The sequence below is a fragment of the Chinchilla lanigera genome, unplaced genomic scaffold, assembly GCF_000276665.1.
Source record: "Chinchilla lanigera isolate Chin_1 unplaced genomic scaffold, ChiLan1.0 scaffold00001, whole genome shotgun sequence".
Taxonomy (NCBI): domain Eukaryota; kingdom Metazoa; phylum Chordata; class Mammalia; order Rodentia; family Chinchillidae; genus Chinchilla; species Chinchilla lanigera.
The window spans coordinates 40,874,022-40,946,110 of NW_004955402.1; the positions used below are offsets into that span (position 1 = coordinate 40,874,022).

At 39.6% G+C, this 72,089-nt stretch overlaps 2 long non-coding RNA genes across 2 annotated transcripts; one reads left to right on the forward strand and one right to left on the reverse strand.

The window, feature by feature from the left end:
• The first annotated feature begins 10,969 nt into the window (after positions 1-10,969).
• Positions 10,970-20,978, forward strand: LOC102002973. The gene is made up of 3 exons (XR_259081.1): positions 10,970-11,096; positions 11,196-11,309; positions 20,881-20,978. It is a non-coding gene; the product is annotated as an uncharacterized LOC102002973 (long non-coding RNA).
• A 15,787-nt stretch (positions 20,979-36,765) lies between these two features.
• On the reverse strand, positions 36,766-45,030 carry LOC102003191. The gene is made up of 3 exons (XR_259082.1): positions 44,859-45,030; positions 43,398-43,520; positions 36,766-37,023 (listed from the first exon to the last, which is right to left on the reverse strand). It is a non-coding gene; the product is annotated as an uncharacterized LOC102003191 (long non-coding RNA).
• Between the last annotated feature and the right edge of the window lie 27,059 nt (positions 45,031-72,089).

The window sequence follows — 72,089 nt, forward strand, 5'->3', positions numbered from 1 at the left end:
CAAAGTGTTCAGGAGTTAAATAATACAACAAATTTGTTGCAAGGTGGAAAGTGAATACCAGAGCTGCAGATCATATGCAGAAGCGTGTATACTGCAGAAATGAGTAAGAGTAGCAGACCTTGGAGGCGGGTGAAGTTCAGGTGGATGAAGAAAACAGGAGAGAAAGCAGGTTCACCTCTGCAGACAGAGGGTCAAGCAAACATTTGTGCAGGTCAGAGATCAGCAAAATAGGAAAAGTTGGGGAATGGCAGAGCCAAGCAAAAATAAGCGGAGAGAGTCACCACTGACTTCCAGTTCTCCCGGAACCTTGAAGCTAAGGATTCTGAATCCCGTTTAAATTTGCTTACAGGTCTCAGGTGTAGTGTTAAAGGGTATCTGTCCATGTCTTCTCATCCAGGATCTCTGCTGTTCAGCTTTAGCAAGTGGACCAGAGGTGACATGGGCCATCAGGAAGGTTTCTCATCACTTTAGCTAACAAATCAATCCTTCACACCTGAACAGTGCCAAAATGGATTAGAGATAATGAAGAGATTTGAAGAGTGACTATATCCTATGATCCCAATCAGTCCATCAAAAAGTAGTTCTTATGTCTATGAAATACTGTAATGAGAGGTAGAAAGAATTGCAACTTCTCCATATAGGGTCGACACTGAGATTCTCTTCTCAAAAAAAGAAAAAAGGATGTTCATCATCATTGTTATAAAATAAATTGTGTCCCCCTGAAAATCTCTGTTAATGCTCCATTCCCCAGTGCTTAATATGTGACCTTATTAGAAAATAGGGTTTTATTGTGGTAATCAGACTGAGATGAGCTCGTTAGGGTAGACCCTAACCCAATAGGATATGTGTCCTTATAAAAAAGAAGAATTTTAGTAACAGAGACAGGCATTCACAGAGAGAAAGCAATGGGAAGCTATACAAGAAGATGTCCAGGTGACTGGGGTGACTCCTCTGAAAGCCATCAGCGCTTGGAGATTACCAGAAGTCAGAAGAGAGCCCTGGGGCTCCCTTGTTAGCACCTTCAGCGGAAACAAATCCTGCCCATGCCTTGATGTTGAACATGTGGCCTCCAGAACTGTGAGACCAAAAAAAAACAAAAAGAAAGAAAGAAAGAAAGAAAAAGAAAAATCTGTTGCCCTAAAGCCACTGTACTTGGGGCTTTGTCATTGCACCCCTAAACTCATACAGTGAGTTATTGAAATCCATTCCAAACTCATTCAAGAGATGGCACAGAAGAGGGAGTGAATTACCTGAATCAATCTATAGCTATTTTAATGCTATGAATCCTTTTCAGGAAGCATCCTAAAGATCAAAGTTGCTAGTTTTTTAACTCCCTGGCTTACATTTCACTCTTGTTACAACTGCAAGTAAAGTTTCCTTATTTCTACCTCATTGTACTGATGACAGAAAAAAGTTCAAGTTCTACTGTAAGTCATTATGCTGTGAAGATATTTAGTATCATGCTGATTAGTGGATAAAAGGGTCTGGTTCCTATCACATCTAATCTGCCAGAATTGAGTTGTAGCCACTGTGTGGTTTTCTCCTCTAGTTCCTCTTACTAACCCTCTTCAGCCACCTTTGACCTTGTTTCAGTCTCCGGCAAATGCTACTTTGCTTATTATATAATTTTTCAGAAAACTCAGCTTAACAATGTATTCATTTTCCCTCTAAAGAATGGAATTACTTTCCACCTCTAAGAAAGTGAGCTTTGCAGTATTTCTTCTCTAATACAGAAAGAAGCATTAGGCAGTTTGCTTTGAATATTAAAACAAAATTCTACATGATATATTTTCTCCATGTAGCCAGAAATAGTAGTGGAAAAAATCTTTTCCTTTCACATGATATTGGAGCATAACTGGGAAATGCCTTTGACTATGGAGAAAGCCTTAGGAGATCTAGACTTTCAACAAATCCATTCAGATTTATGTGACTGTAGGAGCTGCAGTCTTCCTGTTAAGTTAATTACATTAAATGCTTTTTGAAAGTTGGAGTGTAGTGTCTTCCAGGGTATCCCCAGCCACTTACTCTGCTCACCATCAAACTTAAATTTAGTAATACTTGGTACTTTACTGTTATTTTATACAAAGACTACACTACTAGCAAATTATAATAGTAATCGATTGCTCATCAGTATAGAAAACTTGATGAGGTAAATCAACTTAAATGGTCATATTTTTAAAAATGAATTATTACATCTCAGAAAACTACCAGATAATCAATATTTTTTATGTTTTATGAAGAAAGTTAACTTTGAATAATGCTTGACAGTCTGTAAACTCTAAGCATTCAACTTGAAGGAATTGAGATGAGAATTATGAGACAAATTATACAATGGAGCCTTGATCCTTAGACTAATTTTTCTTTAAGTTTATGGCCAAATAAACTCACCTGTCTTTACTTCTTGGTGTATAACAAAATAATATCTGCATAATAGGATTCTTTAAATGATACAATACCTTAACACAATGTGTGCAGAAAATAATATTGTTGATTTTTCAGGTTTCCTAAGAAACAAAGTATTTGTATACATACAAATCAAGCTTGTGATGCAAATTATTTACAATGAGAAGTTATAGATGCAAATATACAGGGCATAGCCAGGCACATGAATCCATTAGAATGTATCTTCCCACCAAGGGTCCTTGCAGAACCCTTAGCAGGTTGTCAACCCACCATGGAAAGAAAAACTGTGGTGGTGGGAAACCCACTCCCTCACAGGGAGATCTAGTCCACATTAGAACAGCTCCAGTTACAAGAAAGTTGTTTTTGTTCTCCTCTCTTTGATTCCTTGTGTTCTGTATTTGTTCTCTGGTGCTATACAGAACAGGCCTGATATCTCTTCCACATAACAGCTTTTTGGCTACTGAAAGAGTGATAACCTCACACACACACATATTCATACAATAAACAGCAAGTATCACTAAATTGCTGATGCAACAACCTGAGGGGAAGGAAGAAAGAGAGGGAGAAGAGGGAAGAGGGAAGGAAGAAGGGAAGAGAGGCCTCCAACCCACTCCCCACTTCCAAAGGTCTGAGAGAGACATCATTTCCTCCTGTGCTGTCTGTCCAACTCCCTTCAATTAGCAGCAATTTGCACCACACTTCATAAATTCTGCTACTACTCCATGCTTTGCTCCCACACTTTCTCCTTAGTTCAGTTTGCTCCAGTCACAGTGGTCTCCCCAGCCTACCCGACAAATTCAGTGTGCTTTCACCACATAACAACTTCATCTCATGACTCAGGGCTCAGCCTAAATGGCATTGTCTCAAATATTAAGATTCCCTCGCCTTCCTAAATCGGGCATACTGTCTCACAACTTCCCTATCTCATTTTCATCAGAGACATTATTACTTTCTTTGTAACTATACTATTTATATGTCTAAGTCCCCTATCTTTTCCCACTAGATTGAGAGCAATAATCTTGTCTGTTTGCCACTGTATCACCAGCACCTAGAACAACACTTGGCACATGGTGCACACTCAGTAAATTTGCAAATCAACCAACACCATTTTATAATGCAACAGTTGTCCTAACCATGGCCATTATTTTAGATTTGTCAAAATCACTCATTTTGCTAAATTGAATGCAAGTTAACATAAGATGAACTCATTAAATATCTATTCTGTGTAAGGAATGATGATAGATGTTCGGGATGCCGCAAGAATAAAAGATGGTCACCATTCTTGCTCCTTGGTAGGAACGGAGAGGGAAAGAAACATCCAGAAGGAGTGGGGGGCTACTTGAACGTTTCATGTCATAGAATTGTAATTTGGCTGTTTTAGGCTACCGTAGGTGATGTTACAATTAACTGAAGTAAACAGAAGAGCTTATTAGCAGGGTACAAAAACTGTAGAATCTCCAAAGAAATTGAGAGAAATTATTTGCAAGAAGGACCTGAGGTGTTTTTAAACAAAACCGAGAAGAGTGCACTTGACTTTGACACCTCATAAGGGAAGAAGATGAGACCTGGCAAAGATGAATTGGCAACAAGGGCCAATTCTTTTGTGGCCTGCAGGTCATTTTCAGAAGCCTGTCTTGCTGACCAGCAGTGGTCCAGCCCACCTTAAGCCCCACAGCACCATAAATGCCTATGATCCTGTGTGGACCATCTGCAGCTAAGTTCTCTTCGGAATTTAATTCACATCCTAGTGATGTACAAGCCTAGTTCTGTGTCTAGGTAGACTCAGGACTGTTTCACTCAAAAATGCAAGTTCAGATAAACGAACTAAGGCACACTCAACAACTAAATTAAGGAGGAAGCTTTCAGGAGCATTTTGAAGTTAAAAACCACTACATTAATATAAGATGCAGCTGTTTAAAAAGTAAAGCAGTTTATGGGGAACTGTTATTGAATGGCTCAAATATCAGTGATTTGGGGTAAGTGAGTCCAAAGAGATGAAGCATATTTAATGTAATTACACATCCACTTCTTATGATGTACGACCATGTGAAGCATTACTAATCCCCAAACAGATACCTGCCGGGGGGACTATGGAAAACAGCTGTTTGGTCCACAAGAAATGAACCAAGTGAATTCAAAGTACGGAGTGCATTCAACTGCTGAATTCCCAGAATCAGACCCTGTCCACTAAGCCCGGGATTTATAAAGAATTAAAGAGGATTCCATCAGAAGGTACATTTGTTTCAAGCATAAATCACGCTGTCAACTCATTTGTTATTGTAATAACCTTTCTCAGCATTTCTATTATTGAAGAGGACTTCTTTTCAAATGAAAAATGACGGACCTGATTACTTGCATGGGACTGGGCGTCGTACTCATTTTGGCTTCTTGTTTGAGTCAGTGAGAAGGCCAAGTAAAGGCCTTTACATTCTTGCATGCATATCGATTACAGTTAATGGAGTTCATAGGTTTATTATGCATTGGAGAGTTAAAAAACAAGCACTATGATGACAGAAGCCGCACCAATTCCGTGGGTATAACCAAGAAAGTATCAAGATTTCAAGCACTAAAAATAGTCAAAACTGTCTCAGAAACTGTTTACATTCAGCAAGGATAATTATATGAGCCTATAACTCTTTCCCATCATATTAGAATACTTTAATAACCTATATCTTATTTATATCTAGTTGCTAAGTTTATTAGTGCTTATTATAGGATATGTTCTTAATTTCATGTTTTACAAAACAATTTGAATAATCAGAATTACTTTTGTAAGTCTTTTTCCACTTGCAATAAGATGGTTGAATTATAAAAAGCCATTTTCTAAACATGCTAACAGGTGCAGGGAAGATTGACAGAGCAATACGAGAAAGTATTCTTAATGTAGGCTTTCCAAGATTTTAAATGGAATTTCTTTAATGAGTGCATATCATTTTTAACGGGCCTGCTTTACACTCAGGAGATGCTGAACATAGGATCTAACAGTCTATTTTATTTAACAATAACCATAATCAGAGTTATGTGATACATAGATGTGTATATAAATGAGAATCAGCTAGAATCAGAGATTAGTTATTTAAAAAAATTAAAAAGAAACATCGGCAGAAAATGCAAACCAATAAGAAACAACAATTTTGGATTGCTGAAGGAAACTTCACATTACAGAAGAAAAGGAAGAAAAAAATGGGCCCATGAAAATAGTAACAGGTGCTGACTTTTAAGCTTTACTATGTGCCTCTAACTACAGAGTTCAATTCTGTCACAGTTGAAATTACTAATTCAGCAGTGCTTTCTAAACAGTGTGTGTGCCAGGTTTATGGAGAATAACAAGGCCTAAATACTTTCCAAAGAGAGGCTACCTGTCCAGAGGTTGGCCATGCATTAGAAACCTAAACCAGAGACTTGATTAGTGTCCTAAACACATATCCCTCTCAGCTTGACAGGGATGTGGCTATAAAGAAAGATAAACTCGAGGCCTTTATAGGTAAATGGTCACAACTAGAGACCATGCTCATAAGTGAAATAAATCAGACCTGCATGTGCAAGCACCACATTGTCTCACTAGTGTAAAACCTGAAAGAGTTAATTTAAACTAGGAGGTACGATAGACATTGTGAAATGATAGGAAATCATTCAAGGGTAAAGGGCAACTAGGATGTGGGAAAAGAGAAGGGAAAGAAGGAGAAATGTTGTATGCTGGTATATACGGGATAGTTAACATGGTTATTCTACTGTCTTCTATTTCTTTGCTGAAAGAAACTGTCAGTGAGTCCTTGATTGATCAATATTGCATGTCTCTATCTGTTTTCATGAGAAACCACTTTGAAAATATCACTATGTAATACAACAAACATTGGTAATTTCCTACCACTTTGTAACTCTGTATTGTCTGTACTGTTCTTTTGCTATTTTGTAAAAGATTGTCTGTCTGTTAATGTTTCCCTCCTTTTATTTTTAAAATAAAAAAAAAATCATGACCAAAATTTTTCTGATTTCTCTTTACAGTCTTTTGAACTAAAAGGAATATTACCTGAGTTAGGTTCCTGGAACTGAACTCCAGCAGGAGGCCTCTAGGAAGTAAGTTGCCTTTAAGAAATTCTGAACATAAATTGAATTGCCAAGAATTCTATTCATTGAAAAACACATTATATTGCATCATGTCCTTTTCAAATAGAGTGAAACTTGCTTATATTAAATTTCTAGGAACCCAAGGAAAAAAATTTGATATAGGATGGAATTTGATATACTCTGGAAATATTACATGTGCATGTAATAGACCTGGATTTTCAATTTGATTGCTATACACAGAGATTCAATACAGATGGGTTCAATATTAGGGAGTTCATTGAATTTGCATTTGTATTTTTGGGGACATATATGGTATGTGTTTCTTCAAGGTAAAAATCAGATTCATTCCCAAGTCTAGGAAAGCTAAATATTCATGGGAACGGGAATTCTTGGAGGAATTTGACCAGATAAAAGTAGTGTGAGCAATCTGGTTTTCACTTCATTCCACTTTAATATTAATTTAATTGACTGGAGTTTAAACTATTGAATTCCTGAATGGCATCTCTCTCCTTCCCCTAACTCTATAATTCTCTAGGCTATAATTTCTCTATCCCTTTCTTTCATTGAACATTTTAATAATTCATCTGAGTGAAAGTGTTCAAAAGAAGGGAATTCCAAAAGGTTTCAACATGTGAAGAAATTTTCTGTTATTAAGAATGTCTCTCAAGTCTTGAAAAAATTATAAAAATAACAAGGAGGAAATGACCATTATAAAACAAATCAATTGTTACACTACTGTTTATGAAATATATTCTCTCCTTAAGTTACAAATACTAAAAATGGTTAGGAGTGCACAAATGTTCGCCCAATTTTTTATTGTTTAGCTTTTAAAACTCTGAACCTCAATGCCATCATTCTATTGATTCAAACTTGGATAGATGGGACTGAGACTTATTATAAATCTTTTCCTTTCCTATGGAAGACTTTAACACAGGTATGCTGTGGAATTAGCACTCTTTTTTAAAAATTAAGTTTCTTTTTAACTGATACATAAAACTAAAAATGTACATATTAATGATATAATGTGATCTTTTTGGTACCTGTGTACACTATGCAATATTTAAATCAGGCTAAATATCTATTTCCTCAAACATTTATCGTTTTTATAGTAAAAACGTAAAATCTTTTATTCTGGCTTTCTGAAATGAACAGTGCATTATTGTTATCTGTAGTCTCCCTGCTGTGCAATAGCACACCAGAGTTTCTTGCTCCTGTCCAGCTGTAACTTAACTGATCAGTCTTTCATGCACTTTACTGAAGGACTGAGTGGATAAACTATGTATGTTAATTTAAGACCTCTTAACAAACATGCTACTACTAAGAGAAAAAAAACAAAAGCCAAATCATATAATTTGTCATCATAAAGTTCTGTTGTCATGTCTGAACTATACTAATTTTACTCAATGTTTCAGGTAAGCAAACGGAAAGAAATAAGTAGAAACATACATTTTGGACACCAAAGCAGATTGGTCTCCCAACAGGTAGGAACCGGAGATATTTGCCATTAAAATATATATATATATATAAGATAGGTCACGCACAAATACAAAGCAATACCAATCTTTGTCCTGAAGTGTTAAATCACCACAAAAGTATTTTCATCATTAAAACCAGTTGCTTAGCTCTTCTTTATACACAGAGCTGTACTAGGGTCCCAGTAATCTAGAGAGATAGCCACTGCTTCTTAGGTTCAATGGACTTAGTTTACATCACAAAAGAACAAGGGAGGCCCCCGCCAGTTATTGACTTACATGGCTGATTATTTTACTGAAACTACAAAGCCTCCTGTCCAATATGATTGATCAACAGGATCACGTTGTCTCAGCTTCAGATTTATCAAAAGGAAGCAAAGATCTATTTAAAGGAAACACAACTAAATGAATATAAACAACATACAAAAAATGAATTCATTGCATAAATAACAAAGACCGGGCAAACTTTGTAAAGTTTACTACATGAGAAACTTTTTGAAAATTTTGTCCTCCTCCTTCTCCTTCTTTTTCTTCTTCTTCCTCCTCCTCCTCCTCTCCCTCCCCATCTCCCAATAGTTTGCTCCAGCTACAACCTACTGCCTCTGGAGATGTCTTCATTTTGTTTGCACAACTGACTCATTTCCCACAGCAAACATTGCTAGAGGAGACCATTCCATGGCAGCACACTGCTTCCCTGAAACTCAAACTCTGGTGCTGGGGCTAAACCAATCATCACCAACACGCTGGTACAGACGCCTCATTAAACTGACCCAAGCCCTGCCTTGACCACAGCCCTTATCTTGATTGCTAACTTAAGCATCTACCTACCCTCTGACTGAACTCAGCAACCACCAACACTTCTCAGGTCCCGTCTTGTCCCTTGTTACTCCCAGAGCTGCACAGGCACAGCAGCACAAGCCCCCAAATGAAACACACCAAAGTCCATTAAGAATCACCTAAATGTCAACACAACTTGAAAGCAGGCTATTAGCAGTGCATATGTGAAGTTGACAGCACTTGTGATAAGCAGGAACAACAACAATGAATACTAATGTCTTATATTTGTATAGCACGTTGGAGTTTTCCGACTACTGTCATAACACTCTGTAGAGACAGGCAAAGGGAGTTTTATTTTGCTCATGAAAATAACTGGATCTAGAGGGTTAAACAAATGAGGAAAAGGAATAGCATTCTTGGACCCACAAAGTAAATGCTCTGTACCCTACAGGATGCCCTTAAGAAAACCCAGTGGAAAGTACTTGTAAGTTCCCAGCTTTGGAAATTTGTCAATTTCGCTGTCGTTTCTCCAGTGCGGGCTGTCCGTCACCTGCATCAGCCAAAAGGGACCACTCGTCACACATGAATATTCTCATGCTTGCCCCAGCAGACAACCTCAGAAGGGGAACAGAGTCCACCTCTGATATGCTCTCCCTAAAAGAAAGAGCATATGAAGAGCCCATCCCCACCTCAACAAATTTCTCAAGGGGCTCTACAGAGAAGCAACATCAGGGTGACCACTCATTCTCAGAAGTGGGCAATGAATTAGAATACCGCAGAGGTTCTATTCATTAACCTTGAACCCCAACTAGTGGAGGCGTTTCACCTTTGAACATGGGCACAACATCAACTGTGTAGGTATTACCCCGGTCCTACCACCTACCTACAAAGTTATAGGGGAAAGTCAGCTAATCTCTTTGCCTTGGTTTTTTCATCTGTAAAGTGGGGATGAGAAGCGGGCTATTACATCTCATAGGATTGTGATATTAAATGAGTTTGGTAGAAGTAAAGAATTTAGCAATGCCTAGCACCAATTATAAATGAATATAGGATATTAATTTTTTTCCTTATTGAAGATCTTTGATCTTATTATATATAGGTCATTACTAATAGTCAACAAGGGCTGAGAAACTCAAACTGATGAGATTTATAGCACCCAGCATAATATCCACAACTAAATACTTGCTATGGTAAGCATTCAATGTGTATTCATTGAATAATAAAATTGTACAAAGTCCAACATTTTACCTGGGTGGACAATTTAGAAATAAACTAGATGAAAGCAATCATCCATCCTTTAATCGACTGGACCAACCCAGTTCCCAAAGCCTTTGAAGTTTGTCCTGAGAAGATGCAGGCTGTACACTGAAAGTTTTGTTTTGTTTTATTTTAATAAGCCCTTGTGTAAATTGTAGCTGAGATCAGCATCATAATGCTTTCTGGATGCAATATAGGTGGCTCCCCTGCTGAGTTCCGAGCATTCTAGGCAAATATGCATTTCATCAACAATGTTCCCCTCGGCCCTGTTTTCCCTGCACTTCCTCTAACAGGGCAGCACTCCCCATTTACCTCTGCTGTTACAGCTTCTTGTACAGTACGATCCCTTTTGGTAGTTTAGGGAGCACAGTGATAAACAAAATTTTCTGGAGTTATTCATTTTCTAAGGAACAATTGAATTGCCAAAATACTATTTGACTACAAAAAGTTGGTGAATTTTGAGCACTCCGTGACCTAACTGCACACATATGAGACTGTGCAACATTATTTCAATCGTTATATAATTTGAAAGGCACAGAAAAGTCGTCACACTGCACATGGTCAAAATGGCAGCCATTTGAAGCCACCCAGGAAGATGTTAAAGCTGAGCTCTTGGAGAGCTGTAGATATTTTCAGCATGGGCAGGAAAGAGCAAGTTTCCTTAAAAGAAAACACATTGACAACAAGGGAACAGGTTGCTTCTATTGTCAATGCCCTAACAACTTTCTTAAATTAGCTTTTAAAGAGAACGCTTTCTGCATGCTTGATGACGCTCAGACCACCCAAGTTAATTTGATACAAATGTAATTTAAAAGATTCCATGTGTGTCTTAGAGAAGTTTGGATATGTGAAGTTTGAGGTTTCTCTCTCTCTTCATTCAAAAAAAAAACCCTTGGTACAAATTCTTTACCATATGTATACATGCTTTTGTAAGTGAGGATTTTCTGCTTATTACTTATAATCTATGATAACATTTAAAGTAAATGAATTTTACAATCTCCATTGCCATAACCACTAACATCAAATACAAATTAAGAAGTTGGTTCTTCCATTGAAGCATGTGGACCTAATTTCAACTGGAGTCTATACGAGGAGCTGAGTAGAGATATTGATTAGAAGGTAATGTACTTTATATCTTGGACCATAAAAATAAATTCCTTATAGAAGGTTGAAATCAGAAAAAGAATTTGAATTGTATTGTAATTTCCTTTTTTTAAGCATCAGGCAATTGAAGTTAAGACCTCCAAGTGCCACATCCATGGCTTTTTGACAGCTTTCTGGTATCAACAGAATATTTAAAAACAATTGGAGATCTAAGGGAAGAATTTGCAGGTAATGCTGTTTAATTTATTTTTATCCACCATCATTAAGGGAAGACTTCTTATGTTCTTATGTTCTTAGGTGTAGTATCACATTCATAGCCTAAATTTCCAAGAACCAAAATTAGCCTAGCATTGCCTAAAAATACTGGAAGGTAACATTTTATTCTATATTTAAAGCTTTCATAAAGAAAGCACAAAACATAGGATATGAAGTCAGACATTTCTAGGTTCAAATTTCATTTCTGTGTCTGGTTCTCCTTGAACTTTGAGAAAGTTAGTTCATTTATTTGTGGATTGGTTTCTGAGGCTAAGAAATTGATATAACACCATGTAAAAATTAAGTAGGATAAATGAAGTACTGAGTATATCATAAAAAGTGTGGCAGCAATTCAGGTAGACATTTTCTGCAGAGTATAGAAGATTTTAGGGATTCCCAGGTATGTCCTGTCCAGCCCAATCCCCAAGCCGCTGGTGCCAAATTGATTCTCAATATTTGGCTGAAAGGTCAAAAATGTGAATATCTTCATCAGGATGAATTATGTCACACTACTTTCACAAAGATGAGGCTAAAAGAAGTGTTAATCCAAAGAAATGCATGAGAAAGTTCAAATCAACTTGTAAGATAACAACTTTTTTAGGTTCCACATATGAGTAAGATCATGCTGTACTTGTTTTTTTGTGCCTGGTTTATTTCTCTTAAAGATTTCCAGTTCCATCTATACTGTCAAAAATGACAGGATTCCATTCTTTTCTTTAATGGATGAGTAGTTTTCCATTGCAAAAGTATGCTATATTTCCTTTATCCAAGTAAATTTATTTTTGTAAAATAAAATAACAAGGTATCTAGTACATTACCTTGCATACAGATTAAGCCCAATAAATGAAAGCATTATCATTATTGTTAAATAAATATCTTAGTAGTCCCACAGTAGTCTTCACTGAAATCATTTTATTCTATCCGTTACTCAAATCTCCATGCTCCTTTTTTAAATCCAATCAATCATTAACCCAAAAGAGCATAAGAAATATAATAAAGTTTTAATATTTTCTCATTTTGGAAGCCCATACTACAAGTTCCTCCAACTCTTATCATGGATTCTGCTTTTCAGTCATTTGATCTCTTTTCAGGAATTTGTCTTGAATTCTTTAGTCTTCCCTTGGTGTTCCTTGCAGACCAATTGTCACTCTAAGCCCACTGGTTATACCCTTCTCAGATTCCAGCCCCTCTATTATGCACACTTCTGGCCTCACTTTGACCCTACCTAATGCATCATTTGCAATTTATTTACTTCCTTCTCCTGTTCAGTGATACATTCATCTTCCACCCTTGCTGCAATTCAATGGTTCTAAAACTTTTTATTCTCAGGACCTCCTGACACATTTAAAAATCTATTCAGAATGTCAGTAAGCTTTAGTGTATATGAGGAACACCCATTATTATGTATTGTAACTTAGAAATTAAATTTTGAAGATATCTATTACTTCATCTTCACATAACAATCATAATTCCAGTACATATCAATATAAATGGCATTTTCTTATGAAAATTAGCTATCCTGCAAAACAAACAGGGAAGAGTGACATCACTTTACATTTTTGCATCTCTCTTAGTATCAGTTTAATAGAACACAGTTGGATAATCATGTCTGCTCTGCATTTGATTTGTTGCAATATGTTGTACTGATAGGGATAAATTAAGACTATCTGGCCTCACACAGATCTATAACTAGAAATGAAAAAGTATTTTAATAGTCTTTTCAGATAATTTCTTCTTTGACACCACACGACATACATCCAGGGTAGTTTTTTAAAAGTCAGTTGCAATATGGAATGTGAAACCATGTCAGCAAAGTGTTTGTAATTTGTTACTTTAAAATCAATTGCATATTAAATGGATCAATTACTCATGGATGATTTTATGTGATCATTTATTGGTAATTTGGAAAACACTGATTTCCTGAGTTATGCAGATCTTCCAAGTGTTGACACATTTAATTACACAATATCAAAAAATAGTAATTGTTAATATTACCACCAATCTCATCATAAAAGTCTAAGTATTGTGAAGCTGTCAAGTTTATGGTGGTAGATAAAAGTTTTCCAAAATTCTAATTTTACTTGAAAGCTCAAATTTTTCTCGTAGGCAACAAATACTGTCAGTTGCTTCCCTTGAAGTGACAGTTTCACTTTTTTCATATTTGAGAAAGTGTCTGCCAAATACACAAATGTGAATAACTCGAATTTTTCTGCCAATTGTTCTTTCAAGCAAAAATGATGTTCCTTAAAAAAATGACTAGATCAGCTCACAGTTTAAACAATCTCAGGAGTACTTTTCCTCAAAATGACCACCTTATTTTAGTAAGTGCTCGAGGAGCTTTATCTGCCTTCCCAATGAATCAAATGAAATGTTTAAAAGATATACTCAGAGCTGAGATTTAACAAAATTAGTATTCATTGCTTTCTTAAGAACATTCTTGAGCCAGGCATGGTGGTACATGCCTGTAATTCCAGCTAAACTCTAGAAACTGAAGCAGGAAGTTTTAAGTTTGAGGTCAACCTGGCTAACTTGGCCAGGCCCTGACTTCAAATAAAATAAAAAAAGCTTGGGATGGAGCTTGGTAGTAGAAAGCTTGCCTAGCACACACAAGGCCCTATGTTTGATCTGAAGCACCACAAAACAAATGCCTTCTAGCAGATTTTAACCTTATTTATGCTAAAATGCCAGCGGTATCTCCCATACTTGAGAACCACTGGTCTTAATGTGTCTGTTCATTTTCCAAGACCACTCTTTCCTTTCCTCATGAGGGCCCAAGAATTGAGATTTAATAAAATGGCTTTCCCACCCCTCAAAAGTGTGCACACTGATACATCCCCGAGCCTCTCCAGATCTTGTTTTACCTTCTTACTTTATATTTAAGTATTTATATGAAGCAGTTAAGGGATATACACTCTTGCTGATTGCTTGATTGATTTTTTAAAAAGCTTTAGAAATCAACTGCACATTAACAGGTTAGAGCACCTGCTTTCCGAGTTCCGAGTGGCTGGCTCGTTACAGAGAAGGCTGAGGCTGAAAGTGTCCAGGAAAGCCCGGCCAGGTGAGTGCATCCGTGGCCTGCTCGTGCTCATTTCCAGAACTAAAGGTGTTCAGGCCAAAGATCTCTTGGAAGGACATCTAAGCTGCCATCAAGTATTAGAAGAATTAACTTATATAGAAAAGAGATGATTTCATAGCTTTCTGGTTGCCCCAGAATGCTTTTTTAAATTCAGTATTCCTGAGACAGTTTTCTAAGAATCTTCCCTGTTCATAAAAGGAAGAGGCTATGTTGGAAGCAATAACCCACATACTCAAGAGAAACTAGAATACCCTGGGACATGAAAAGCGGAGTAAGATGCACAAAAAGGCACAAAACAGCTAGAAAACAGCGCATAAAAGAGCCAGGAAAGAGCACGCAAAAGCCAGTTTTCCAAAGCCTAACTTTGGAAGCCTCCCAGTCTCACCATGGTTTTGCTGCCTGCGTTCACATCTGTGTGGAGAAATAGATGTGATGTGTGTGGAGGAGACCACAGTTGGGAACACTTAGTGGGTTGCATTAGCATGGAACGCTGCTGCATCTGAGTGGTTCCTTATGCCTATGGAGGGCAGGGGTGGGCTTGCCATGTCCTTGAGGATGCTGGCGGAGCCAGGGAAACACAGGCACAGGTGCACGGAGATGCATGTCCGCATGTCGAGATGGCCGTGGACCCCAGGTTAAGATCCCTTTGCTAGTGATTTTTCAAGTCCATTCTAGTTCTCAGACTCTAGCTTTCTATAAATGTTAGGTAGTAGAGTGCTTTAACCAAATAACATTTTCATAATTTCTTATCCCATTTATTATTGAGAGTAAAAGAAAGCTTTGATGAATTAAAATTAGTTGGACTTGGGCAATGAATTCTGTATCTAAAGTCAAGGCAGGGCTATTAGTGTAGGAGAAGGCAGCGCTGAGCTCCTTCGTCAGATTGGCTTGAAAAGCTTTCATGATGTGGCAGAAAAAAAATGGAGGCAGTGACAATGTCAGTCCTTACACATGAGCTCAAATGTCCTGTTCAGGAGTATTGGATGACTCATTTAATTCTGTGAGGAAAATATAACTATGCATATTTTAGGCCCCTCACAGAGAAATATTGTGGTTACAAACTAAATGACATTTGAAGAACTAGTTGGGGTTTTCCTCCCATAATAAAGCTCTACCAATAGTAGGATTTATTAAAATTCATTTGAATGTTTGCCTGGGGAAACCATTTGCTGAGAGAGCTGAAAAACTAGTTGGGCAAAAGGAAATGCAGCTAACGCTGTGTGATTCGAATGGCACATTTAACACTGTCTCATGAAATGTACTTTGATATGCTCTTTCAGATTATCTTGGGTATGACTTGTGACAAGGACCAAGAAATGGCTTGAAGACCCTACAGGCCAAAGCAACAGTAAATGGTCACTGAGCTGTAAGAAAATACAAGGGAGGAGGGAGAAGAAGGGAGCTTCAGGGATTGATGTTTGATCTGGTCTTATTTAATATCTTCATTAATGATCTGGAAGAGGGGTAAATAGCTTGGTAATTAAATTTGCAAATGAGACTAAATTGGGAGATGTTGTAAACATGCTCAAGGACAGAGAAGTAACACGAAGGCACCTTGAGAGGTGGAAGGATGGGCTTGAACAACAAAAGCCAGAATCAGGAAGCAGTAGGCGAGTGCTAGCTCTATGCATGTGCTGTGTATGCCTTTGCTGCCTCTTTTATTCTCCTAGTGTTCATTGTTGCAGACACAGTTCATGTCTGCCAGTACCCCTAGGTGATGTCCACATCTAAACCCCTAGAAGCCTGTTTACCAGCTCTGCCTCAGGGCTCTGTTCTGGCTACCAGAGCAGGACAGGCTGGAAGTGCAGGAAAGAGCTTTCACGCAAAAATGAATAGAGGGAAGTAGATGAACCCCTCCTTTTTTTATCCCTCATTTTAGGTAGTTATGGATATTTCCCAGAATTCCCCAACAAGCCTGAAATCCAGCTGTCCACAGAGATACCTATGTGAGGTCCCTTCATTGGCTTTCTTCCTTTTCCTACTACTTCCAACCCATCTATCAGCGTTCAGTGAGAATCACCTTCAAAACTGATGATTTGCCTCAACTCCTGTCTCCAAGTCTCCTTCTAAGTAGAGACATTTATTGACTGCTTAACGTGCTAAGTGTGGAGCTGCATTAAGATCAGTGCCCTTAAGGAGCAAGCCTGACTGGATAATGAAATAATGAATGCATACAATGACAATCTGTAATAGCCTCTTTCTACTATAGCACATAAGGGAAGGAATCTTGGGTTCTAAATATTCAGTGTGCAAAATAGCACAGGACATTCTGGTCATCACAAAATAGCACAGGACATTCTGGTCATCATCTGCTTTGTTGTAGTCTCCCTAAAATTTCTCAGTTCTAATGATCTTCTCCATGTACACAGTCTTAGTGAGGACTCTGAATTCTCTCACCTTTTATTTGGGATGAAGGGCCTCAAGCCTTGTTTCTAATCTATAGTATACCCAGCAGTAGAAATCCTCCCTTCCTCAGCTACTACTCTGATCATACCATGGCCTTTTAGATAACCCTGTAATGGTGTATAAGTGCCTTCAGCATTCATTGAAATTCCTTACGAGGAATTATGGCTATAAGTTAACTGTCTTCCTTTTTCAATCATTGGACTCACTTTTTCTACATGTGTTTGTTTGTTTGTTTGTTTGTTTGTTTGTTTTTGAGACTGAGTCATGTTATGCAGTTCAAGGCTGGCCTTCAACTTACTATGTAGCCCAGATTGGCCTCAAACTCACAGAAATCTTCCTACCTCAGCCTCCCAAATGCTGGGATTACAGGTGTGCATCATCACCCTGGGCTAGTTTTTCTAACTTTAACAGCCCATACTTTTCTTCTCCACCCTTCTGCCTGAAACCAACCCATTTGCCCCTACTCTGAATTTTTACTTACATTAATTCTTCTCCTCAAAAGATTTTTTAAAGGCTTCTTCTTCAAATAATTTATGGTTCCTGTGGGATCTTGTTAAAGAATTTTCTCTTATAAAACCTTCCAGGTGAACTCCCAACTCCCCAAGATACCTAAAATCTCCTAAAGCCCTAAAATATTAAGTATATATTTTGCATGTTTATATACCTGTCTTTTAGATTTTTTAAGAGGTTGTAACTTGATATGTCTGTAAATATGCTCTATAAATGATGAATCACTACACTATGTGAGCTCTTGTTTTCCTCCTGCTTCTCTGTTTTGTGGTAGGAAATGTATGATTGTGTTTTATCCTTTCATTTTACCCACTGGCCATTTAAATTGAATACTTCCTTAAGAGAGGTGCTACATATAATTTTTTCCAGCTCTGTATACATGCTCCAAATTTCAAAATGTATGGAGAAACATTAATGATTGATTGGCCATCCTATTGTAAATGAACACCATCTTTAGGTCACTTACAAAAAACTGCATTGCAAATTTTATTTTCCAACAATGGATGCACCAATGATAGATAGGTAGATAGATAGATAGATAAACAGATAGATAACCAGAGACAGATTAACTCTGCTGAATCCTATACAAACTACTGATTTTGAGCAGAAGAAATACTGTCATTTCTTTCAGTTACCAAATTTTAAGTTTATCCATAGGAATTAAAACTAAGCATGTTTCGGTTGGTCAGTAAGACACATAAAGGGTGTCCTTTTTGTTAGAAAATTTCAAGTTTTGATTTCATAGGAAAAGCCAGAGCTAGAGCTCTGTAGATGGTACTTCAGTCCATAAAAGAAGGTAAGATGGCCCAGAAAAAATCAGGCAAAAGTTTTAAGGGCCTTAGAATACCAGAAGCAATTCTGGGCAATAAGGGAAAAACAAAGGGTATCATAATCCCTGAATTGAAGTTATACTGCAAAACTACAGTGACAAAAACAGTATGGTACTGGCAAAAAACCAGACCTGAGGATGAGTGGAACAGAAGATACAGAAACAACTCCAAGCACATTCAGCTACCTTATCTTCAACAAAAGGGTCAAACACCTTCACTGGAAGAAAGATAGCCTCTTTAATAAATGGTACTGAGAAAACTGGCTTTTCACATGGTGAAGATTAAACCTAGACCCAGATCTCTTACCATACACTAAACTACAACTGAAATTAATCAAAGATTTAAATATTAAAACAGAAACAATCTGCTGAAAGGTAGAATATATAGAAATTTTGAAGACACAGCTATAAGCAGAGACTTTATGAATAAAACCCCAGTCACACAGGAAATATTAAAAAGAATCAACAACCAGAATCACAGCAAAGAAACTATCAACATAGTGAAGAGACAACACACAAAATGCAAAAAAAATTTATATCAGCTACTTCTTAGACAAAGGACTAATATCTAGACTATATAAATATCTCAAAAAATCAGACCCCCCCAAATTTAAAGACCCAATCAAAAAATGGGCATCTGAAATGAATAGAGACTTCTCACACAAAGACCTACAAACAGCAAATAAATACATGAAAAAATTGTTCAACATCACTGGTCATTTGAGAAATGTAAATTAAAACAACACTGAGATTCCATCTCATTCCAGAAAGAATGGCTGTCTTCAAGAAATCAACCAATAACAAACGTTGGCAGGACTGTAGGGGAGAAAGGAACCCTTCTCCATTGCTAATGGGAATGTAAATTGGTACAATAACTGTGGAAATCACTATGTAATTTCCTCAAAAAACTAAAACTAGAGGTTCCATTTGACCCAACTATCCTCCAAAGAGTTAAAAGTATCATACCATAGTGATACACCCATGTTTACCACAGTTATGTACCACAGTATATCCATGTTTATAGTAGCACAGTTTATAAGAACCAAATCTTGGAAACAACTCATAGGCTCATGAACAGATGAATGGATAAAGAAGATGTGGCATATTTTTTATACAACTGAGTACTACTCTGCCATAAAGAAGGATAAAATTGAGACATTTTTAGGTAAATGGATGCACCATAAGACCATAATTTTAAGTGAAATAAATTGAACACACTAGTTTAAAGATTGCATTGTTTCTGTTGTGTGAGAATCCTAGAGAGTAAATAAGGAACAAGATTGAGGATAGATATTGAGAAGTACAAAGAGCATGTTCAAATAGGAAGGAGAACAAGAGAGAGAAGAGGGAGAAAGGAAGGAAGGGGAAAGGAATTTTTTAAAAAAGAAAATGGAAGAGGGAAAATTGAAACAAAGTTTTTGTAAATGGAGAGGGCAGGAAGAGTTGATGAGAGGAGAGGAGAATGAAAAAAATGATTAAGTCATATTATGTGCAGTACAATTTCCCTATGTTGGTTATGATCATTATGTACCAATATGTACCAATAAAAATATGTACCAATAAAAAAATTCCTAAGGCCTTGAGAATGCCTAAACCTAGTCTTCTAGGTTGAAGAAGATAGCATCCTTCATCTCTAAAGTCAAATACCCCTAATTCTCTGAGATGCAATCATATTCCTCTTGTGACTCCTACCATAATTAACTATTTGATAATTAATTGTATATTTTTTATTTAATTTCTCAGCCATCCAATGGAATATGTAAGATCTATGAGGGCAGGAACTATTTTATTCATCACTGTATTCCCAGAGCCTAATATGGGAGGGGGTGGAGAGGAAGTCTAATAAACAACCAAATGAACATATTAAATGCTAGTGTCAAGTAGGACAAAAGCTAACATTATATTTGGCAATAGTAGATCTCTGAGATCCTAACAGGAAGAGATTCTACACAACAGTGAGTGAAGAAGTCAGGTTATATTGTTAGGATAAATTTCACTGTATTTCACCTGGAGACTGGAATTTCCATCATTTGTTTCCAAGTCTTGTAGTTTGCTGATACATGGTAGAAGTTTCTAGGAAATATCTGGGAAGTATCATCCTTAATATTAGAGATCTTTTTTTCTTCATAAAGAGATTTCACTCAACCTGTTTCATTTTGGCTTAGAAAATTAATTATTTTACCAGCAATGTTATTTCGTGGTAATAGCATTGGAACTTTGGCGCCAGGAGATAAATGTAAGACTCTAAAGAATTCTCTTAAGCAACTGATTTTAATATACAAAAGGGCTATTAAAAAGGAATTTCATGCTAAACCCTAAGCCTGAGACTTGAGATGCAGCTATACCTGTGTATACAGAAACTGTAGTTACCCATGGGGACTTCTTGGTAGCATGTAGATTACTCAATAACTCAGCTCATTTTGAGGTTTTCTCCTCCTAGCCTCTTCAGTTATCAAGATGAATCTAAGAGGGTAGGCCAATGCCTGTAGTAGATAAAGCTTTCTCAGTCACCTAGGACACATCAGGATGTGCACGTTCGAAAAAGCTTGAGTGGGCTGGACAGATACAACCTCAGCCCTAACCCCAGCATAAGGTGGAGCCAGGTTCACTCAGATTTTCCTTATAGAAAAAATTAATAGATTCTTGTCATTCAAAGTGGGAAATTCTGCTCTTATTTTTATTCACTGGACATTACCATTCTCCTCTTCATTATCATTCCATAGATCCAAGAAGATATACTGGGTTCTCACTGGATTCAATAGGGTGTCCTGGAATTCCCTTGTTCATCCATATGTGTCCCTACAACCAAAAAGACATTGCTGGTACAAGAAGACTTAGGGAAAGTATCAGAAGTAGAACAAGGACTGCTGTGAATAAGTCTAGCACTGATAGAACCATGAAAAGAACTGTTGGAGAGGAAATATTTATGATAAGGAAGGTGAATCAGTCACAGTACCAATAGGAAGTTCAGAAATGCATACCCTCTAATGTAGGGTAATTTGAGCTAGTCACCTGCAGGGTATGGGCAACTGGTAAGCAGATGTAGGTATCAAAGCATTAACAGCAGCTTCCAAAAGTCATAACACAAACAGAGGATCGTATTAGGAGACCAAATCCCTGGATAGCTTGTGAAAGTAAAAGAGTCTATATCCAATAAGATAGCATAATTTTTAACAGAGCACTTATGCAAGGAGTGAAATGTGTCATTTTCTGATACCATGCAGCGATTGTTGAGGGTTAGTCCAAGATGAAGTCTAATTTTGATGACCCTTGTTCAGGTATCTATTGTCCTTTACCTGAGCACAAATGCTTACGGACAGGCCACATGAATGTGGAACTTGGAGACTTCCAAAATTCTCACAGGCTGTAGTCAGACATTTGATAGTATATCTCTCCCTGGACTGGGAACAGAGACAAAAGACTCCAGAATCGGATGCTTGCCATGAATTAATAGCTCTCAACTTGTGTTTGAAGACATCAGTTTTGATGGCAGAAAGCCAGAGTTAGAGACCTACCTAAACCTGAGATTTGACTCAGATTTCACTCAATCAAACCCTCTGCCATAATCAGAGCCATCTCTGGCACTAAGATAAGTCATTTCCTTCTTGGAGAGCTGGAGTATGACAAACAACAATGTATTGTTATGAGTAACTCTAGAAATCATTGTCCATTCTCCTCCTCTATTGCATAAGGACTCTTCTATCTTAGAACTGCATTGATTCCTTGGCAGGGGTGAGGATGATGATGCAGTTTCTCACCAATCATAAGGGTTACAGCTGATACTCCCATAACAAATGACATGTTAACAAAAGAAAAGCATAATAAATGTATTTAATCAAAGTTGCATGTGACATGAGAGATTTCATAAGTAAAAGACCCAAAGCTACATGGAAAACTCTGTTTTTATGGAGTAGGGACAGAAGGGTATGACCTAATTCTAGCAGACTGATACTGGAAAAGCCAGCAAGGCCTGTCTGTTCAGATTATTTTGGGCTTCTGTGCAACATTCTTCTCTCTTAGGAAGAGGTCAAAGCTCCTGGAACAAGGGTCTTATGACCTACATCAGACAAAGTGGGTACTACACAGAAAGGTGGGAAAAGTTCAGAGTAATATTTTAGGTTTTGTGGCTGACTTTGGGAAAGAGAAATTCTAGTAGCTATGACCTCCCTTGAAGGAGAAAGTGGAAGAGAAAAAAAGACAGTGGGGAGAAGGTAAGAAAGAGACTTTGTATTGGAGGCTAACTTTCCTTTCCTAAGTTCAAAATACTTAGCTCAGTACTTCAGAATATTGTGTTCTGAGTCTAACCACTTGCCTGTATCATGCACTTACCTTAGGTTGGGTGTAATTCAAGATTTTCACCTCCAATTTGAATTTCTTGTGACTGCCTTGGAAATGATGTGTTTTATATGGGGCTGGACTCCCAAGACAAAGACCTCACTCAAGACCATATCAAACAAATAAATCTAGGTATCAACTATATTCCATAAAATAATCCTTCATTCATTAAATGTTCAATGATTTGGTAGCAATTTCAAATGACATATAGTTAAATTTGAAAGCTAGATCAAAACCCATAGCAGGGCTTCTCTAGGGACCCAGCCTGCAAAAATAGGCTGAATATCTTTAATGGATTTAGACTAATATTTAGTACTAGAATCACAGAAGTCAATCCTTGAGCCCCCCATTTCAGTTACACTCATAAAGCTGAAGACCAGAATAGTGTAGAACAGAGTTTTCAAAGATTGATTTCTGGAGCAGCAGCATCAAAGTTACCAGGGCACTAGTTAGAAGAGCAGATGTTTGAGCCCCAACCAGAAATTGGGGATAAGGCCTGGCTATCTGTTTTAATGAGCCCCTCCAAGTGAATCACCTGCTAAAGTTTGAGAACCATTGGTGTACCAAGATTAAATCCATACTCACAGAGACCATGTAATCTTGAATAAATTAAATATATCTCCTGCCCTGAGTTTCCTCATCTATAAAAAGGGGAATAACGATAATAAAACCTCACCAGAGGAATGTTGTGAGAATTAAACAAAACAATGTCAATAAATTACCCAGTGCATTATCTCTAACACTACAGTTTTGATGAAAATATTGATGCCTTTTTCTAACTTTCCTTTCCCCCTAAGACTCACAAATTGTAGCTCAGTGATGGCTTCGATCACCCAAGACAGAGCTCTGAATTCTACTTTGTCTCATAGACTTTGCCTGTAACTACACACTCGAGTGGCTGTCTAAACCTTCGGATCAAATTGTGACAAGTGAGCAGAATGTACTGACAGTTTTCAGGATAGCATTGCTGGAAAAATCTTTTGCCATATTGAGCCTTTCTGGTCCAGGCTAGTATCTAACTTTCCACTGGCTTATTTACCATCAGGAAGAGATGCCCAAGAAACTAGAGACTGCAACAGCCCCCATGAGTGACAGCACACCTGAAGATAAGGCCAACTCCCCAAGGCAGTGACCCCATTTTGCTGGCCATAGAATCATACCTCTTTTGACTTTCTCATCATTATGTAACTTAACCACATGTCCCTGGCAGCCTCTGAACTCACTTCAGAGGCTAATTGGCCTGTTTCCTTGTGTTTCTTATGCTCAAAAGAAAACCATCCTCCGCATGTCTCAATGTCCCAATGTCCCAACCACAGAACAAGGGATTCTTCCCTCACCATTTGTCATGGTGCAAGCAACCAAATGTCACCTCAGTAAATATTAATAGAAATGAATTGACTAAAGAAACCAAAACCCCACGGGACATATGGAATTACACTAGACTCTGCGAACAATAGGGCGATAATGGTAATAACCTACGTCTGAGGAGAGTTTTTCAGAGAACCGAAAACATGTTACAATTAAGTGCCATGTAATGCTAAATTTATTAGTGGATAATTAGATGCAGCCTTAGCAAAACTCAGGCTGGACAGTACCACCCCTGCCGGTGGGACACTATTGTTCCCATCACCACCAAATGAGCATCTCTGTCAACAGGAAAATACAACAGTTTCGGATACAAACGGATGAATCACATTGAAATTATCTCAAAAACATTGTAGCTAAAAATAGAGCTTTCTGTAACATGGAGAGTTAATCTACAACCCAAGATATTTTTAAGAATAACAATAGTTTCAACAGGAGTGCTGTCTCATACACTGGAGTGCAAGCATTCTTGTCAAATACATTTGATCTCAGTGCCAATGGCATTGAACACATCCATGTTCTTGATCCTCAAGAACGTTGTAGGAAACACATGAAAAAGGTTTAAAAGGTCCAAAAGAATGCAAAGTATATAATTCCATTATGGTACTATATGAAAATGATACAATATCAGCATGATAATCAAGCAAAAAATAAAGTTCCACCATGCCTGGCTTACGAAATTCAGATAAAAACAGAACTGCTTATAACAAGTATAAGGAGTTAAAGAAATCATCCACAAAATATACTTTAACTCCATGTATCTAACTGGTTAAATTTGGTCATTTCTGTATGAAAACTGTAAAGAAGCAGACCTGAAATTTCCAACTTAAAATCCTAGGTGGATAACAGGTCCAGATGCACCACCATCAGCCGTCCATAAGAATACGTACAAAGACCCAGAAGATGAAACTTCAGAGCAAGAAAACTGGTTTTGCATTCAAATCCTTACCAGAATCTTGCAGAAAACTCTATTAACTAAGAAGCAAATTGGAAAACTTATCTTGTGATTCATCATTCTCTGCCTATTGAGAGTATGCCCCATTTTCAGGAACTCGGTATTTGCATCAGTCACAAAATTGGACAGCTCACTTTCTAGTATGGTGGTTCTTTCCCTTTAAATTATCAATAAGCTGTTTCATGCCCTCCACTCCAATCAATATCTTTCTGTATACCTCAAATCAAAGGCAGTAATAGTAATATTAATAATGCCAACAACAACTATTGTTTAAAATTTATTATACACAGTGCTTTATGGGCCTTCTCTCATTTTAATCCTTCAACACTTGGGAATAATAGTGCTAGTGTTATCTTTTCTTAAAGAGAAAAAATAAAAATAACAATAAAACAGTTTCAAAACGGGCTGGTAGGAGAGTAACAATAATTAATACATTGCATATTGTTATCTTTATAGTAGTTATTCAGAGTACAAAATGTAGGCATGAAATATTGTCCAAACAATATTAGCAAAATCTTTCTTTTCAATGAACTAGCTGGATAACTATTTTAACTGTCTTGTGTATGTGTGTATATATATATATATATATATATATATAAGATATTGTGTATATATATATATATATAAGATATTATATATATATATTTTTAAGTTCCAAGACATGAAAAAATTTGCCAAATATCACAAAGGTTGTAGAAATAGAACCAGGATGTAAACTCAAATTATGAAGCTCTGAAGCAAGAAACTGTTAAATTACACCAGAACCCTTATATTTTGTCAAGTAAATACAGAGAAGTTAAGAATAGGGTTAGCATCACAGGAGACTTTGTCCTTGATATGATGTAAGCGGTGGGGGTAAAGCAGAGAAAGGAGGGCTCTAGGAGCAATTGCATGCTGGAAATTTTTGTGCATTCCATCCTTCAAAATGTCAGAGCAAGGAAACACGGAAAGAAATTTCCATCTCCGCCTTAAAGAGGCACCCTGTAGATGAAATATCATCAGACCACTGAGAAAGAGATGCAGTCAGAGATGATCTCTTCTGTCTATTTGGGGACACAATAAAAAGAAAAAGAAACATGAATGTGTAAATTGAGTAGGAATGGGAACGCATGTCATTAAGATAACTCAGAAAATAAAAAGACTTCTAAAAACAGTATTTATTATAAAAAGCAGCATCTGGAAAAATGGTCTTAGATTCTCATATAAATATAGAAAAATTGAACTCCCTGAGACAAAAAGAGAACAAATGCTAAGAATAAATTAATTGAGGTGAAAAGTTAACAGGATGAGGTAATCATGATGGAGTCAGAGAATATCTCAGAAAACTAGAAAAGCAATAATGGAATATAAAAAAGCATAACTGAGTTTTGAGAAATTAATCAGTTATATAGAGAGCAAACTTTCATAGTTTGAAAATTTAGACACAAATTAAAATGACAAAAGAAAATATAAAATATATAATAGAGACCAAATTTTTAAAATAGGACAATTGGAATAAACATAATATCCAAAGTCATAGTGAAGAAACACTCCCTCCAGTGAAAAGACATACAAATGTGTTGATCTAACATCTTACCACTTTCCAAGAAAATCAAAAGGAAAAAAAAATAGATCCATCTAAAAATTTATGACCACAAGAATAAATTTTTAAGGTCGTATGATTTTAGGCAGAAAAAAACTTTCTGCTGACCTCATACTTTGCAATCCCAAATAAAGCAATGACTATCACATTTTGAAGAGGACAAAGTTGTAAACCAAGAGTATTATACCCAGCCAGGTTATCTTTCTGATTAATGGAACAGAAAGGAAGTCTTGGAGAGATAACAATGATATATGATCTATTTATGCCTCTTTTAAAACTGGAATTAAAATTAGGAACTCAGCATAAGGAAATCACATCATGAAAGGACTGCTGGACTACCCGTGGCTGTTAGTTTGGAGGACCACATTTGACCTAATGACCAAGAATCACTGGAGGCTGTGGGAGACAGTCTTTCTTTCATTGTGGCAATGTCTTGAAATTTTTGTAGTGATACAATGAGAATGTAGCTCAGTGGTACTGTGCTGACTTAGCATGCATGAGACCCCAGGTTGAGTCCCCAGCACCAGGAGATAGATATATATGTGATGAATTGTTATTCTTAGTTATTCAGATTCAAAGAAATCATTCAAGAAAATAAAATTCAAAAGTCCAAATAAACAAATGCTATTATGAAAAATATTATTTAAAGCATATCTATTCCCATTTAAACAGACTAGGGGAAAGAAACTATGTGGCCATATTTAGTGGATGTATGGATAGAATTTTTTCCCTTTTTTTATTCACCTCATTTACTTTAAGGAGTTAGTATTATTTAACAAAAACTAAACTATTTAAGAGAGAAAATAGCATGCTCAGAATTCATCTCACTTCAGCAAAAAGGATCAATATCTCTGGCTTCACTCTGCAGGCGTTTGAGCTTTCCAAGTATCTATTTTAAAGAAGTAGGACGCTGCTTCCGGCTGGTTATGTTCTCTGAACACTGGCTGGCACACTAAGGGGGTTGGCTGGAAGGTCTCTATGGCCTCTGTTCAAAAATGCAATGAGTTTTCAGGTTCAGGAAGCTTGGCCAGAGCAGCCGGTCCCTCCTACTGGTCAGGCTTGCCCTGGGAGGCAAGTCTTGTCAGTTGGGATGCTTTTCAGGTGTTCACTTCCCCTGGTTTTTAAAAACATAATTGTTTTTCTAATTACAAAAGTAGCCCATGCTTATATCAGAAAATTTGGAAAGCTCTAAAATATAAAGAAAAAAATAGAAAATTTCCTAACATGGAGATTTCGAGTCATGATTTTTCTTTTCCAAGATTGCCAGAGGCAAGTCATTTTGGAGAGGGACACTGGCATATCCTGGGGCTGCGACAGTTTCCATGGCTCCCCATTGGAAAGGAGACAGACCAACTTAAGCAAGCTGACGCACAAGGACTTGAGGATTCCTTATCCGAGCTGTCCACACACTCCAAACTCAACTAAAATCTATAAGACAGCACCACAAGGGCACTTTATAAACTCTCAAGGACTATCAAAATGTGACTTTTAATTATTCTCCCGAGCAAGTGGGTTGGTAACTCGGTATTGTCATGATCACACAAAGGGGAACTAGTTTCCAAGGAATGTTTTATAAATTCCCTGCCATTGGAGGTGTTGATGCCATTTCAGCTTTTCTTTGTTTGACAGGCGGCTCTCTGGCATTTCATCTCCCACAAGGATCTGGCAGGGCCCATGGTTGATCCTGGCAGACACATCCATCGTTTCAGGAATGTGCTGCTCTGTTCACAGCACCACACATTTATGGATGGTGTTCAGATTTGCTTTGACCTCAAATAAGAACGTGTCTTCAAATGCTTCATGTTAAAGAATATCTCAGTGGAGAAGACTTGCCTTCCAGAAAGATGGAGCAAAAGTCCTGCATTGTCGCATCCATATGGACTGACGAATACTGCTTTCTCATTGTGTGAATCATTCACCCGATCAAGATGTGAAAGGCATTAGAGTGACGCTTCTAGAAAACGGACAAGAGGGGAGATATTTGGGTGGAAGGTGAGAGGGTGCGCAGATATTTTTCCACCTCCTTAGATTCATATCTCTTCAGACAAGGCCATTAGCCTGTTATCCTCTATTCTGGAAACACCCTCTGCTTAGGCTTTCCTAAAAGCCACCCTCCTACCTTTCCAGCCACTTCCCTACGCATTCCATCCTGGTCTCTACTCACTCTTCCTTCTCTGCCTGACTTTAAGTGTTGGCACTAGCTTACCCTTCAGATTCAGGAGAGCCAAGTTCTTGTCTGGTTTGCTGCTATTCTCAGTGTGAGAATAGTGCCTTGCAATTAATAGATGCTCACTAAATATTTTCAAATGAGTGAGTGAAAAAATGAATTGCTGACAACTTCCTGAATGCAACATACACTTTCAAAGAATTCATTCCCATGCCCAGAGCCACCCACCATTGCTCGGGCATTTCCTGGAATATGCTTGTGGGTCTACCTGTAACTCCAAACCCGAGCATCTCCCTTGTCTCTCTAAGGAGCTGCCCAGGGATCATCTGCCTTGGGAGCAGTTTTCATGCAAGCGTCAGTCTCCAGGCTATCCTTTATTCTTCCAGCCTTCTCATAACCAAAAGAATTATCTGGGTCTGGCCACAGGGTATTTTCCCAGCCCTGTACATCCATTCCAAATACTTTGACTTATGTAATACAACAAGCATTGTTAATCTCCTACCACTTTCTTTGTAACTCTGCATAGTCTATACTGTTCTTTTGCTATTTTGTAAAAGGTTGTCTGTCTGTTAATGTTTTCCTCCTTTTATTTTTAAAATAAAAAAAAAAACAAATACTTTGACTTTCTAGGAAATCTTCCCAATATTTCTCCTCCATTGAAAAACCAAAAGTCATGTAAGAGTTCTAGTTCCAGAAGATCACTACCACTGGAGGATAAAGTAACTCATTTATGAGCCTCAGTTTCCCTTTTAGTGAGAGTGATATAATAATACTGAAAAGATTCAGTAAAATAATCCACAAGAAACGATCTAAGTGCAAAGTTTATGAACAAAAAGAAATTGAGAAGAGGCAGGTCACACTTGAACATTCACAACTCCCATCTTCAGAGTTCACTGACATTCACATCCAGGGACCAGGGACCAAGACAAGAGGGATGCAGGAGTTGTCATTGAAAAAGGAGGCGTGGAAGAGATGACAGAGGAAGGGAGGCCTTTACTAAATTTGGAGACTGACCACATAGCCTAGAGGCAAAGCATAGAATGGGAGGAAACACAGACTGACAAGCAAGCAGTTCTCCATCCCCGCAGCAGGCCTGAAAGGAACCTCAGCAGCGTGTAAATAATTTTCAAAGGCCAGGACCTGGGGAAAGAGCTTGCAGGAACCTCTTTATGCCTTCTCAGGTTCTGCACCCTGGTCACCTTACTTGCCTAGTCAGAGTTCCTGCTACTGCAGTACACACTGATCTCAGAGAAAAACATCAACCACCCGCACCAATTCCCTAACTTCCTGGTACACTGGCCTCTACACCATGAATGCCTGTGTGGCCTGGATCAAGATTCACACGGTTCAGAATCTGGTAGCAAAATCCAGGGCACTTTTGCCAATTTTGTATCCAAACAAATCAATGCTGTTTTATATCAGTTAATGTTTTACTACCACTTTGCAGTAGAAGAATCTGTTTTGTATTCCAGACTTCCCCGGGAGTGCTAAAAAGAGGAAAATTCACCAACCCAGCAATAATCCACAGATCTAATTACCTGGGAAATTCACAAAAGAATGCACCTGGCCTGTGCGGTACACCTGAGCGTCTGTAATCACTTAGATCACAACAGACGTTAAAACTCATGAATCAGGGCTATCAGTGAGAGAAGGAACCTCACAGAAAAGCATGGGTCCCCACAAAGAATGACTTTACTAAGCACCAGTAACCCACAGAGTCTCTGGTGAGGGTAGGAACTTAGAAAAATTTAATTTCTTTTCCACTATTTTTGTCTTATGGAATTATTACAGAGTTTAGTGATGAGTGAAATGATCATTAAAAGGCCAAACGGTGATGAACTGAATATTAGACACACTTAAATTGGAAGCAATCTTCAGCAATGTCAAATCTACCGGTTTTATTTTAGGATGGTGGAAGCTGAGACACAGGAAGAATGTGCTCCTGTTCTAGCCTGCGGTCCCACACGAGGAACTATGATGGGAATGCTGAAATCAAGCCCAGTCGTCTTCAAGCGTCCTGCTCGGTGCTGAGACCACTTATGCTTCCAGAGTAAGAGCAGCAAGTAAACGCCCTTGTACCAGCAGAAGAATTACAACAGAAAAGAAAATGTTCGCTCGGTTTGTGACTCCCTGCCGTTTATGGCTGTATTCATGTACTGTATTGTCCTCCACGTGGCCGTACTCTGGGAGTCCCTGCCCTTAGCCCTAACATCAGCCAGGAGGCTCCCCTCCTCCAGACGTCCCGGACCCCGGAAAAGGCAACCTCTTTGGTGAACTCAGTGCCACTTTCTCAGGGCCTACAAGCACTTCCCCATCACCTAATTTGGAAAACGGAGAGCAGCTCTTGAATTTTAGTTGTGAACTGTGGAAAGTACACCCACTCTGTAGCAGGCGGCACATGTGCTTCTACACCATCTAATCTCATAGCAATCCTGGACAATGAGCATCATCAGCTCCATTTTCCCCTGGGGAAAACGAGGCACAGTGTTAAGATACTCTTCCTGTACATCGTAACCTTAGTTGCCATTTCCTTATTAGTTTCTCAGTAGCTTTAAAAATCTGGCTACCTATACTTCCTGTCATTCATTTCCTAGCGAAATTTCAGTGAGCGGGAAAGTCCAAAGCTGTAAAACATCAGATCTCTGCCCAGTGGTGAGGAGCCTCCAGCCATTCTGGGGAGAGGAGACCTAGGGCCAGCGGTCCTAATGCTCTGCTTTAGTGAGGACCTTAGGCAAAGTACTCAGGCTTATTTCCTCATCAGCCACTTGAAGGACTTGGACCTGGAAATCTTTAAGCTCTCTTCCAGCTTTGGATTTCTGTGATCAGCTTCCAAATGCTAAGAGCCGGCTACAAGGCCTGTGGATACACACCCTCTCTGCTTCTCCCAAGTGTTTGCTTTCTTCTTCCCTCAGACCCCTTCCTATTTAATGAGCATTGTCTGGAGCAAACCCTGCAGTCCCCTCCGCCCCCTTAGCCTGATCCTAGGTCCCTCATTTGATTTTTTTAACGTAGGAAATTTTTCACTACAAATTTGCTTACACCTTTTTTTTAAAACCAAATCCAGTTCCGTACAGGGCACAGGGACTCTCCCTTCCGTGGATCTTAAGTGCACACACCCACTTTCTAAAGTTCCTCCCAAAATGGGGACCAAGGCCAGGTGGGTAGAGATGGGGAGAAGAGAAGCATTTAAGCTCATTACAGGATAAATGTCATATCATATTCACCACAGAAACAGACAGCAGAGTTAAAATTCAGGTTTGTCCTGTGCTGTGCATTTCCACATAAGTGTGCAGTTTCAAACTTTAAAATACTTTTAATATCTGTGTTCCAGATCTACTTCCTCCTATAACATACTTAACATAGAAGCATATTTTTTGTGATATCGTCATCTCACTTCATGATATGTTTGGTTTATTTGTGTTTGGGCATTTATAGTTTATTTCTTTGGATATCTAGACCACAAACGACATTGCCATGAAGTGATTTTAAGAAACTGAAAAGAGATTATTAATACCTACCCCTGTCCTGTGCTACACCTCGGTCCAAGTATGTGGAGCACCTTTGTGGGCATAGTAGGAGCCAGTGTCGAGGGCTAGGGGGACCCGTGCCTGTGGCTTTTCCGTGGGCTCCCATTGCTCAGGGTCCACCTGGTCTCACCAGGAACTCCCAAGCCTTTTGCCACTAGCCCCAAGTTTCCCTAATTGCAACAAGCCTTGGAAAATTTGTAATGTTCAATCTGAGGCTGATTATTCCACAGTGACAGGATTTTCTAGAGCATGACGGGCTTCATGAAGTGTTTGAACAGCCCTGTATCCCCCCAAGAAGAAAGACAATTTCCAAGCTGTGCCAGGACAGAGTATGGGGGGCATCCGAGAGTTGTTCTGAAGGAAACAATTCCGTTGATTGGAATAGTATTTTGCAAATGCCTGCTTCGTCTTCATAGGTTGCAGCTTTTTCAAATGCCCTAACATCCGTTTTACATTTATCTTTGTTGATGTTGCTGTTTTTAAGTGGAACTCATAATCAAGCCTTCTAGGGCAAGTTCATTGTTTGGGACACAACTGTTCCCCATCCAACTCCACGCAACTACCTTCCCACTACGAGGTGGGAGGAAAAGTTTTAGTTCCTTCCATTATTCCTCCTTTGTCAGAAATCCATTGATGTGTTTTTTATTTCCAGAGAGAAAAGAGAGTGTGTTTATGGTTTTGCCTTTATTTTTAGACTGTGTTCTTCAAGTCTTCTTCTAACAGTGTATATTGTTACAGCAATCTCAAGTTCTAATTTATTTATTGTTAAGATGCTCATTATGCATTTGCCTTGTTTTTATTGAAACTAAATAAGAATAAAGTTAACTCAGAAAGCTTATGAATAGCCCATTGAGCTCCAAATGTAAAATCAAACCTTGCCAGGCAGCAGGACAGAAGCCTCACACATCCAGACATGAGGTCGAAGCATCTGACTCATTCTAGTGGCTGCTTGTAGTACCATGGTGGACCCACCAATCCTTTTGAAGCACAGGAAGGCCCCAGTCCCTGAATCGTGCCCCACCTGCCTGTGGACAGCAGCACCAGTGCTGGGAAGGTGCAGGAAATGGGTTGCCTGGCTTTGCAATGAATTTCATAAGGGACCCATGTCACTAGCTGCCTTCTACCGAAAAAACACCATTAAATGAGAAGGTCAGAGCTGAATGGGACTTAGAGGACCACTTGGCCCTGATCCTTACCTTACATTTGAGGAAACTGAGGCCCAGAAAAGGGAAATGACAGTCACAGATGCTTAGCAGGTCAAAGGAATAGGCAAGATTAAAAGTTTGACCTCCTAGCTTCTAAATAATTCTCTTTCAAAGCCATAGCCGCACGTGGCTGCAGAGGAGCCTCTTCATCTCCAGCTGGGGAATTTAAAAGACCTCTGCTTATTAATCCTCTGCCACACACCTAGCTGTAAGCTGAGTGCTTTGTCCACACGACCTCATTTATTCCCATAACTCCCTTAAAAGTAGGCATTATTACACACATGCAGCTATGCAGCAAGGAGCTCAGTAACTCGCCCAAGGTCACAGCCATGTTAAGTAGTCAAGACAGGATGCAATCCAGATTCCTCTCTCTCCAGGCCCCGTTGTCTGACCCACTCCCACTGTCTAGCTTTTATGCTGCTTTGCTCATTTCTCTCCCACCTGATGCTAACACAGCCCACACCTCATAACCCTCCTTCCTGACCATGGAACTCTTGACAGTGACTTGAGGCAGCAACCAAATACCCCACAGCTCAGAAAAGGGGGTGCCTCTTCCTAGTGCCTGAAAGTGAGGAATGACTGACTCGTCCAGCAACTCCTGGCGTTCCCATTCTTCTTATGCTACTGGTATAGAATGGGTATGTGATCCCATTATGGCCAGTGAGAAGTAACGAGGAAAATCCTCAGTTTCTGCTTATGGTACTAATTGAGGGTGGAATGTCTGGAGCTCAGGCAACCACATTGCAAAGATGAGGTAACAACCACAAGAGCAAAGGGCTAATACAGTGTCAGGTATGGTAACACATTCTCATAACTCCAGCACCAAGGAAAGCTGAGGCAGGAGAATCACAAGTTCAAGTCCCACCTGGGTAATTTAGTGATACCTTGTCTCAAGCTAAAAAATAAAAAAAGCTGGAGATATATATCAGTGGTAGAGGTCTCCTGGGTTGGATTCTCTGTATCACAAAACAAATAAAAACCAATAGAGCAAAAATGGTGTCACATGATTATTACAAAAATCATGGCTTCTAGGTGTTTACGGCTTTGCTGAGCCATAACACAACCTAAAACTGTCTCCATCCATATCTCTTGCCATTTTCCAAAGTTAAGTATTTATTCCCTAGCCCACCACAAGTCAGATGTTCTGTCCCTAAAAGCCAGAAGTATTCTTCATGATCTGAGCGGCTCATTTGGAGTCGTGTCACTGAAGGAAAAGCTGTTGGTCACCCCGTGTCCCCCCTCACCTTCTTGGCGAGCCACAGTCAAGCTGGAGTCCCAGCAGCTTTATACGGGGTGATTCCCAGGCCCAGTGGACATGCGTCTTGAAGTATTTGTCAAACGCTAATTGATTATCATTTTGAACATGTAAGGATCTTTTACAAAGAAAATTCAATTCTGCTTCTTTGAGGATAAAACTTAGATATAGGGATACATACCCTGTATATGTGCAACCATAAAACTTATTGTTTCATATCCACCAAGGGTTGGTACATCATAAGATTACTCAGTAGTGAGGAAATTGTTAACCATTGAAACATAACCCAAGTTTCGATCCTTCAGGACTGGCTAGAGCCATCTACTCCATGAATAGCTCAGTTTACACAACACCCAGAAAGGAAGAAAAGGTGATGTTTCGGAATCTCTACCAGGGACCCATCCCTGGAAGTTTCCTTTCCCCAAATCTATGATTTTTTTCTTCTGTCTCTCTAACAGCATAGCCTAGGATTTATTGGTTTTGAACACATGCATGGTAAGTTTTCATCCTCATTTCCTGTTTGGTTCTACCTTATTTTGAGACTGTACTACAGCACTTTATGACATGGAGAATTTTTCTACAATGGTCTAGTTCTACATCTGCCATCCCTGAATTGTCATTTATTCGATCAACAAACACAGAAATGTACCGAACATTCTGCTAAGAATTTAGAACTGGTGTCCTAAAGGATTGGGCTATGTGCTTTGTTCTTTTTCAGTGATAACACAAATAGAAATGATTTCATTATGACGAAGTTATGGTATCTGAGATAGGATAAAAGAAATAAACATAGGAACTGGTCATGGTGGCTCGTGTCCATAACACCAGAAATCTAGGAGGCTGAGCAGAAGGACTGCAAGTTCAAGCTCAATCTGGACAATTTAGTGCCTTAGGAAGTCTCTGTCTCAAAAATTAAGAGATTAAAAAATAAAAAAGGCTGGAGATGTAGCTCAGTGTGAAGGCCCTGGCTTCCATGCCCAGGACCATCAAAACATTTTTTAAAGTATTTTCTTTTTCCTTCAGGGTAAATTTCTAAATCTTAAAGAAAAAAAAAAATTACAATACAATGTGCTGTTCTCCTGTAAAATCAGCCTTGCACCCATAATTTGAGCCTGTGCTTTGTATTCATTCACAAATTCCAAAGATTCCTACCCACAGCAGCACACACACATAGCCACCTCCAGACCCTAGAGTACCTCTCCTTTAGGGGCCTGGACTCTCTCTGAATGTGCTTCTTTAATGCTGCTGCCTTAACCTTCTCTATGCCTCGTACTGAGAACGCCATGTTCTGAGAATTCTGTTTCAGACATGATGGGACTCAGAGAACCTAGTTTGAATCCCCCCCAACTCCATCCTCCTATTCAAAGCCAAAGATTTCACCACTAGCCCAAAGAAAGGAAATCATAACAGTCAATGGTCCAAGACAATGATGCTCAGAAAACATCTCACGCAAATACTGAATGACAATATCATACTCCTTGAACTGCTTCCTCCTCCATGGGCACGGACTAAAAACAAGTAGCATCTGCCTTGCTATCTGGGTTGTTTTTTTTTTTTTTTTTTTTCATATTCATCTAGCCCCTTGGGAGAAAACTAGATAACAAGATGAGATAACCTCTAGTGTAAAACCCACTAGAAAGAGAGTCACTGCAAAGACTGTGAGCTTCTTCCGAGCCCAGGGCTTGGTTCTTCTTCATTTTTGCATCCTCCATCCCTACGATAGTACCCAACACAGAACAGGCACCCAGGAAATGCATGTGATAAGTAACATGAATAAGCTTTGTTATTATATCTTTTCTATTTTCACCCTCTCCATCACACACGGGTCAACCTAACTGTATATTCATTTGAGCCATGATAGGTAAGAAATATGGTCTCTAATAAAATGTGATATGCTTGCCTGGTTTTTAAGATCTGAGCTACACACACACAAAAAAAAAACAAAACAGAAAAAAGATCTAAACTACAAAAGTATGACAAAATGTAGAGCTGTGTTTAAATGACATGTTATTTTCAACTTGAATCTTAAAAACCCTGGAAAAATTTAAATTGGGGATTTCAACCTTGTCAAAGAGGCAATTATTAGGTGCCCATTTAACAGGCACCCAAAGTGAGAACCTCGCTTGGAAGATGCTCCCCACCTGGCTTGGATATCTTAAAACCCCCACAAGGGACAGGACAAAAGCACAGACAAAAGCACCTGATTTTCTGATCGAGCATTGTATTTGTCAGAGTAGATGATTGGGGTAGCACTGACAGCGATTTTATCACATTTAACATTTGTTCATTTCACACTTCAGGCTCGCTCTCGATCGCAGAATTTGTTTCATTGGCATTTGTCATATCTCGGCTATCTTCTTTCACCACTTTGTAGATGGTGGCTTTTTTAGGCGACTTTTTCTGAGCTGGGGTTTTTTTTTTTCCTAGGATGCCAATCCAATCTGGTATTTCAAAATGCCAACACCATTGGCCCTGCTGGAAACCGATTAAACAATTTTTATGCCTAACAGCTCTTTTCAAGTTGCTGAGTTTTTGATTTTCATTTCTTAAGGCTAAATTTTCACACACACAAAAATTGCCCACTCTTTGCATGCAAATGAAGCAGTTTAGAAATGGAAATTCAAGCACAGTGAGCCCTGCATTAATTTACAAATCCATGGCATATTTAAAATATTTTTTCAAATTGCTTCACACGTTTTGGGTGTGTGACACATCGCCATTTAACTTAGTCAAAGTTATTTTGCTGATAAACTTTAGATAACTCCAAGGAAGGCATCTTTGGGAGAACCAAGGGAGAACTCTATTTTTTATTCCATTATTTCTTTTTTCATTGAAATAAAATGTGATCAACTTGGGTGCGCTAGTGCTGAAGGCAGGGCTTTCTCACTCAGAGGAGAAACTGGAGTGACTGGGACAGGAAAGTGAGCACAGTATTCTTGTAGGAAAAGACTATAAAGGTACAAAAGTGCCTGTCACCAACTTTTCAACCACCTCCTTTCTAGCTCCCATAAGGACAGAACTCCAGGTATGTGCACACCTCTGAACATGTAGTCATGTGTCTCGCCAAAGTGAATCTCAGCTCTCTGTTGTATGCTTGTAAAGAAAGAATGTGCATTTGACACAAATTGGGCCACTGAAGGAAAATATTTTTGTCATAGGTTTTCATTTTCTTAGGCTGCACCAATGCCTAAGAAAACCTGGAAGCCAACATTCTTGACAGTTTGTGTGTTTGTTCATTTGCTTTAAGGAAATCTTACATTTATCAATCAGCCTACCCTTGAACAACTCAGATTCCAGATTTAAAAACTATAATGTGCTCTATCAGACAGAAACTAATTAAGAAGTCATTATAAATAAGGCTATGGTATTGAATAGGGGCAAATAACCCATGGAACAGAATTAGATCTGAGATGACCCATACATGTATAGAAAATCTGATTTTTCAAGTAAGTGGAAAAAGAAAAAATGCTTCAGTGATAGGCAATGAGTTAGCAATAAGCAAAAGGAGGGAGGGAGGGAGGCACAGAAGGAAGGAGGCAGGGGGCGGGAGGGGGAAGGAAAGGGAAAGGAAGAGAATGGAAGGGAAGGGAGGAAAAGCAAAGAACATAAGAAAGGACACAAGGAAGGAAAGACCAGATTGAGGGTGGGAAGGAGGGAGAAAGGTTGGGAGTAAGAAGAAAGAAAAGAGAGAGAGAGAGAGACTGAAGAGAGGAAGTAGTGAATCCCCCACACTACTCACTAAAATCAGTTACAGATAGATCAAAGACATATGGAAGAGAAAACATTCTAATTTTTAAAAATTGTGGCCTTGGAATAGAAAAAGAATCATTTAAAAAATTTACCCAAAGAGGAAGTTACAAGGAAAATGTAGAGGTAGACTGAAATAAATTAATTTCTTTTCATCAGAAGTCCTAGAAAGAGAATCAAGATACAAGACTCAAACTGAGGGAAGATATCTACAATTCCTATAATTAACAAAGAATTAATACTCATACAACAAAGAACTTCTACAAGTAAACAAGAAAAAGACAGCCGAGGCAGGGACAGATAATTCACAGGCAAAAGAGATGAAGAGAGACTTCACAGATAACACCAAATTAATGCCCAGTAGCATATGGGGAAATGTTCAGTACTAATCAGAAAGATGCATAATGAGGCACGATGAGATATCATTCACTCCCTTGAGGTAGGCAGAAAAAAATTAAATATGACAACATCAAGTGTTAGGAAGATGTAAGAGTAAGGATGCAGAATAATGAGTACTCTCACACATTGCTGGGAGAGCCAAAATTGTTACTCTGCTGTGGAATATCACTGACTATTCCCTAGTAAAACTGAACCTGTATATACACACCCCCAAATACTCCCAGAGATATAGCCACTCCCAGACACACACACACACACACACACACACACACACACACATACTTGCAAGAGAAACGCATGCTCACACTTACCAAGCAATATATACAAAAATATTCACAGTAGCATTGTTTTCAAAGCAAAACAAGTCAATATCCAAAAAGGAGAACATGTGAATGGATTACCAGAGTCATACAACGAAACGGAATTTGTCTACACATCAGTGCGGTTAAATCTAAAATGTAAAACATTGAGAAATAAAAAGCAAGTCTGAGAAAGATATGCAATGTGAATTATTTACCTAAAATTCTAAAACAGGCAAAAAAAAGCATGTAAGATTATTTAGGAATAGCTATACATAAGGAAAAGCAAAGGGATGACCAACAAGACCTCAAGATAGTGAATACTTCAGGAGAGAAGGAGAAGGGATTACCATTTGGGGATGTCAGACATAGGCTTCAAAAATAATAGTTCTATTCCTGTGCTTATTGGGTTCATCTTTCGTTACTCTTGAAATCTTACATAGGTGTTAGAAACACTCAGAGTTGTTATATATTTATCGTTGTTTCAGTTTTGAAACACACTTTGATGTATACAAGCAAATTGAGCTACAAACACTTAGGGCCACCCTCCCCATCCCATCCTTCTCAAACCAAAGACCATGTGAATCCTTCCTCAACACTGCTTGGGAGGCACGGCAAACAACATGATACAACAGCATTCTAAAAGCAGGTACAGCTTGATGCACACCTATGCTTTCCTATGCTCACCCTTACTGCTCCTGTGTTGTTATTGCTGTTGTTATCTGTTTTGCTCATCGTCTTTCTGCCATGTCATAGACAGAGAAAATGCCAAGTGGACTGGGGGTTTGTTGACTTGATTCATCAGTCCTATTTAATAGCTACTAACATGGGCAACATTTGAAAAAAGTCTCTCATAAAATCTTGTCCTGAAGTCCCAGTCACATAAACTTTGTAGAGATAGGCGTTAATGGAGTTTTTCAAAGTGTTATGACTTATATCTAGATGTCCTTTTAAAGCCTCATGCTCTCACAGGTGGGGCCTTTGGGAGGTGGCTGGATCATTGATGTGTGCTTCTGGATTATGGGTGTGATAACTGTGCTAGCCCACTGATTCATTTAATGGAGTTTTGGGTATGGCTGAATGGATTTGCTGAAGACAGAGGACCCACCTTGAGTATAGGTGGCACGAACCAATAGGCTCGTAGCCTGAATGGACTAAAAGGGAAAGGGAGGATCACTGCTGGCTGCCTTCTGCCTGCTACACCCTAAATTATGTCTCCTCTGTCATTCCACCCTGCCATGCTGTTTGTCTTGGAACCAGTGAACTATGGACTAATAGCTCTACAAATTGGGAGTTAAAATAAATCTTGCCTCCTTTAACTCATGGGTGTCTGGTATTTTGTCCTAGCAGTGAGAAAGTAATTGAGATTCAAGAGAAGCAGCTTTACTTGTATGTGCTCATTAGACCCCAAATTTTCATATGTGAGTCCTAGAATACGATGGATATGTATTTCTTCAAATCTTTTTGCCCCTCAAACCTTAAATGCACTTTCTGTAGCTATTTTAACATCTTTGAAATTGGGATTCATTTGCAATCTGTGGCATGACACAAGTTTGATAGCATGTTTTTTCATTCTTAGCAGAAACACAAAAAATGGTTATCTTAAAGTTGATAATTTCTTAGATTGTCAAAAAACATCATTTCCATAGGGATTCCCTTCAATCAAAGAAGGAAACAAACCAAAGACCCCAGAACATGCAGAGATAGGACAGGCCCTAAAAGCTGGAATTCACTCTCTGAAACAACCCACACCGGAGTATAGGTCTTGTGGGCAGGGAAGCAAAAGATTTGAGAGGAAGGAGAAAAGTTTCCTTTGAACCAAAATGCTCGGCTGAATGCTTACTTCAACGTTTTGTGCATTTATCTCAAGACACTCCTCCCAGAAATACATTAAAGTCCATCCCTTAAGGACACTCTGCTAAACCCGACTTTTGGGTAGTTCCCAGTGCGGCTCAAAATATTGAGCCAAGGGAGACATACAGGAAATGACAGACACAGCATGTTCAGCAAAACTCAGCCACACCATCAGGGCCAATGAGTGTCAGCAATGAGAATAAGAGGAAAGTCAACACAGCCATTCCTAGGGTCTGAGGACCACAGCATCCCCTTTTTGTAGGCAGGGACAAGTAAGTGCAGTTAATCTTTTCTTTCTTTAAAGACCAAGATAATTAATAGCTACCACTTTTGGTTTATATTTTATTCCAAGTGCCTAATTCTGCACCTGCATATATGATAAGCAATTTCAAATCTTGAACAGAAAAGACTCCAGAGCTCTCCACTTTCTCATATCCATTCATTCTTTGCACATGGTTCATTCCACAAACCCAACAACTAGACCCAGCACTGAGGTTCTCCATGGCAAGAGATGAAGTCCAACGAGATACATTTGACAGAGTTTCCACTGAAAATAATGAGTAGGGGACATTTTGTCATTCACAGTGCTGAGAGGATGAAAGAAGCTCTCTATCAAAATCTCTGGTTAATAAAGAATAGATCATGTTGCCCAGGTGCTTTTCCACACACAGTCTAATGCAAGGGAACCAATCTAATTGAATGAATGAGCAGAGATTCATAAATCACCAAGATTGCCAAAACCCTATAGAACAGCCAATCGATCACCAATCTGTCTATCTATCTACTTATCAGGTATTTTTTACCCCCTCCTTTCATTATTTAGCTTTATCCTGTCTTAACTTATCTCAGTAGCAGTCACTAATGTGTAGTACTAGATTAAGGATTTATCAAATGATATGAACATGTATCTTTTATATCAGGGGTTTTTTTGAGACAGTTTGCAGTTCAGGCTGGCCTTGAACTCACTATGTAGCCTAGGGTGGCCTTGAACTCAGCAATTCACCTGCCTCAGCCTCCCAAGTGCTGGGATTACAGTTGTGTGCCACTGCACCTAGTTTATACACAAGGTATCTAAACATTTATTTCTATGCTTCTTTGAGCATCTAAGAGCTATTTGATAGATTTCAATTTAGGCATCATATGCTATATTTGTGGTATTAGATACCAAGTTTTCCCTGGGATATTAAGACAAGATTCTTTTTACGTTCAGCAGGAATTATTTAAATTTATGGGAGGGGTATCTACTATTTTCCATCTTCTCATGTCAAAGCCTCTTTAGACAAAGTCTAACTAGAAGAGACCATGCATACTTGGTTTGATATGCTATGGGTACAGCCAAAGCCAACACTGTGTACACATGGCACTTACTAAGTACAGACTGTTTAGAGCATAAGAAGACTTGATCAGGATAGAAGGGAAGAGTGGAAATTGGTCATCACATATTTGAGTTTGGGTTGAGAACAGAACAATGATCTGACCTAGCTTGGTCCAAATTGAAGAGTCCCAACGTACTTAAATTCAGTGGCTATGTAGCCAGTATCCCACATCCCTAAGGGACACTGAGATACGATTCTTACCACTTCCCTTAAAGGAACCTTCAGCAAAGAAAGAAAAAATGTAAGTAAAATATCAGACCAAGGCTGAGCACCTCTTTGCCACCTGGATGTGTTTTCTTTCTACGCTATGGAATTGAGTGGTAGAAAGAGATATTATGTCATAGTTTGCTTTCCGCCCTGCTGTGTAATAGTTTCCTCCATGGTAGTTTTATTCTTATTTGGCATTTGGATTTTTAAATGACTCATAGATTAATTTCAATGCTGCATGTGTAATTGTCTTGGCAGAAGATGCCTTTATTCTTGCCCACTCACCTTTTGTATGGCATTTCCCACTCCTGTTCCCTTATTTATGACTTGTTGACATGCACCTATATTTAGCAAGTGTTTTTGCTAATATCCAAGGAATTATCAGAGGTGCAGCTGTTTTGTCTCTACAGGAAACTCCTGCTTTAGGGAGCTAGCTCTACGCTATGAGGATATGCTCTGGAACATTCCTCTGTGTGAAGATGAGAAATACACTTCTTAATGTTTAAATTAGCTGGTTAATGCTTTTAACTTTCCCCCCAACTTGGACTTGATGAACTCATGTGTTATTCTTGGAGGACTGTCAAGCTAAAGAGGATGTTTTCCTGGTCACCTTTATGTAGAGTTATATTTGGTTGTTTTTTCCTCCTTTTCCAGAGGCTCCTTTCTTCATTGTGTGGACACATGACCTTGTTTTTATGTTTTTGGTGTCCCAAGGTAGGGAACATGTGCTGGTCCTCTCCTGTTCCTTCCTGAGTTGCTGGCTTGTGTCACACATGTGTGGCTCACTTCCTCCAGGTCCTTAGGCAAGGCAACGCTCCAGACAATGACCCCCTCTCTCATTATGACCTCACTCTCATTATGTGAATGTGGCAGCAGAAGTCATTACAAGAAGCACCGTGCTCAAATGCCATCCAAATCAGGTTAATTTACAATGTATTCAAAATACCATATTTTAAAGTGATCTCACCGTAAGACAGAGTTGTTGCAGGCTTCTCTACATTCTGAGCTGCCTCCTTCAAGGAAAAGAAAGTGTTCAAAGACAATTCCCACAGACCTCATTGGTTTCTCCAGTAACTGATTTCTATACATACTTAGAAAGAGAACATATTTATTCTCCATTGATCTGAACTTTCAAAAATCAGAAGTGAGAAAAAAAAACCTTTTAATACATATCTAAAAACCAATAAAATAGTAATAAAAATTTTGAAATAGATCTTATACATTCCCTTGAGAACGAACACAGAAAACTGGAGTGAGTAGGAGAAAAGGGGTGTTTGAAGTGCTCTCCTCTGCTCTTCCTATTATTTCTTCCACCAGAGAATTAAATGCTTTTGTGGCAGAATCAGAGGAGGGATGAAGAACTAGCACACCCCAGCAGGCTACCCCATGTGATGCTTTAACACATGTTTTGGAAAGACACTTTGTTACAGGGCTAAACAACACAGGTTCTAGAGCTGGGCAGGCCTCCTACCTCCACCATTATGGGCTGTGAGTCCTTAGACAGTTATTTTAATTTCTCATTGCCTCAGTTTCCTCACCGATAAAATAAAGATGATAATAGTGCCACACTCATGCAGTTTTAAAAGAGTAAATGGGTTGATTGTAAACAGTGCCTGGAATATAAGCACCATATAAGCATTTGGTAAACCTAAGGATTAATGTAAGGTAATTAAATAAATAATCCATCCATTTGCTTTTCATAATACTCAGTTAGATTTTGTTGCAGACATCTTGTGTATGTGCTCAGAAGTCACTGCCCTCTTTCTCCTTGTGAACAGGGCTGACTTCCACTTGACAGAGGCTACAGATGCCTCATGCTGGCTTTCTCAGGATCCCTTGTAGCTGAAACATAAACAGGAAATCCAGTTCTGCCCAACATAACCTGAGGAAATTTTTGCTTGGGTCTTTTAAAAAGAATTTTCTGTCTGACAAAAGAAGAGGTTAGACAAGGAGAAGCCCTGCTCTGTGCTTCTTGTCTTCTGACATTATTCTACAGCAGGCATCTTGGATCATGGGGAAAAATCAAGAACCAGGTGGTACTAACCCAGGAACCACCTATGCCAGGCTTCTTATCTAAAACTGTGTTGAAATGATACATGTCCTTGCTCATCAAACTACTTTCAGTTTGGTTATCAATTACTCATAGCCAGATGCATCCTAACAAACACAAGACTGATTTATACAAGGATATGGAGGTTACAAAGGTTAAATTACTTTGCCAATGGGACAAGTCATAGAGCTAGAATTCCAAACCAGTCTAATAAGAGTGTGAACCCTTTCTGCTGCATCGTGAAGCTACCACCACTGTGCTCACCTACAGGACAAACTGGTCTTGGCCTTGGAGCACCAAGGGACCATAGAGAAGAATAAGATAGAAAAGTATCTTCTATTTGTGATGTTCCTTGAATTGATTGCAAATCACCTTTACCTCTAAAAGTGCAGAATGGATGGGAGCTCATAGATCTAGTTCAGACGATGAAACTAGTCCAGTCATATACCTTGTTAGTGGAAATCAGATAAGAACTGAGTCATATCCTGTTATTGTTTCCCTATACCAGCAACTCATGTTATCAAATGTTCAAGGTCATCATAAAATAGGGAGTCATGAATAGACAATTGGACATTCAACCCTGGAACTCAGAGAAGAATCAGGGCTGAAGATAAATATTTCAGAATCACCAACATTCTGAGGACCTTTAGAGCCCTAGAACTAACTGAGTTCTAGAATGGAGAGTAGAAGAGCTTGGAAGAATAAGCCCTGAGGTTCTAGTCATTGAGTGCTTAATATATGCCAAGCACTATGCTAATTACTTTATAGATACTAATCTCTTAGTGCTTAATAGCAAATTGGGATTCAGACATTATTACTGCCCCTATTTTACAGATGTAGAAGCTAATGTACAGAGAGGTTTTGTTGTTGTTTATTGTTTGTATATTTGTGTTTTACCAGGGTCACAAGATAGTAATTGTGAAGTTGGACTGTAACCCAGGCAGTCTGGCTCCAAATTCCTTATCACTACAACATCTATTCTCAAGTGCTCTGCTTCCATTTGGCCTCAGAGTGTAGAGATTTGCTTTCACAATTTAGAGGATGAGCATAATAATACAGTAGTCAATACATCAGTGCCAACAAGCTCAACTCTACAATCATGATCCATTAGCCTGGTGTGCTGCCACTAGAACCGGATTACCCAAATAGCATACCAACTCACACAAAGAGCACCAGTGAAGTAGAGGTAACCAAAGAAGGAAAAAAACGCAACTCCAAGAAACATACACAGAGCCAGAAGTGGCACACACTTGCAATACAGGCACTCTGGGAGGCAGAGGCAGAAAGGTCACAAGTTCAAGCCCAGCATGGGCAGCTCTGACTTAGAAACATCCTCTCTCAAAACAAAAAAATAAAACAGGATGGGGATATACTCAGTGCAGAGGCCTTAAAATCAGTCCCCATATCAAAATGCACACCAAATTTTGTAATGAAAAATCTGAAAAGGCACATTTTAAAAATTTTAACATGCAGTTGTACTTATGGCTTCATATTGTGTTTATCTTTAGTATCACATGATAGGAGTACCTCAAGGTCTGTACCCAGCTTTGTAATTGGAAAGTCCTGAGGGAAGACACCCACTATAATGGCCCTGTTTCAAAATCTCATCATATCTCTTCACATTATTACAGGAGTTCTTAAACATCTGCCTCTCTCTAATCCTATCTCCCTTGATTTCACTCTCCACAGTGCAATATAAAAATGTATCAAGTATAAATCTGAGCTTCTCTCCTTCTTAAAGTGGTCTCAATCATCCCCATGCTAAAAACTTAGGCTTCTTAGCATGACCTGAATCCTGTTCATTCCTCTGGCTTCATGTCCTGACTTTCATACAGCAGAATGTCAAAATATCTTTTCTCTCTCACTCTCTCTCTCTTGCTCTCTCTGTCTCTCTGTCTCTCTGTCTCTCTCTCTGTGTCTCTCTGTCTCTCACACACACACACACACACACACACACACACACACACACACACACACACACATACACCCCTCATGCTTTTGTGCCTCTCCTGGGAATACTTTCCAATCTTTTACTTCACCTATACTGATTCAGAGTTTTAAAGAGTCTTCAAAACACCTCACTGTACCACTTATTGCTGTCTCAATAAATTACCTAAGCTCTGTGAGTCTTCTTCCTCATATTTAATGATGGTATTAATAAAAATCCCTGAGATAATCCAACTATATACTGTGCAGAAAATTCATTTTAGATGTACAGACACATATAGGTTGAAAGTGAAAAGATGCAAAAAGACATTTCATTTGGATAGTAACCAAAAAGAGCAGGATTTCTATAATAATAGCCAACAAGTAGAGTTTATGCTGAAAACCACTACAAGAAAAAAGAAGGGCACTATATAATGATAAAAGAGTCAATTCATCAAGAAGATAAAACAATTAACATATACGCACCAAACACCAGAGCTCCTAAACATATGAAGCAAATATTGATGGATTAGACGGCAGAAGTAGACATTTGACAAAAATAACAGACCAAAATCTCACTCTCAAGGATGGTGGAATAGACGAAGATAAGGGCAGAAGAACTTGAACACACACATAGAACATTTTAACCAACAATAGCAAAATACACATTTTTCTCTTGTGCACATACATACATTTTACATTAGTCCACAAATCAAGCCTTAATAAAATATAAGATTTTTGCTGTTGCTCATTTGGACCTTCCCACTTGCAACCCTAAAGCCAGCATGTAGGTAGTTTAACTTCTCTGAGATTTCTAAGATAAAAGGGCCATATGTAGATGTGGTGGTAAACAGAACCAATTGGGCTCAATGTTCAACCCCAGCACCATCCCACACTGAGCCCCCAGCCCAAATATTAGATATGTGAACCAGAAGCCATCTTACAAGTGGGCCCCACCCAAGTTACCCCAACTGATACCCAAGGCACCATGGAGTGAGGAAGAGCCTTTCTTAAATTCCAGACTCACAAATCTGTGAGCAATGTTTTGGGACAGTTTGATATAGAGAAATAATCAGAATAGTATCATGTCATAAAATTAACAGTTTTTCCACATTAAGCAAATTTATTAAGCAATTACTTCAGAGATTCAAACAGTTGCCTTTTCAATCTCCTTCAATACTAAAATATAATTCACTTCTGATGTGAATCACCTCAATTTAGTATTAGATTTCACACACTGAAGAACATGCCCAAAAATGTTACTCTCAGTTTACATGTTAGCTGAAAATTCAGGGTTTCACAGGCCACCTGCACTTCCAACCAACTGTCTACACAATCCAGGGAGTTTCCATGGCTCCACTCATGTTGTATAATTTCTTGGAATGACTCATAGAACTCAGGAAAACATTACACTTACAATCACAATGTCATTATGAAGAATGCAAATCTGAAACACCCAAATGAAGAGACACATAGGGTAAAGTGAAGAAGAGTCTCAATTCAGAGTTTTGTGCCCCTACCCCACAAAAACAGAACATATCACCATCCTGGAATACTCATGGGTTCACCAAGCAGGAAGCTCTTAATCTTGGTGGACATTTTTTATTGGAGTTTCACTACATTGCCATAATTGAATAAATAGTAGATAATGTGACTCAATCCACAGCTCCTCTCTGTTGCCCAGAGGTCAGACTGGAGAAAAGTGCCAATCCTTTTCATCATTTCCTCAGTCTTTCTGGTGATCAGCACCCTCTGAGTCATCTCAATAGACTAAAGTCAGGTGTGGTCCAAGTGCTCATGAATAACATAGAGTTACTCAGAAAATTCCAAGGATTAGAGTACACTTCCCAGGAATAAAGGACTAAAGCCAGTCAGATTCCTCAGTGTGTAACCTCCTTTCTGCATAACTGCATTGTGATACTGGGGCTGGAACTCTGAAAACCTTTGCCATTGGCTTCCTGCTAGACTTTGCCAGAAGGGTGCTAGAAGACTGGAAGGGAAAAAAAGGAATTGACTACTTTGTATTTGCCTCCTATTTTCTACCTATTCCTGTGGGGATCACTCCAGCTACAGTTTCCACCCCTTAGGACACTCAGCAGATTGCAAGTTTTAGTTATTCTAACATACCCAAAAGCAATCGCAGCATGCTCCCTCAAAGATATGGGAATAAACCAGCCATCAATAGCTACCACACCTCCCACCTAATTTAAAGGCCCTCTCTCAGCTAAAAGGCATTGGCACCAGTTGAGCAGCACCCCTCTTCAGATGTTTTTGTCCCATACTTCTCTCACACACAACAGAGGAGAACCTAGGTTTTGGAAAGAGACATAAGAAACAAGCTATAAAATTATAATTTTATTGAGTTGAATATATTATTGGTATATTTCCTAGCTAGGAAGAACTTTTGTTCTGATTAGGCACCAGTGAAAGGTGAATAATTCCCTTTACAATTTCATACATATTATGACTGGAAGAATGTTCCATAGAACAGCATCTGGCTCCATACATATGGACCAGCATTTAGCTCCCTTCTCTATTGCCCATGTTGTTCTGGTTCTCGGTGCAAAAGGATATACCCAAATTATATTGGAAGTTGTGGTTCTGTAAGTTTGTGCCATGACTCTAGGTGAGTTGGCACAGTAGATGCTTAGATGTTGGTGACCAATTTATATATTTGGATGGGTAGGAAAAATAATTATGCATAAAAGTGACTGGAACCATGTAAATATATCCAACTAAACTCAAATAGAAATGTGTTCTAAATTCAACTTCCTCTTCCAAAATATGCCAATGGCTATGGCAATATCATCTGACACAGAGAGAAATGTGACATAGGAGAAATTGTAAAGAGCCTGCATACTGTTGGCCTTTTGGAAATTAAACTCTTTCTTTCTCTCCATTAAAAATATGCTCTTACAATAGAAAGACTCACCTTTTCAGATTCTTTATCTATTTGTGTCCCCTATTCACTTCTTTGTTTTTGGCTAATGCATTGAAGACTGTTGATTCAATGAATGGAGGATTGTGGGACCCTGAGAGAATTATGATGGTGTGGGCTTAGTTACTGCTATTGTCTTTATATTTTATCTAGTCACATTCCTTTGGAGGCTTTAGAATTTCCAGATTTAGTTGACACTTTTCTCAAGAAAACTGCAAAGGAGAATTATCAAGTTCTTGCCAGATACAGCATTAGTGACTGTATTATTCAGGTTTCCTTTGCTGAGACAAAATACCTAACACAATTAAAAGCAAGGTCTAGTTTGGATCACAGTTTTAAAAGATTCAGTCTATGGTCAAAGGGATCTAAGAAAGAAATATGGCAGGACAAAGCAAAGCCACTTAGTTCATGATGGCTGGTGAGCACAGCAAAGGAACAGTGCCATTGAAAAATGGGCCAGAAACCATATGTAGACCTCAAGGTCCCACCTCCATGACCAGACATACTCAGAAATATGCTTTACGAATCTTCTGGCAGATCTCAAGCCAATAAATTTAACCACCATAGTGACTAATTCTCAAGATGGTATATATAGCGTTATTTTTCTATTTATTTAGCTACTCAAAAACTAGTATGGCCATACAACTTTGAAGCTACATGTGTATGAGATATGATCAAAATACATAGTTAATGCTTAATTTTTAAAAATTTATTACAGTAAAAGGCACACTGTGCTTAATCTCCCTCAAAAAACCTGCTCTCTCACCTCAAACACACTTATTTCAACCTTCTTACCACTTCCTGAAGCTGTTCTGGAAGTCCTTTTCATGAAGTGTGATCAAAAAATATGGTGAATGTGGGTACCGAGTGTCATCCCAGAAAGGCAGGTTCATAAAAATATTATGATGAGTCCTTACCCACTTTATTCACTGCATCTGCCTTGTGAAACTTCTGGCTCTTCCCCAAATCAAAATGACCATGAAAGCTAAATGTTTCGGATCAATTCAGAACATTGAAGCAGCCACAACAGCCCTAGAGACATGAAAGAGGACTTCCAGAACTGCTTCCAAAAGTGGCAAGAACAATGGGTTAAGTGTGTTTTGTGTGAAAGAGAGTAGTTTGAGAAACATTAATGACAATGTGTCTTTTACTGTAATAAATCTTTAAAAATCTAAGCCTTAACCATATTTTTCAATCTTACCTCATAATACTGTCCTACTAAAGATTCAAGTATGAATACACAGGCATAGAAACAATGTGCAGTGCTTAAAAATTATTAAAATTTAGAAATTTGGAACTAGGAGATAGAGCTGAAATTAAGACTTTTGAAAATAGTGTATCAACTGACTTGTTCTAGTGCCTCTGAACTCGAAAAGGTCTACCTAGAAAACAACAATGAGTAAGTATTGTTCCTCCCCTACACTGGTTTGTGTTTCTGGAAAGAATTAAATTCAAAGGACCACTCTGCTTTTACATATTCTACATAGAATTCATTTTTCCCCTACCTCCATAAAACCCCAGGCTCAGCTGGGTACGGTAGGGCACAACTGTAACCTGAGCACTGAAGGAGGCTAAGGCAGTTCAAGTCCCACATGGGCAACTTTGTGAGACCCTATTTCAAAATAAAATATAAAAAAGGGCTGGGAATTTAGCTTAGTACAAAGACTAGGATCAATCTCCAGTACCATAAAAATAAATAAACACCTAGGCTCCTCTTTTTTGTCTTCCTTGAGACATTCCTCATTAATGACATTCTCCCTACCGCAAAAGCCTGGATAAAACCATCTCCTTAATTGTCTCGGGCATTATGCCTCTGACATTGGTTCATTCTCCTTAAACAGTGGCCTGTGGGCTAGCTGGGAGTTATGGCCACAAGCCACTGTGCCATAGTATTGGCAGTAGGGCACCCATGAAGGATGTGGACAATCCCTTCCATGGAGAGGACTGTTCTAAAGTTAATGATAGTTGTGTTTTAGCATCACTGATTTGAGAAAATAGACTATGACAAAAACATTTCCCTGAATTTAGTAGTGCTTTATAATACATTTTATTTTATTAATCCCAAAGGAACTCTACTTACATTTGCTAAATTCAAACCTATGTCTAGGTCAAACCAGCCTGTTAAGAGCCATGGTTAGTGCCTTCACACCTTCGCAGTGTTGTAAAGTATATCTGTGACCAGTAGAGGTATGCAGACTACAAGTTGGGAACAAATGACTTCATTTCAGGTTAAAGTAAAGATGTGACACAAAAAGGGTTGGTGTGGCTGGCTAGGCAGTGTCATGGTGTTTGGGGCTGTGAATTCATGTCAGAGGGCAGACTTCATGAAGCAAAGGCTTATTACTCTCCCACCCCTTCTACCCCAGCCCTTGACCTATGAGGACAGAACAAGAGCCCAGAAAGAGGAAACTCCCTCAATCCTCTCTGGGCCCCCTACAAACACACACGCACATTTACCCACACAAATACATTCACACAAGTCTATACTCCCTTACGCTCACACATACTCACACACATTCATGCACTCATGCAATCACCCACTCTCTCACACATATTCACAATCACACACTTTGTCTCTGGCTCCAAACCCTATTCCACAATAACTTCAACCGTTTTGGAAGAGGGAAAAGTCTCTTCTTGGAGGTCAAACACCTCCCCTCTCCTGGGGACCCACCTGAGACAGAGGAGAGAGGGGAGCGGAGGGGAGGAGAAGAGAAGCAGCCTGCTAGGCATTGCGCCTTCTCCACCTGGTATCCAGCCTGAGTTGGAAACTTCCAGCAGAAAAGGAGAATCTAAATTTGTGAGAATACAAACAGGTTTGTGGGTATTTCCAAACTGATTTTAAGGAAAGATATTTTATAAACATTATCAGAGAAATAATGCATTAGTTATCCTTTATAGATCATAATGGGTACATATATGTAATCCTCCCTAAAAACACATAGAAAACCCCACACAGTTTTCAGGCTTCCGTAAAAATATAATTAATACCAACTTAATATTTAGCCAAAATATGTTTAAAACAGGCTTTGCACCATGTGAAATATATAAGCACCTTAAGTTTGATGCTGGTCACACAAATATTCCAAAGTGGACTCTTTTGTTATCTTTTCATACAACAGCATCCCAACTTTATACAAGATTTTATCTTCAATCCAAAATTGCAAAAGTAAGGTACATTTTCTGCCACTCAAAACTGCACGGCACACCTATCTTAACCCTTAAAATTTTAGTGGGGCTGGGGGCATACTTCGACTTTGAGTTTAGAAACAATCCTGACAATTTTACATCCCAGGGTCTGCGTTTAACTTCCTTCCCCAAGATCAAAGTGTACATTACTGCAATGGGTGTAGAAAGAGCCAAGAGCAGTTAGATGAAAACATCCTGTATGTGTATTAATGATTTATACTAGACACAGAAATGAGTTGTGATTTTTATGGACGGAAATTATTTTTCCTTCTGTTTAATATTTAGGCCATGTCTCCTCTGGCACTGGAGCCCGTTATCTTTCTCCTCCTACTTCACACTTTCCATAAGCCTTCTGGTTTCACAGCAGACACATTATAAATCTTCTCCTTCTAAGTGTCCCACATATGTTTCATTAAAAGTGTTTGTTTCTTTGATCAGCTTGACGTTTTTAATGTGAAAAAAATAATAACGTTGTTGCCTGGCACTTGAATAGGTGGAGGTCCCAAGTGAAGAGTGATGTGCTGAGGGTACTTGCTCCGGGGCTTGCAGTGTGGACCACTGAAGTTCCAGCAAGGTGTGGCCTGCTCCTCCAAGGCCTTAGTTAGCGTAGATGAACCGAGATAGAAACCAGTCCTGGTGTGTCCATTGCCAGGGCTGCTTTAACAGAGTACTGAAGGGCTTAAGTAACAGAAATTTATTGTCTTGAGGATCAAGGTGTCAGCAGAGCTCATTTCTTCTAAGACCGCTCTCCTTGGTTCGTAGATGGCTGTCTTTTTGCTGTGTCTTCTCGCAGTCTTCCCTCTGTGTGTGTCTGTGTCCTAACTTCCCCTTTCTTAGATAGGCCTCAGTCATGCTGGGTTAGGGCCCAACCTAACAACCTCACTTTAATTCGATTCTCTCTTTTTAAACCCTATCTCCAGATACAGTCACATTCTGATGTACGACAACACATGAAATTTGGGGGACTGCTGCTCGATCCATCACAATCTGATATTGGGTGCACTCTGGCAAAATACATGAAAAAGAAGGAGGAAAGAGACAGCCAGGGAGCGGCAGTCACCAAGGAAGCCCGTGGCAAGGCAGAGTGGACATTTCCACAGCGCTGCACTTCATCTGCTAAGGGGCTTGACTCATTCCCACAGAGGGCTGCGCACCAGCACTGTTGTGGGCAAATTAAGCCATGCCAGCGAGGGCAGGGCAAGCTCTGAGTCATGGGTGAAGTCTATTTGGATCTTCTGGCCCCCTGAGGCAGCCCATTTCCCAGCGGGGGGGAATGATGCAGTGTGTGATAAGGCCGCTAATTTCCCCTCTTCTTCCTCCTCCTTCTCCTCCTCCCACTCCTCTTCTTTCCTCTTCCTCCTCCAGGCCATCATTGCTAGGGGTGAACTCTAATTTCACAGAAACCACCATTTACTTGTAGCCGTTGCCCCCAGGGGTCCAAGTGACTAAGCTTCCTTTAAGGCGCAAGAGGCATAATTTTTTCTAAATAAAAGGTCATGCCATTAAAGCACTCTGTCCCTCCTCCAGTGTGATTTTCTTCAAAGAGTGAGAAGACACCACACATCAGGATTCCTGGGTTCCATCTGGGTCTTATATTGTTCTCACCAGTTCGCATATGAGGTCTTTATTCTCAGTTGCCATTTTTAAATTCTTTCCCAGACCATTATGGCTGCATAAAATTTGACGTGAGTGTCAGCAACCATTTCACGCATAGAACTTGTCTGTGTTCGGATCAAACCATTGGATTTTTGGAGTCTGTGTAGAGCACTGGTTTTTTTATTTGATCCCTTTTCCTCTGTCTGTCTCTAAAGTACATTTTTGTTTTCCTTTTGCTCGAGAGTATACTCAAAGACTCAGGAAAACAAATAGCATGTTACAATTCACAGAAAAATGTAGTTGCCTGACTTAACATAAGTAACTAAGGAAAAATGGAGAAGAGGAAAGGAACAGAACCTTCACAATTCCCAGCCACACTTTACCACTCTCTGTTCCAAAGGTTTACACACCAGAGATAATTTCACCCTCACCTTTTCTGCCACAAGTGTAAACAATTCAGGGAGTGGGGAAGGCACATACAGAGCAGTACATGTCCTGCTTTCTATTTACATCTCACAGCCCTGTTCATACTAACAAAGACTTACTTCACTTCTTAGACTCTGTAAACACAATTATCATAACTAATATTATTCTTAAGTCTATCCTCCCCATTAACTTACATCATTGCAAACAAAGGGAAAACTATTTATTGTAAGACTCCCTGAGCGTTAACACAGGGACAGCTACTCTGACTGACAGTCTCACCAGAACTACATGGAACAGGAGCACGCTGGTTCCCTACCCCTGTGAAAGATGCCATGCAAACAGAAAGGACCTCAGAGCCAGTGGGGAATGGACTCCATGGAAGGAGGGGCGGAGCTAAGCAGTATGATGTTTCTGTAAATGGGAAAAAAATATTTATAGGACAGTGAGTTCTGGTCCACCACTAATTATTTACAAAACCTTACAATCATCTTCCTTTTAGACTTGCTTATTTGCTTGAGCCGTAAGCATAGTAAATTCCATTGTCTCTGAAACCCCAACACTTGGGCTTTCATTGCCTCAGATGCCCTCCTTGGGTGACTGAAAGGGGAATAGACACCAACCATCCCCCTGAACATGAGAAAGTCATTTAACTTCTCTAACCAACACTTATAAATCAGGCATGATAATGCCTGAAGCTGTTATATAAAGATTAAACAGTTTTAATAACTGCCGTTCATTGACCATCTTATACGTATTGAGTATCTACCAAGGGCTTTCTTCTGACTGTATTTCTCTGCTCCCTTTATTCAATACCACCTTCTTTGGCTCAACTTACTCTACAGTTTTCTCTGTTATCTGAGTACATATAGTCATGAAATATTTACACAGAGATAGTCAGAGAAAGTTCATGGCTTTTCATCCTTAAAAAACAAAACTCTGGGCCAGGATGGCCCAGTACCTGCCTGGGAAGCCCAAGGTTGTGAGTTCAATTCTGTACCAAAAAAAAAAAAAAAAGAAAATGCTAAGAGATAAGGCTATGTAACAGGAATAAAATTATAAAAATGAAAAGAAAAAACTAAGACAAGAAAAAATTAGAAGATAATGATAAATACAGGTGAGGCAAGGAGAATTGCAAGAAAACTTAAAACTGCAACACAGAAATTAACACATCAACTAGATCCAGTGAAAGGCTAGATTTAAAGCTGGAGAAATTTGAGTAGATAATGCTGAGTATATAGTTGAAAAATCTTCCTGAAATTTGGAGAAAAACTTACACAAAGATGAAAATTATGAGAAATGTATTAGATTTGACCTTTGTTCTAGTCTTACATAGCTAAAAAACATGTACAGAAACAAAGATATTAATGAAAATAAATTTATAGAGTATTTCTTGACTGAGAAAAGTCTTGAATATTTCTGAGCATGGTGGCACATGCCTGTAACCCCAACACTTGGGAGGACTCATTACCATGAGTTCAAGATCAGTCTGGGCTACCCAGTGAGTTCAAATTCAGTCTGAACTATAAAGCAAGACTCCCTCCCTCTCTCTCCCTCTCTCTGTCTCTTTCTCTCTCTCAGAAAAGACTTGAATATTTAAATGAGTCACAATATTATAAAAAACTCATGAATAGATAAGAATATTAGACTTATTGCTGCATTTTTCAATTATAGGGATATATAAAAGCATTCTATGAAAATGTGGGCAGAAAAAAATTAACTAGGAAGATACAAAAATGAGAGTAGGTGAGTTAACTTGTTTGCAATACTGAATGCAAGAGGGCAATGAAGCAATATCTGGATAATTTTGAAGTTGAGAGTTGGTGAATATGAATTTTAAAACAAATTATTATTATGTTATTATTTTGCTAAGTTATTATTTTGTTATAATGGCAACTTAATTATATCATGTACAGGTACAAATTCCCTATGATGAATCTGATCATTATATATACCTAAAATGTACCAATCAAAATCATTTTCTTTGGAAAAATATAACGGCAATTTAAAACAGCAAACTGCATAAGATACCTACAAGCTCAGGAAAATACAACCATTGTCTTCACCCAAAGAAATACATATTACAACTGACCAACGGTCTAAACTACAAACCAAAAATAAAATCTCAAAAGCTGAAAACTAATGATACGCTATGGCTCTAGTCTTGGTACCTCTCCCCCAGCTCATGTGTTGACCCCCAACCTCAGAGAGTTGGTTTTAGAAAGGGAGGACTTGGAATGGTGATTAGGGACTGGAGGAGCATGGCGCGACCTCATGCGTAAATATTGCACTAGGTTAGCAGTTTCCTATGAGCAGTAGATGATCCTTTCTGCCTTTCTGTATTTTTGAAATATTTTAGGAGGAATAATATTGCTTATTTTTCATGAGGTATAGTTTACTTACCAGACACAGATCTCAGGTATGTGCCTCAACGGACGTTTACATCTATGCATACTCAGGTGATCACCACCCAGATGGCAAGCATTTCTCTCTCCCATAGTTTCCACATGCCCTGTCCCAGTCTATGAGGCCTCCTGAAACTAACCATTACCTTGACCTTCATTACCACGGACTGGGAGCATTAAACTCATGTAACAGAGAAAAACAAACTTTATGTTTTAAATTAGAAAATATTTAAATAGCAGAATGTAAAGCTTAACACACAGGCATACTTTTTCTTAAAGCACTGACTGATGATTATGGTTATTTTGCGCCTCCAAAATAGATCTTCTGGAAAAGGGTCTCCATAAGAGAGAAATAATCCACATGAGGTGAAGGTGATCCTCAATGACACTGCAGGCTTAGTTCAAAGTAGCAAGCTCTGCCTTATTTAGTACACATAAAAAGCTACGATTCATATGAACTTTGCAGAGTTTTCAGCTCCTCCAGAGAGACCCGCGTGAACAGACCCCCTTTAAGACTTCTGATAATTATCAGTAGTCAGTGAACAGAACTGGTTTGCTCCAAAACTTTTTTTCTAAATACAGTTGCATGGGTTTGTCACTTTCCCAACCCAGCCAAAGCCTGAAGAGGTTAAAAAAAAAAAAAAAAAAAGAATTTTCTAGATTTCCCTAAAGGTTCCAAGAGAGATGACAACATGTCCTCTTTAAATAGGTGTGACACTATCACCTTTTCCAGACAGTGAGTTTCCAGAACTTCCTCTCAGATCTGAACATCACAGAGAGAGTTTTTTTGTGTGTGATCAAGTTCCACATCAAATAGAGTTTGTTTTCTTTCTTTCCCAGCATCTCCTAGATGGAGACAGCTAGTGCTGTCACCGTGCTTTACTTATACACTTTTGTATACCTGAGAGCAAGTGTGAGAGTTTCCCCTCTGATATCACTTACTACATTTAAATAATGTATTCCTCTAACTTTTCCATATGGAAGGGATTTGACTGAACTTCAAACATTTTAGGCTGTCTGTCATCACCCCAGATTCTCCACATGTGGTGAAGTGTGGACAAGAGCCGCAAAGTGAATCTGAGCCGTGCTCGTATAGAAGAGGATGCGTCCCACTGACACGCAGGATGTGCACAGCTCCGCTCTCCCACGCAGCCGGCGTTCTCTCCTGATGGCTTGGTTTTGCTCACTGACCTCCACGCTGCTGCCAGATCTCTTCTTCTCTACACTGAACATTTGCTTTGCTTGACATTGTTATTTCTGGAGTCTCAATATCCTCCCTCAAACCCTGCTAGATCCCCTGAGGGGCTTCTCCTTCCTTTCCCTTGTCTCATGGTAGCTTCGTTTTCCTAAACATGCTTTGGCCAACATTTCTGTTCCTCTGTTTTTCAAATCTGGCTCCCTAACCCTGTCCAACACAGCCTCCCTCCCCCTCCCCTTCAATCACTGGTAGATCTTCCAAGCTGTGTCCCTACCACAGATGACACGGCTTTTTCTAAGAGTAAGTCTCAAAACACGAGCAGAAACTAGCCCTCCCTTGGGTTATCAGTGACTGTTCACACAATACTATTTACTATCCAAAATGCCTCATCAGCCCATACTTGATGTGCTATTTTCTGGACCCTTACATACTGAGAAATAATTGTTTTCTTCATTGTCCCATAGGTGTCTGGCCTTGCCCCACATAATATTCTACCCTTGTAACTGACCCTAGAGTTTCAGTAGATTTTCATAATATAGTCAAAGATTTTACAATATTCTGCCCTGAAAACAGGCCAAGTGAGTTTTGAGGGCAAAACAGAATTTGTTTCAGCTCCCAGTCGAGAAACAACTTCCCTGGAAACAATTTTGTTATCTCAAATGAAGATGATAAAAACTACTTCCCAAGACAATTGCTGAGCAAAGTGAAGAAACATTCCCTGAATAAAGTAACTTTTGACAGGTAGGAGCAAGTTTTTAAATTCTCCAAGCACTCCTTTCTCTGATCTTCTGTAAAGACATAACATTGGTGAGCGCGGACACAGGTATACAAGTACACACACACACACTGACTCACATACACACACCTATGATCAACCTAACTCTGAGGACAAACACCAAATTAAGCTGTAAGCACCATTTCTTACTCATTTTCTTAAAGCAACCACCGGTGATGAAATCTTTCTCTTCCCCCCAAACTCCACAGCAAGGTTTTCTCACAAACTTTAGATTTGTGTAGTCTCCCTCTATTCCCACTGATAAGATGCTACCATGTGTTTTGGTCACTTCTTGACTTGACAAATGTAACTGCTGTCCAGATGGCCCCTTCTCCCTCTGTGCTTCTCAAGTCTAGTAAATATTAGAAGCTACTGCCAAGATTCTTTCCCTCTGGTCATTCTGAACCTAGTTCAAGTCCCTGCTGTTGCTTTTGTATTCATATTTCACAGAATCCAACATATCTGCTATCAGAAGTGAAAGCAAAGTGCCCCTCAAACATGTTCAGTTACTTCTTTTGTTCTAACATTTTACTTTTTTCAGGTGTTTTTATTCCTTCCAATTTTTTCCCTTCCTCTTCTTCACCCATTATCTGGTGTTTTACCATCTGTGCTCATTCAAAAGTATTCCTAAAACTGCATCAAAACAGCCAATGAGCTGCGTGGCGTAGCACACACCTACCCTACTCCCCGCACTTGAAAGGCTGGGGCAGGAGGATCCCTGCAATTTAAGGCCATCCTGGGCTACATAGTGAGTTCAAGACCACCCTGACCTACATAGCAAGCCCCTGTCTCAAAACACACAGACAGGGAGGTATGTAGACAGACTGCCAGAGCAAGCTATTGGCAACTATGTTATGACACAGGTAATCATTTAGATACTGTAAGGCCTTTAAAAGAATAAAGTGGTTATTCTAGTGCTGAGAAATCTCACAGATATATACCATTAGTCAGAGAAAGAGTAGGGAAAAATGCATATAGTTGTATCCTTTTAATGATATATGTGTGTGTACTCACATAAACAGACATATTTGCATATTTTTGAGCAAAAATACACAAGATATTATTTTAAATGACTACCTTTGAGGAGAGGGACCTTTGTCTACTATTTGAATTTTCTGGCTCTATGCCTTAGTTACCTCTTTTTCCAATGTAATCAAGAATGATCTGGGTAGAGTAACCATGGGAAATTATTGCTTCATGTTTTATACTATTCAACATATTAACATTTTAAAATATTACTCTTAAATAATAAAATAGTGATGTCCCCACGCAAAAGACTCCAATCTGAAAAGGATTATTGAAAGAAGTCAACACAGATCCACCACAGTGCCTAGGTTAAGAGCATTTCTCGTCTTCAAATGTCATGAGACATACGTTGTGTTTGACACTAAGCTGGGAAAACAGAAATGCACTAGGGAAAAGCGCACTGGAAAACAAAAATGAATCCAAGGTAGTGCCTGTCCTCAAGGAGTTTCTGCCTAACAGTGGTGTAATTGCTACAACCAAGGCAGGACGGTGTGGGAAGAAACCTCTGGCCCAGCAAGGAAGGCCTTTGAGAAAGTGACCTTTGAGTGAGGCCCTTAGTTAGTCACGATGGACTTAGGTTATGCTGCGGGGACAAATTGGCCCTGAAGTCTCAGCACTAACACTATCAAAGGTTATTTCATGCTCCTGTGATGCCTACTGCACCAGATCTGGGCAGCTATTCATTTTTTTCTGCCTTAATCTCAAGACAATTTTCCACAGGCAAAATGGTAAACTAGGTAATTTGAGTTTTAAGATTCTTTCACTTTTCCTTTCTTCTTCAGTACAATTTTTTTCGCTTTCTCCTTGCTGTTAACAAGTAGCTTTCATCTCATTTTGTTGTTTTGCTTTGCTTTGCTTTATTTTGTTTTGTTAGTGTTGGATAGAACCCAAGGCTTTACGAAGTTCAGGCAAGCTCTCTACCATGGAGCTACATCCTCTGCCTCTTCTCCCCCATAACGGCATTTCCTACTCATCCATCCAAGCCACTCTACCAGAAGCAAAACTTACTCGGACTGTGTCTCACTGTCAGCTGTTGGAGGAGTGAGATGCAGTACACGTGCAAAAGCACAGCTCCTGCCATTCAGTGTGAGCGGCAGGTAGATATGCCCCATTAAAAAAGAGTCTGCCATGATTCGAAAGACAAACAGGGAGAGAGTATTAAATGAAAAGTGAATATCCACCCATGGAGGATCCTGCTCTCTGTCTGGAGCAGTCCCATGTTCCTCATCTCCCATCAGAGGCAAAGGTCCACCCAGAGAATGGTGTTAAACTGAAATGAAGCCCTTAGGACATTTTCAGAAAAAAAGAAAAGAACATTTGCAGAAACTCCTCACACCATTGTGCTAATTATCCTCTATAGAATTTCACCTTCCAGATCCATTCTCCTCCCTTCCCTATCTTGCTCTATGTGTAGAAAGGTGTGTGTGTGTGTGTGTGTGTGTGTGTGTGTGTGTGTGTGTGTGTGTGTGCGCGTGCCACTTAGCACCCTTCTCCCTTGTCCTCTGGCTTCAGCATGGGAGTAACTCCCTGGAAAACAGAAGGCAGGAAATGAGAAAGGTCAGGGGATTTATGCCCCTGGCTTTCTCCCTGGCTTGCTACAGTGTGACAGGCTACAGTCCCCAATCTAAAGCCACACTTCTGTCCAGCGGGACCTTTCCCATGGCTACAGTGCTCACTGGGCTCTAGGAACAGCCACCTCAACCATCTCTTCTCCTCTTCAAGCTTAGACGTGGTGGCAGCTTCCCACAGTTGCTGAGCCCTGGGTTCCTCAGCGCTTTCCTGTGGTTCCCTTATCCTTGTTTTCGCTTGTGTTGAGTCATCCTCCTATCACACTCTCTTTTATTACCCTGTAAGTGCATCATCTGTCTCCTGACAGGCTCCACCCGGCTCAGCTCTTCAGCCTTCCTCAAAATGAAGGACTACAGAGCCTCAAAATAAATTCTTCTATTGGAGCCTTGGTTTCTTAGTTACTTTTTCTCAATCCTGAGACAAAATACTCAATACTCAAAGTTAAAGGAGGAAGGGTTTTTGGGTCATGGTTTGTAGAGGTTTCAGTTAATAGTTGCCTGGCTCCAAGGCAGGTGGCATGGCAGAGAGGCATCACAGAGGAGAAACAGCTCATGGTGGGCAGAAGACAGTAAAGCAGTGAAGTAGCAAGCAACAAGTGACAGGCAATGACCCCCTTTGTGTACTTACATCCTATCCAAGCTACCCACCCTGAGGGCAGGTGGCACTTACACCCAGGGTGCAGAAACTTTAATCTTAGTATCAAACCATGAATCAAGCCCAGCATCTCATCCTTGATTGCACCATCTCACACCCTAAATCCAGCCACCTCTGAAAAGCCCCACATCTGACCACACGAGGCTTTAAAGGGAACATCAGGATGCAAGCTATAACACTTGGTGTACTATTGGTGTAAATAGAAAACGGTGTACCTAATACAGAAACCAGTACAGCATTTCTTCAAAAAATTAACATAGAATCACCATATGATTCAGCAATTCCACTTCTATGTATATACCAAAAAAAATTGTAAGTAGAAATTCAAACAGATATTTGTATACCCAAGTACATAGCTGTTTTATTCACAATAGTCAGAAGTGAAAGCAATCTCAGTGTTTGCCAGTGGATGGATACATAAGCAAAATGCAGTAGATACAATAGACTATTATTCAGTCTTAGAAAGTAAGGAAATTGTGATATATCCCATAGTACGAATGATTCTTGAGGACATTATGCTACGTGAAATAAGCTAGTCAAAAGGGGAATATATTGTATGATTTCACTTGTATGAAGTACTGAAGGTAGTCAAATTCATAGACACAGAAGATAGAATGGTGGTTGTAGGAGCTGGGGGAAGGGGATGATACAGAGTGTTGTCTAAAGGGAATAGATTTCCAATTTGGGATGATGAAAAGCTCTGGAGATGATGGTGGTGATGACTGTAATCAAGAAAGTATTTAAACTGGGTGTGGTAATGCAAGCCTATAGTCCCTACCCCCACCCCACCCCGCCAAGAAAAGGCCTATAATCCCAGCATTGGAGAGGAGAATAGCCTAGAGTATGAGGCCAGCGTGGGCTACATAGTGAGTTCAAGACCAGCCTACACTGTATAGTGAGACTGCGTCTCGAAAAAACAAAAGCAAAATTGAAATTAAAGAAAGTATTTAACACCACTGAGCTGAACTGTACCATTTCAAAATGCCAGTTAAAATGATAAATCTTGTTGTATGCATTTTACAAAATTTAAAATAATTTTTTATTTTAAAAATTAAAAAACTAACAAAACAACAATGAAGACAAAATCAAAACAACACAAAAACAACAAAAATGATACATGACCTCAAGACCAAATTTACAACAGTTGCTAAATTATATACTGTTATCTTCAACGAAGTTGCTCAGTCCATTAGACATAAGAATATAAGATTGATCAAACAATGAAAGACAGTAACAAGTAAAAACCAATAAAAATAATTTTAAAAAAGACATTGGAAATGTTGCAGAGCTTCACCATACAAAGTGGTAAGAGTTCAACAATGCTTCTTACACTGCATGTTGTTTTCAGATCAGTCATTCTAATTACCAAATTCAAGCGTGTAAAATTGATCAAGAAAAAAAGAAAATTGTAGGCATTGACTGCCAAACTACATGGGAAATACTTCAAAGAATCAACAACTGGGATCTCATCTTACTGAAAAGTTTCTGCACATCAAAAGAAATCACCAACAGGCTGCAAAGAAAACTCATGAATTGGGAAAAAATTTTAGCCAACTGTCCCTCAGACAAAGGACTTCTGTCTAGAACATATAAAGAATTTTTAAAAATCAGGCCTCCCAAATTAAAGACCCAATACAAAAATGGGCATCTGAGATGAATACACATGAAGAAATACAAATGGCAAATAAACACATCAAAAAAAGTTCAACGTCATTAGTCATTTAAGAAATGCAAATTAAAACCACACTGAGATTCCATCTCACCCCAGAAAGCATGGCTATTATCAAGAAATCAAACCATAACAAATGTTGGAAGGGCTGTGGGGAAAAAGGAACACTTTTCCACTGTTGGTTGGATTGGTGCAATCAGTGGAAATCAGTCTGGAGATTCCTCAGTAAACTAGGGTTAGAAGTTTCGTTCAACCCGGCTGTTCCCCTCCTGAGTATTTTTCCAGAAGAACTGAAAACACCATACCACCGTGATATATGTGCACCTATGTTTATAGCAACGCAGTGTGTAAGAGCTAAATCTTAGAGACAACCCAAATGTCCATCCGCTGAGGAATGGATAAAAAGATGTGGTATTTTTATACAATGGAGTATTATTCAGCTATAAAGAAAGATAAACTAGAGGCTTTTATAGGTAAATGGATGCAACTAGAGACCAAACTCATTAGTGAAATAAATCAGGTTCACATGTGTAAACATCATATTTTTCTCCCTATGATAAGAACCTGAAAGAGTAAATAAAATCTGAAAGGTACAATAGATATTGTAAAAGGGAGAAGAAACTGCTCAGATAGGAAGGAGCAGATGGAATGAAGGAGGGGAGAGGAAAAAGAAGGAAGGAAGAGGGAAAAATATGTATATATACATACACAGGATAGCTAGGATAATTGTACTACTAGTATCTGTTGGTTTATTGAATGGAACTGCTAATGTGTAATTGTTCGATCAGTCTTAAAATAATTTAATAATTCCTTCATATCCTGATAAATAGGCACAATTTCCCTAGAGGAAACACCAAGCATGCTAATTCAAACAACTCCACTGGATCAGGTAGGACAGCAAGTGAGTGAACAAACCCTCCCACAAACTTTCACAAGGATGGGACCCACACTGGATTAAACTATAATGTGTCATGGCAGGAAAGCTGAAAACCAATAGTGTGGGGAGCTACTGCAGACCCAAGAACACAGCTCTTCACACACAGGCTCTATGCAAGGGCCAGGCACAGACTCGGGCAGTAGATCAAAAGCCTGGTTTCTGTGCTGTCCCCCAGCAGCCTGCTTTGGAGGTTGAGCCCAGGTCCTCAAAACCAAGGAAGCTTCTTCACTTCCCACCAGGCCCCAATCTAGAAGAAATAAAAGCCAAAAACACCCAAATTGAAAGATGTAGCTTCTAATTTTTAAAAAAATGTTAATCTTTTAATTCCTGAAACCTGTGGCACTGTTTTTGTTTATTTGTTTCTATTCTGAAGCCCAGGGTGTCATCACAGGTAAAACAGGACATGTGGAGCCTGACACATCTCCTTACTGGATAGTTACAAAAGGTCTAGAATGGAAGCAGCATGAGAAGCAATGAAAGCCCATACCTGGTCCTCTCTCCTGGGGCAAGGCAGGGCTACAAAGGCTGTGCTCTAACTATTGAGAGAAACCCCCATCCATATATCATTAATTGTTCAGAGACCAGTAGTTCTCAAAGTGTGGTCCCTATATCAGCAACATCAGCATCACTTGAGAACACATTAGTAGTGCAAATGCAGATTTACTGAGTCAAAAAATTCTATGAGTGAGCACCATACATATGTAGTTGAAGAAACCACCCAGGTGATTCTGTTGCCCACTTGTTATAGGTCTCAAACATCAATGAACACTCAACAGCAGAAAGTCTGATTTAGTAAATGAAAGGCACAGTTGAGGGAGCAATATTTTTACCAACAAGTTGTATACAACAAATCCTCCCATGGAAGGAGCTCGTAGACAGGGGAGATTAGCAGGGAGGAATCTAGGAAAAGACCTTCTTCTGCAGGCAATGGAAAAGTTTGTAAGTAGCATAGCTCTGGTTTCCAGCATGGGTTTTGCAGACAGAAATCCTTCGAAGAGATGCGGTGGGGAGGAAATGTTGAGAAGAAGAAAGTGGAAACGATAAGGAAAGCCTAGATCGATCAAGAGATGGGAAGCTCATCAGGTGAGGCATTTAGCCTGGAGGACAAATAGAGATCCAGCCACCCAAACTGGAAGCACAGTTCTCCAAATTTAGTCTTCAGAAGATCCGTTAATTGACCCAGGTAAGAAGGTAAGCCAAGCCCCTCCCGGGATGAGCTCAGATAGCACTGAGCAGGCGCGACCAGCCCCTGGCTCTGCAGGTGGCACCTGACTGGGAGGAGGAGCGAGGACCAGGAGCCAGCGCATCCTGAGACGAACAGAGCCCACCAGAGGGGCTCAAGTGTTAGCAGCTCAGAGTTCCACTGGGAATCTCAGAAGGAATGTGCTACTCTTTCTTCTCAGTCTTAACTAAAACACAAATTCATTTATGTTCATTTAAAACATTTCTAATGGGCAAATCACAAAAGTAGTTCATCACACCCTTAATAAGCCAGGTAAGTAATCATGCCTACACAGTTACCCCCTACGCACACCCAAACTGAGATTTTATATAGCATTAACAAACATAAAATCTTCCAAGGGAAATTTAGATTAGGCGCAATGAGGTCCCATCCCCGCACCCCCACCGCGGTTGACTCTCTCTGTGTTCCAAGTCACAGTGGGAAACGCCAAGGCAGAAGCAGCCTGGCTTCTCAGGTGTGCTCTCTCCCACAGGTGCCCCCTCCCTCAGTAGCGGCGCTCAACTCGCACCTCCCCCCAGACACCCAGCCCTAGAGCAGCCCACGTTCATCACACGTCAGTCACAGATCTAATGCAGCAAGGTTATTAATATAATTGGACAGAACTCTATTTTCCTTTCTTCTTAGGACAATTAAATAATAGTAATAACAATGTAACAATAGCTTATGTGCTACAATACACATGCGCACACATACACACACACACACACACACACACACACACACACACGCAATTCTTGCTGTAAAGGAAGGGATTTTTTTTCTAAAGTTGTGATATCTTAGCCTAAAGATCAGAGCTCTGATGGGAGAAATGTGCAATACTTTGTTCAACTTAGTTGAGTAAAGAATGAAAACACAGAGACCCTTAGACATCCTTCAATTACACAGGGAAAGAAGGCACTTTTTTCTCCAAAGAACACACAGACTCCAAATTTTGCATTTCAGAGAAGCTCTGTGCAGGCCTCCAGGCTCCCTGCCTTACCGGAAGCTTTTCTTGGGTGGTTTCCCTGTGCCGTACAGAGGTCTCCCTCTGAAATACATGTGAGGGAACAGAGGCAGTTGCAAAGTGTTTCCATCAAATGAATGGAAAGTATCTTCACCTCAAAGAAAACAGAAAATGCTACTCTGCCAAGAGTTTCATCACATGAAGGGGTAGCTGATGTTGCTATACGCTATGGTTTGTATCCGGATGTCCCCCACAAAGCCTCATGCACTCATAGGTAGGCTTTTAGGAGGTGGCTGGACCTAGGGTGTGGGCATGTGGAGTAAGGGGTGTGGTAACTAAATTAGTTCGCTGATTGGAATTAGGGTTTGATTCAGTGGATTCACTGAAGACACCCAAAAGGCTTGAATCCTGGGTGGGACGAAGGGAAAGGCAGGCTGGCTGCTTGCTGCTGCCTTCTGCTTGCCACGCGGTCAACTGTTTCACCTATGCCATGCCCCTCTGCCATGTCACCTGCTGTGGAGCCAGCCAACTACATACTGAAACCTTTACAAACTTCGAGCTGAAATAAACCTTTCCTTTGAAACTGTCAATGAGTCCTTGGTTGATCAGTATTGCATTTCTGTATCTGTTTTCATGAGAAGCCACTTTGAAGATGTCAATATGTAATACAACAACCATTGTTAATTCCCTACCTCTTTGTTTGTAACTCCATATTGTCTGTACTGTTCTTTTGCGATGCTGTAAAATGTTGTCTGTCTGTTAATGTTTTCCTCCTTGTATTTAAAAAAAAAAAAGAAAAAAAAGCAATAAACCTTTCCCTCTTTAACTTTGAGTGTTGGGCATTCTGTCTCAGCAATAAGAAAATGAACCAAAACAGCGTGCATCCAGAATTGTGGCATTAATTTTGACAAAAGGAAAATCTACTCCCAAAATCATGACAAACAGACCATCCCCGTGAAGGGGTTCCCACTTAGGCAGCTGAAATCCCAGGAGACTAACGACGTCTAGATGGAAGAGGCAAATGATAAGACACCTCCTTGGCCCTGCTGTGTCCTAGGCTGTCTGCTTGGAGTGCAGAGAGGGAATGACATCCATCAAGCCCAAATTGTCCTGCAATGTCCATGACAGCATGATCTTCACACAGCATCTGCTCCTTCCTGTCAGAGTGCAGATGATGGACTACCGGGGACAGTAACATCTGATTGCTACTTTTTAAATATCTGGAGTTAGCTTTGGGCGTCCCACAGTTAAAGCTTGCAAAGGACAATTGTAACGCCCAGCCAAGTCCTAAGTAAATTGGGAAATAAGGTCAGCTATCTTGGCCTCAACGCTCCTCTCTCTTCCTCTCTTCCCCATCTTTACCCCTTCACCCATCCCCTCCACACCGCTCGTCAAGGGACCCAGTGATGTCAGTATTACACTACCCCAGGTAGCTAAAGCATACTCCACAAAAGTAGTGACTAACAGGGCAGAGAGTGGCAGATGAGAGCACAGACTATGGAGCCAGAATGCTTAGGTTTAAATCCTTCCCTTCTACCCACTCGCCGTGTGATCTTGGGGAATTTATTCAAAGCTTCTGTGGCTACAGGTTCCCATATTGAACTAGAAACAATGAGAGTCATAGTATGACCAGAGTTGCTGTGAAGAATGAAAAGTGGTGAGATATTTAAGTATGTGTTGTGAGCACAGCATAGGCACCTGCTACATAAACAGCAACATACGTCATCAATCAAGAAGCACTAAGCTAGCACCATACTGTATAGCTGCGTACTATATAGGGGGGCAGTGTCACGAGAGACTTGCCCAAGTGGGGATGCTAATGTAACATAGCCTTACGCCAGTCGTCATGATGAGTATGAACTCTGCCATGAGGCAACTAGACTCACTCTGAAATGGACACTTCATTCTCTTTAAAGATGGCAGCTTTCCTTAAGTACCTGCAGTGACTTGGTCATAGGTACTCAAACACAGTCTGTTTGTCTGCTTTAGTCCTGAGCATGTGTTGCTGTTTCTCTTCCACCTTGACCCTGGGTTCATTCTTGCCCCAAAAACCAACCAACAGGACATTTGGGCATGCAGGACAAATGAGGTCCAGAGTTTGCAAGAACAGGGAAGAGCAGATAGCAAATCCCACATGCTCACAGCAACTGTCCTGTCACCCCTGCCTTTCTCTCGCTCCTCGTCTCCTGTCGCCTCTCCTTGCTTTCTGTAGCACCTCCCTTCAGTAAAGAGGCATCTGATCGAAAACTCATCTTTAAGACACAACTAACTTTAGCAAGCCACACAGCATAGGGGAGGCAGGCTCTCTACACAGGGATCTTCAACAGCCGGTGGAACCTGAGGCTTGCTATGCACTCCTAGCCAGGCTAACCCTGGTGAAAGACTTGAGCAGAGCAAGATACATGGTGGTTACCAACCATTCTCTGATGGGCTCAAGAAGAAATGAGGCTGGATAAACCATGTAAAATTGCCGTGAGGAACAGGGGGACTTCAGAGCAGAGGGGATTCACAGAAGTAGCTATAATCAACACAACCTCTGTGGGGGAAATGGGGTTTAAAATATATCTTGACTAGACATAGAAACAGAATCTGAGATACAGTATCAATCATAGCCTGACTGTCCAACAGCATGTCAAGCCTGCCCATAGTGGGGGATGGAAGTGGGGATGTAGCAAGCAAAAAGGAAAGACGACTAGAGAGGGTTGGCATCAGTTTATAAAGGGCCTTTGAATGCTCAGCTGGGAAAGCTAGATTTGATTAAGTGCTAAATGAACAAGATAGGCTTTGCTACTAGCTCTCTTAGAAGCTGGATAAATATATTCCCCAGCAGGGCCTCTGAGAAGAGCTGTTTTCCTAATAGCTCCCCATCTCTTTTCTTCTCTCCCTAGGCTCATCCTACCAGGCTTGTTGCCTCCCCTCGACTGTTGTAAAACTCGCCTCTTACCTGCACCCTCTTATAGCTACAATCCACCCTCATCTGCTGTCAGATTCATCTCCCTAAAGCTCAGCTCTCATCAAGAGCCATCAGTGGCTCTGCACTGCCAATTAAATTGCATCTTAACTCCTCATTCATGAATCCAACATCCAAGCCCAGGACAGATTTACCAGGCCACTTTCACATGTCTACCTGTGTGACCATGCACAGTTCTCTCCCTGGAATGATCTGCCCAGCTACCAAACCGAGCCGGAAAGGAAGCACCCTGAGACCATGGGGACAGGTACAGTGCAGAAAGACAGGGGAGCTTCAGCAAAGAATCAAGGGGTGTGCTAACAAGTGTGTGTGTCCAGAAAGAGACAGTGATGGTGATGAAGTTGAACTCTGAAATGCTGAAGGCTAGAATCACATCACGGATCCATATGCCACAGCCATGAGACCTCAAACAAGCCAGGCTTCCATTGCCCCACCTAAAAATTTTGGCCAATACCAGCACCTCCCTTACAGGATTGTTATGAGGATTAAGTGCAGTGGCAAAATAAACATATAGCTCAGATCCAGGCAAATAGCCATAACTCAATATGCACTAGCACTATCCCAGGCTGAGCTCAGGGAAAGGAGATTGGAAACAAGAAGGCACATCTCTGTATCCAAATGTCCCTATATTTATTATTTGTCCTCTCTTCCCCTTCCCAAAGCAAAGCCCTCCAAGTTCTTCCAAAACCTTCTCTTTTATCTGCCATCTTGAGCTTTCCAATAGAATTTTTTCTGCATGCTAACATCATATATCCTTGACTCTACCTAGCCCACGTGCTCCAGCACCTGCTGTACACGTTTCATGGTACAGGTCAATGTGCAGACAGAGGGAGAGAATGAAGTCTAGGGCTGCAGTTCAGAGGTGATGTCATTGCAGGGGATGTGGATAAGAGGTGAGCAGACAACTGGCTTTAAAACAGACAAGACCTCTAAAGAGAGAACACACAAAGCACCTTTGTAACCAGTATGCAAATCAAGATACAGAAGAATTCTGGGCCTAGTGGGAAGTTCTCATATGCTTCTTCCCAGGCCATGCTGCTCTACCCCATGACAGGTAACCATCCTTTGACCTCTATCAATATTGACTTCTTTTACCTATTCATGATGCTCTAAAGGGGCCCATTCAAAAAAACCACTTACATTTATAGCTTTTATCACACAAAATAATTTCAGATTTATCTGTATTATTTGTACATTAGAAGTTTGCTTGTTTTGTTTTCTGCTCTGAGACAGGGTCTCGTTATGTAGTTCAGGCTGGACCTGAACTCATGATGTAGCCCAGTGCGGCCTCAAACTCACAGTGATCCTCATGCCTCAGCCTCTCAAATTCTGGAACTACAGTCACGTGCCACCATGCCTGGTGTAGAGTTTGCTTTTTATTGCTGTGTAGTACTCCATTGTTTAATAGATATATGAATTCCTTCCAGTCTTTTATGACTGTGAGCAAAACTACTAAGAATATTCCTATGTTCATATGTTGGTATACAGGCATTTCTCTTGTGAGTTATCTAGGCATGGAATTGCTGGATTGCAGGATAAGCATATGTTTGAAATTCCCAAATACTACCAAATGAGTGCCTTCACAGCCATACTATTCTATATTTCCACAAATAAAGTCAGAATTCTAATCATTCCACCTTCCCATCATGGCCCAGTCTTAACCCAACTAATCCCATGTGTAGCAAAAGAGTTAATGGCTTTCTTCACCTACAAATTTTAGAATCCATTTTTTTCAAATGTGATCTATTCTAGCAGGAAGATCTTATTATATGAAAGTGTTATTCCATTCACCAAAGAAAAAGAAAGTGGTTTTTCACTGCTTCATTCTACAAAGGATTGGGGGGGTTTACTAACAAGCATGTGCCTTCCTACAAAAGAAAACAGAAATAAGGACTGGCAGAATAAAAACTGAGTCACAGAATTCCTAGTTTAGGAAAATGCCTTCATCTGATAAACAACCCCTTGGGCCACCTACTTACCTTTCTTGGTTAAATAGACATTTGGTGAGGAGAAAGTAAACATCTCATAAGAAATTGTCACTAATATACAAGTGAACATCCAGTCAACGGGCGCGTCTCAGACTGCTCTGTAAGATACTCTCGAGTGGATTTTGGCCTAAGTGGCCTTTTCTGTTGTTAGGAGTTTCC